Below are 72089 nucleotides of genomic sequence, written 5' to 3' on the forward strand. Positions count from 1 at the left end.
TTTTTGAATTATTGTTACTTTAGTTCAACTGACTTTATGCAAAAATATATACACGTGTGCATATTATGTGTATGTATATTTTTCAATTTATTTTAGAGGTTTAGTTTTATTTTTTGTTAATCCTTCATTGATGTAGTTAGTAGACCTAAGGAGGCATTTATACTAGAGGGGGAAATTTGACCAGGGCATCAAGGAACTTCCCCTTCTTGCCATTGTTGACAGTGTAACCCATTTTGCAGGAGTGCTTTGTATTTCAGTTCCAGGTGCAGAGGCAGCCCAGAGATGCAGGAAATCAGACAGAGAGGAGGAGATGATGGAGTGGTGACAGAAACTGAGGAGAAAGCAAATATCAAGGTATGAGACTGTGCAGTATTCTGGATAGATGTTTCAAAGAACTCTATTTAATGGAGATGAGTCAGCAAATGATGGATGTATAATTACAAACCTCCAAGTCACAAGGGTTGTGGGATGATTTATTTACAGAAATGCTAATGCAGAGTGAGGTAAAAAATAAAGGAGATGTTTCCTGGGGGATCGTCATGGAGAAAATGCAAAAGAAGGATGCAGAGACAATCCTGAAAAATAATGGTGAGATGGAAAAGAAAATATATGCAGAGAAATTAAAAGAAGGCAGATGGGGAGTAGCAGGAAAAAAAGCAGAGGAAAATCATAAAGCAAGTATATGGTAAAGATTCAAAGTAAAAACGACAAAGAAAAGGATAGGTATGAAGTGTGGGAGAAGTGAATAGTTCATTTTGGTCTAAAAGCACATAATGTAAGAGCATTTATTCCTACTTACAAATAGGCATTTTGTTACATTATATTTGAGGCTTTCTTTCCCCAAAGGAAAATTGGGAGAATATGAAAAAAGAAAGACTGTAACCTATGAAATCTTTATGTGATAATAGCATGCAACAGGGGAAACAAAAAGAAAATTACTGTACAGTTTTAAACAAAGGTAGAAAGAGAGAGACTCTGAAAAGACATTTGAAAACTTTATACAAAGAAGTGCTGGACATTGCAAAAGTTTATTTCAAAAGGGGGTTATGGACTGGTGTCCGAGATTGTAATATTGTGTTTAAAATAGAAAGAGAAAAACATTATACATATACTAAGCATGGTAAATATGGAAGGGAATATGGGTGTCATAAAATACTGGGGACAACCCACAACATGGTTTGTTTGTTTAATTATTTATTTGTGCAAAAGAAGGACATTTGATAAGCAACAGTGGCAATTTTATATTTGTGGGGAAATGAGACATGAACTGGAATATAATAAATTTAACAAAATTGGACATTTATGTTTGGGTTGTAAAAATGAAAACTTGAGTAAGGAAAAAAGGAAAGAAAAAAATGCACAAAGAAGAAATTTTAGAAGTACTAGAAATAGAAAAAACATTAGATGTGAAAAAATAATAAAAAGGACAGTGGACTGTTTTGAAATAAGTGAAAAAGAAGAAAAATTGAGAGGTAGTGAAAGAAAAAAATCTATTCGTAAAAGGTTAAAAGACAGAAAGAAAATTAAAGGGATAAGTAAAAAGAAAAAAGAAAAGAAATAGATGAAAAAGAATATATACAGCTAATGGATGGAGGTTGGTATAATGGTTAAGGTGGTTGACTCGGACACAAGAAGGAACAATGCTTGATTCTCACCTTTGGGATTGAAACTGGCAAGGCTTGGAATAGCCTATTAAGAAACTATCATAGTAACTTATGAATTATGAAAACATTAATCTAAAGAAAAGGGAAATGAAAATCTTAAGAGTGCTTTCTGTAAATGTAAATAGTGTTAATAATATACTAACAAAAATAGGGATTTTGGAGTGGTGTAATACATGTGAGATGGATGTAATTATATTAAAACACAAGATTTTAACAAAAGAAAAAAATACAAACAGAGAAACTATGTGGAGGAAAGGTAATCTGGAATTTGGGAAATGACAGGTATTCTGGAATTGCTGTATTCTGTAGAAATACAGTAAATATATTACACGTAACTTTAGCAAAATGGGAAGATTAACCACTGTAGATTTAAAATGGAAAGAAGCAGTATACAGAATTATAACATTGTATGCTTATACTACTATAATGAAATGCAAAGTTTATTTCATCAAATTTTAGACTATGTAGTGATAAATATTAAACATATAAAGAGACATTAATTGTGATAACAGAGGCAAGCCTAAAAAATAAAGGAAATGATATAGGAAAAATTAGAAGTTATAAGATGTGTTAAGTTAAAATACTCTAGGACAAAAATTCATGGACTTACATAAAGGTATGCATAGAAATTAAATAGATCATTTTATATCATCCAAAGGTTTAGTTATAGGAGAAGGGGGTGTAGCTAAAATAGAATTTTCTGATAATCTTGTAATATGGCAAGAGATAAGGGAAAACAAGAAATATATAAAAATAGGCAAAGGAATAAAACAGATAAAATATTAAGGATGGAATGAAGAATGAGATAGACTAGTAATACAGTTATGCAAAGACCATATTACTATGAGAACATTTTATAAAAACTGGTCTGAATGGTGAATGATATTTAAGGAAGATTTGGAACATAATGATAGAAAGTACTTTGACAAAGACAAAATATATGAAAGAAATGAAGAAAATTACAAGAATTACTGCATACGGAATTATATTTTTTTACAAGTAAAAAGAGAGAAAGTATCCAGTTACTTCAGAACAGTAAATGAAGAGGGTAGTATAATAAGAGGAATAAAAAATGTAAGAGGAGAAACAGAACTCAGGAAGATTATGAATAGTGTAGTAAACTATATACAATAAATGTTTAAAGAAAAAAGGTGGTAGTGAAAAACATGGAAAGTAAAACAAATTAACAGATAAAGAGAATAAAGAGCTGAAAAAGAAGAGTTCTTTAAATTGGCTAGGTAAAGTATTAAGACAAGTAGATGTAGATGCATACGCTTAGATGGAATAGGGTTTGAAATGTATACAAATTTAAGAGACAAATATATTTTTAAATATTTTGAATGAATGGTTAAATGAAAGCTTTATGCATAAAGAAGTATGTAATGGAATACTTAAATACACATGGAAGATAGAAGAAAATTAAAAAAAATAGACACCAATAGTGTGTATAGATAGATAGAATAATGAGAATAAGATCTTTATGAAAATAATACAAGACAGATTTGAAACTAAAATGGAAAACATGGAAGATAGTATATATAGTATAAAGGAGAAGGGTTGTTAAGAATTATTAATGACAGATAAATTGTGGATATTATGAATAGAAAAGAAGAAATAAAAATAATGATAGGAGGCCCTAATAAGGCATTTGATAAAACTGGATATGAAATATTATGGGTAATAATGAAAGAAAATAATAGGAGTGAAAAATTTAGTAAATTATCTATGTCACTGTATAGTAATAATAATTAAAAATACTTGCAATGGCTGGTTATGCCAAGAGGTGCATATGAAGAGTGGTGTAAGTAAGACAGGGATGTCTATTGAGTTGTATATTCTTTGCATTAGTTATGAATGTGACATTATGTGAAATAAATTACAAAATGAGGGAGGTTGTTTATACAACACCTGAAAGGTTAAGAATTCCAGGTCTGTTAGCATATGCAGATGACATTATAACAATTGTAAAAAACTAAATATGGATAAACAGAGAAGTAGGGATGACTTTAAATAGAGAGAAAGGTAAAGGTTTAAGTGATGTGGTAAAGACAGGATATATATATTTTACAATGAATTAAATTGCTGTGATAGGTATAACATTTGAGAATAATGATGCAAGTAGAACTCAATTGGAAAAAAGAACAGAAGTAAAACAAATCAGTTTTTTTCTGGAGAACATATAAATTGCCATTCAGAAAAAAAGAAGTATTTAATAAATGCAGTACTGACTGGAAAAATACTAGCACAATTAGCAAGTGTATTTATGTTGCCAACAGTATTTGAAAATTAATTATTGCAGACATGTTTTTTTCATTTATATGGAGTTCTAGATTAGATTCAGTAAAAAGAGGAGTTTGTATGTAAGTAAAGGGGAAGGAGGTTTAGGGTTAATTAGTTCAGTGGTATACGCTTTATTAAATTTAAACAACATGTTAAGTAGATAAATGAAAAATATTAGAGGTCAGTAGTAAAACTGTATTAAATATAAGTATGATAAATTTTGGAGAATGGTAAAAAAAAATGAGTAAAAGAGAAAAAGATTGTATAAATGAAGAAATAAAAAATGACCAAGAAAAAATATTGTGGGGTAAAATAAAAAGACTGACTATATACAAAAAAAGATAAAAACCTATGGTATAAGACTGTAACGATAAAACATTAATATGTAAACAATGAGAAAAATCTACAGAAGAAAAAAAATTAAAGCTATAAAATTAGATGGAAATGGTGTAGTCAGAAAAGAGAATGTCAAAATTTTTTGTGGAAACTTGTAACAGATAAACTGCCAGTAAAAAGAAATATGCCATATAAAAAGTAGTAGAAAGTGTTTGCATTGTCAAGAAAAACAGAGCATATGTTTTTGAAATGTAAAAAAGTAAAATGTTATGGGGAAACTACGTAAAGAATTTTTTTTCAAAAATATAAAAGAAGCTGATAAAATAAACATGGATATAATTAAATATGGATATTATAAAAAACATAAGTAAATAATATGTTAAAACAATGCTTAAAAAGTTATTTTATGTTATATGGGTTATAAGGAATGAAAGAATAAATGAAATTATGTTTAATGGTAAACAGATTTTACAAACAATTTTATGTAAAATCAGATGGTGGTTATGGAAAAAGGCATGGGGGGTTAATAGGGATGAAAACTTAGTATTACTGTAAAGGAAGTTATGAATGTGTGTAAATATATTTGTATAGCTATATAGATTTGAACATTTGTAAATAAGAGTAATTTTTAAATATCAATAAATAACCCCTATTCTTTTTGATAGGTGTCATGAGATCTTTTACTTTTATCGGAGATACCATCAACTCAAGCAGCTGGGAACTAGCTTTAACATCTCATCAAAAGGGCAACACACTCAGGAGTATAGTACCCAAAAAGGCTGCACTGGTCTATCAGCATCTAATTACTTGGTGTGGCAATAGAACCCACAGCATTCTGGTCTTTCAGCAGTAAGGGCAGATATGCTACCTGCTGCACTATTGACACTGCATAATGTATAAAAAATATATATTGTATACGTGTGTGTGTGTGTGTGTGTGTGTGTGTGCATATATATGTATAGGGTGTAGTTCTATACACATTTTTTTAATGAAATGTATAATGTCATAAAATATGCACTTTGACATGAGCATAAAGTTTGTCAGATGACATAATCAAATATATATATTCACTTTGCCAGGAAACATTTCTTAGATCAACTGATCTAGTCCAAGTAATACTGGCAAAACCTTTTTTTTTTTTTTTTTGGTTTGCTTTTACCACTCAAAGTTTTTGAGCATTTGATATTGATCAGCTGGTGCTGGTTTGGTTTGCCCTGGACTATTTAATCACCATGATACAACAAATAAAGTTAGGGTTTTGCTGATCTATACCAGCATAGGATATCATTGGTATTTCGCAGGGCAATGTCTTGGGAACACAAAGATGGGTTCACAATGCTATTCTTTTTGTCATGATGTTCCTCAAAAATTGTACCATACTAAAGTCTATAACATCAAACTCTGCGATGTTTAGCAATGTAAGTGAATCTTTTATATTCATTTATACTGCCGACAATGTATGGCATCATGTATTTTCTGTAAAGATTGCACAGATTAGGATAGTAGATTTAGGGAACTTGTATTCTTCATGACTGTTGTATGATTGCAGAATTGGTATATCTTTTGAGCTCTTTCCCTCTACTGCATCATACCAAGGTCATCCATCACTGTGCCCCATCCAACACAAATGCCAGCTACTCCTTCAACTCTCATGTCCTACCCAGTTCAAAATGTACTCCGTCACAGTGCCCAGGGGCATCCAGGGAGGTCCTGCCATCACTTTCTGCAAGGGGGGGGTAAATTAGTTTTATATTATGACTTCCATGTTATTCCCTCCTTCTGGAGGCTGCATGGTATGCCCAAGGGATGGGCATGCAGTGGGACATGTGGTGTTTCACCCCATCTCCACAGCAGCTCAGCCATGTCCATACCCTTTCCCCCTCATTGGGCTATGCCCACTAATTCAGCATCTCCAGTTTCTAACAGAAATGACTTGATGGGAAAACCCAATTAGTCATCTTCCCACCAGGGATGGCAATACCATCTCTCCCTGTTCTGCCAGTTGTCTGGGAAGGCAATCAAACTCAGGTCAGCTTGGTCATAGTATGACTTTATACCTATATACAATCTAAATAGAAGACTTAGTATATTTAAAGTGGTGGGAGTGTGGGGCCTGCTTGCCTGCAAATAAGGTATTTTGTTTGTTTATTTTATTTATTTTTCAATATGAGGCAATCTCAGTTTAATATGTTGCACTATATTCAATGGTTAAATTTTGTGAAAATCAACTCTTCATTATAGACCATATATGAATACATATCATGGAACTATGGAAGAAAAGTTTCTTGAATACTAGTATGTCATGAACTTGACAACCAGAGCTATGAATCTGTAAACCTAAGAGTACTTCCTTTCAAATGTCTTTTTTTGCTCAGAATGTTTTACCTGCGACTGCTTTCTGTACAGTAGCCACTGTTTAGTGAGACAATATTCTGTTATTCCTCAATACAGGAGAATAAGATAGTTTTACTGCTGACTACATGTTCTTCTCCCTTTTCCTCCAGCTGTTTGAGATTAACAGGGAAAGAAAACAAAGTGATGCTCTTTGTCTTACTTATACTAAGGCTACTGTATTTTCATTTAATTGTATGCTTAACACAATAAACAATCTGAGTCAGCTTACATATTCAGTCCCTTAAGGCTTCATCAGTAGTTGCATTAAAATACTGCTATTAGATAGAGTCTGTGTCTACCAATCAACAGCTATAATGGACACAGAGAAAGATATGCATACACTTCAGCATGCTGCTCCCTTTGCTATTTGAGCAATCCAATGTCCACAGCTGGCACCTGGGAGCAAACATCCAGCCTAGAAATCAAAGCAGTTCCGTTTTAGGTCTTGCTAGTTGTCATAGTTATGATTAACTCTGTGCATTAAGAGCTGCAAGTAAATCCTTCGGTAAACCACAATGGCTCAATTGTTAAGAGCAAAAACTTTAAACCGAAGAAATCTATGCTATGAAAGTGGATGATCTAAACATGGTTGTGAATTTGTCCCATGCAACCTTAACACCTGAACAGATATCTTTGCTTGGTAAAGGGCTGAGTTTTATACCCACCCTACCCTCCGACCTAAATGAATTTGTAACAGATATAAGGTTGTTTGGGAGAAATGTGACACTTAAATCTATCTTTGGAACACAGAGTGACCAACCATCAAGATGTTACAAGAAACCAAGTGGTATTATACCTGCCAATCATCCCACAGTAGAACTATTCATGTGTCTATGTGAAGCCGAGATGGAAAGTTTAAGGGAATCTAGAAATGGTAAAGGAAGCTTCTACAATATGACACAGAGGGAACGAGAAGCCCTCCGTCAGCTTAAAGCCAATAAAGATCTGGTTAGTAAACCAGCTGACAAAGGAGGGGGCATTGTAGTAATGGATTTGGAATGGTATAGGAATAAGATGCACTCCATGCTGGAAGATGATCACACCTATAAGAAAGTGAGTAGATGTGACATAGAAAGATTAATTAATAACTTCAAAAGCAATCTATATGAGATGCTAATGGAAAGGTTTACATCAAGATCTATTTGATTTCTTTGATACAATGCATCCTACCATACAATGTATAAGTGGATTTCCCAAAATCCATAAGGATCAACTGGATTTGTCCATACGTCTCATCGTGGCAGGAAGGGGGTGGCTTACAGAACCCCTTTCAATGAATATTGAGAATGAACTGAAAAAAGTTCTACCTCAAGTACAAGCAGTGCTCAAAGACACTGGCAGCTTCCTAATTGACCTATGGATGAGAACCAATAACCTGGATGAGATGAATAATAATCTCTTGGTAACCATGGATATTAACAGTCTATTCAAGGGGACTCCTAACCAGTTTGGTATAGAGGCTATTCACTGCTTTTGGCAGCAGACAGGCCTATGCACAGACCTCATCTATTCTCTACTGGAACTGTTGTTAGAAAATGTCTTTATGTATGGTCAAAACTTCTATCTGCAGATATGGGGGAGTGCCATGGGCACTCCCTGTGCTAACAGTTATTCCAATTTGGTTCTATCCCACTGGGAAAGAGAGAGAATACTAAGGGATACTAATTCCTTGGTATCAACATCTCCTCTACTATGGTCATTTTGTAGATGATATTTTTACTCTATGGAAAGGTGAGGGTCAATTGGCTCTGTTCACCGAATATCTCAACAGCAGTACCGACTTCTTGGAATTTAAAGTTAATTATTCCAAACAAATGATTGACTTCCTAGACATGAAAGTATTCTACAACCAGGGGTTGGTTTAAGGACCTATTTACACAGGAAGAATACATAGAGGAACCACTATCTGCATCGTCAAAGTATGCATCCTAGTCATATTTTTAATAACATCATGGAAAATCAAACGGTGAGAATCTCTAGGCTTTGCACCAATGACTATTTTTACACAGAATATGAAATGTTACATCAAAATCTGAAAGAATGAGTGTATAAAGATTCAGATCTTAAAGTGAGAACTAATTTTGGTGATATGAGAAGGCAAAGAAAACGTCCCAATTTAGTGAACAAGGAGTTGTGCAATGCCCCAGGAATGAAGCTGCCAAGATAGAAAGGAAGCAAATTAATTCTCATCTGATGTACAGTACAGACCGTAAACAAGCCCTTAACACTATTAGAAAATTCTGGCCCATTCTGATACCAGATGAGAAGATCAAGAGCACTGTAGGAGCAACCCCTAGATTCTCTTTTAAAAATAAAAGAACATCAAAAGACTATTATGCAATAAAGATGGTTTTGATCGCCAGTTAGTCTCAGTTAGTAAAGGTACCTTTTAGCTGTAATAGGTGCAAAGGCTGCGCCTCCATTGACAGTAGCAATATGTTCATCCACCCCATTACCAACAGGAAATATATTTTTCAATGCGTTTGCCAACTGCCACAGCAAACATCTGGTCTATTTAGCCTCCTGCTACCTATGCAAAGCTTTTTACATGGGTAAAACTGATCAACAGTTTAAAGACTGGATTTTGCGCCAACTAAGATATATCAGAAACACTGACATGAATAGTGCTCTTTCCATGCACATTAATTGTGACCCTACACACAGTTCCAAGTTTAAAGCTGTTGAATGCATTCAACAATCTTTAAGAGATGGGGATGTGAAGAATAGAATGGAGATCCAGGAGATAAATTGGAAAGTTAACATGAGAGCGCACGGCTCTCCAGGACTGAATAATGTGGTTCCATCAAAACCTATACTTAAGGCCAGAAGGCTGACAATTTGTTCTAACAAAAAGGCTTGAGATCTAAAATTACTGTGATCGGATATCATCTCATTGGTTAAAACAAGGGATGTGGCCATCTTATGAGACTTTGATTGGTTACTGAGTTTTAAGTAAGATTGGAAGCAGGAAATGTAACATGATCTGATTAAGGCTAATACAGCCAAAAGCACTTATCAGACCTGAATATTGTTCCTGCTGGTTTTTACCCCTTTTTTAAGGTGTTTTATATATTGATTAAAGTTTTTGAGCTGTGGTGGTTTACCAAAGGATTTACTTGTAGTTTTCATTTTTGCCATCGGAACCTTCAGCAGTGCTAAGAGTTCTTGCTTGGCTGTGCATTAAGAGGGTCTAAGAAAGGCAGGAACATCACAGCAAGAGGCTATGGGACCAGTAGAGAATGGAACAATGACTTACTGTGTCTGATGCTCTCAGCTCCCTGCAGGACTAACAGGATTATAGCCTTTCTCTACTCACTTGCCCATTTATCTTTTTTATTACTAGATTTTTAGGTTTTACCCATTATTGGCTCCATATCAAAATGTTGGCACTCGATATGCTGAGTGCCTACAAGATGGGGAAAAAAAAAGAAAGGTCAAGAAACAATCAAATCGAAGATCATGCTTCTCCTTTAAATGTCTTAGTTGCAAGGGGCAAGCTACCCCTGCATCCTCTGATGTGGAGAACAAGTCTCCCACCCTCCAAATTTATATATACCAACTCTAAGATCACCATACCTCAGAGAAAAGAGAATATACTGAGAATGGCCATCTTGGACTTGGTATATGCAAGTCCATTTTTCAATCATTCAGACTTTTTTAGTGTTCTGAGGCTCACTGTGGTGGGTCCCAGTACTTCAAATGGTTACCCCATTTTGTCAATGTCAGCTTTCTTTATTTGGAATATTTGGAAGATATTTTAAATGTTAAAGCTATTGGTCATTTACCATCCTTCTAGGGAAAGGGATACCTTGCCAGATGTCTCAAAGCAATGTTTCTTCTGTATGCTGGGTGAGCAATGAGTAGTGACCAAGGATAGTTCTGCCCTGTGCCCAGAAGCAGCTATGCCTTCCAGGGCCATCCTGCAAGCCTAACCTGGTGATCATGCTGAAGTCCAGTCTCCACAAGGACTTGAGGCATGATCTGCCCACATTAGCATGGTCCCTCCCCCAGGATAGGCAATGCTTATCCTCTGACAGTTCTGTTAGATGCCTTGAGCTGGCAAATAAACTTGGGTTACTTGGTCTACAGTCGAGGATTTATTCCTCCATTCCACTGGGCTGACAAAACCTTAATCAACTCTACAAGTGGATATGAATGTGGAAAATGCTTTTGATAAATAGGACATATCAATTTGACAGTCTTCAGACCTTGCCAACACAGTTCTATCAAGTGACATGTTTTTTATAGCCTGGTTCTAGAATTTATTTTAAAAAGAAGTCTTCTATAATTTTCCACCGGAGTTTTATCATGTGATGTGGTATTTATATGTTTTTACTAGAATATATTTTAAAATGCAGCCTTCCATCCTCACGTACTGTAGAAATCTTTAAGGGTGCCATAAAGGAACAGTTGTTTTTGACACTCTTTTCATCTGGTTATTAAAGCAGTCAGAATTTATATTAAATTGCATAACTTAATAAATAGCATTGAGAGTAATGACACAGAATATAAGGCAACAATATTTACAGATGAAATGATGATTTACCTGTCCTCAACAGATACAACAGTATTTTTTTTTAATGAAATAATATTAGACGTGGTCAGTTCATGGAGTATAATTTAAACCTTTATAAGAGAACTATTGCAAGTCTTAATGAACACTTTCACATGATGGTCTTCTTTACAGCCAACTAGACGGGGGGTGGGGGGGGGTTGATGTTGGATACTGCCTTGAGAACCACATTTTGGTATGATTTTGTTGCCCACTCAGCCCTCCCATGGTTTTTGTGTGTTACCGTGGTTTAGTTGAAAGGAGCATGGGTGGAGAAGAGGGACTGTTCCCCCTCTGGTGTATACTTTTGGAGGAAGGAAGCCTACAGTAGTGGAAGTGAGTTGCTGGATGCTTCTTGCACCCGGTGGTTTTGGATGAAAATGAGGTTTGAGATGAAGGTGAGTGGTTTAATGCTCCCTGAAGTGTAAGAATAAGCAAGTGGCTGGAGGACACTGCTTATTCAACAAGGGTGAGTGGTGCTATGCTGCCCTTATGGATGGTCATATGATGTTTTGATGAGGTGCAAAGAAAGGAATTTATGATTAATAAAGTTATTATGCATTTTGTTTTACTATGTTTAAATCAATAAAGGTCAAAGTTTTTTTTGGAGTTCTGTTTCTTTATTAAGGTGGAACGTGACAAATGTTTCCTTTCCTATGGTGAACCATTTTTTTTTCCTGTACCATCGGCCATACTACTTGATATCTTCCATGTTAACGCAGCAGAATTTTCCATGAGTACAGTTTAGGATAAAGAATGAAGAAGTCAGCCAAATTTCCATAGAAAAATGCATGCTGGCAGGGTTGCTTTTACAATCCTAGAATGATGCATCTCTAAGTCGATAAAAGAAAAGATTATGCAGAAAGCAGTGTATCTTGTGTTGCATTTCATCTGCCTAGTAAGAGAAATATACGACACAAAAAGACAGAGGAACTGTGTAAGAAGCTACTTTGGAGCGTGAAACTGCTTTATGAAAATGAATTGATAAAACCTAGACTTTTGATATATGCTTGACTACCAGAAGTGTATCATTTAGTACTTTATGTATTTTAATTCTCCATGCTTATAAAGCTGTACTAAATTAATTAAAACAAACCATACTATTAGACTATATGTTCCTTTACCTTCCTGCTTTAATTTTAACTGTGTCATATATCTATGCATCAAAGTTTATTTATGCTATGATTTATGATGTTGAAAAATTTCTTACTTTTATCTTGTCAGACTGCAACAACATGTTGTGGTTTCATACAGTTCAGGTCACTTTTACTTCACTGGTGGAGATGACAGTCAAATTCTGGGAATACATGATTTTTTTCTCATGTCCTGATGCAAATGAAAAATGATAGTACAGCAGTTTCACCGAAAACTCAAATCTCAGGGTCTTAACACATCAGGGATTGCCTGTAGTGCAAGCTGTTACTTACTAAAGCTACTGAATATAGTGCATGTTGCTAGTTGTGTTTAAACAATAAATGATGACCTGAGGTTGATGACATTCATTATTGAACAGGCAGCATATATAGGCAATGATCTCAAACCTTCAGTGTACAGACAGTGATCTAAAACTTGAGTAGCTGTCCAGTCCGCCTTGTTTTGTGTAATCTTACCTTCGAAATAAAATGCAAGTTTTCAAGCTTTCATTTTAAAAATGTAATGAATACTAGCACAACTAAATAAAATAAGAAAGTTCTTTCCCAGTTCACTTCTTCCTTAATTTTAATTTGGTAATTAACCAGCTGAAATGGTCCTTCTTGATCACTTTGAGCCATGACCTGGAGCACAAGGGAAAGAGTGAATTTAATAAATACGTGACCAATTAAACGTAGGCAATCAAGCAGCAATGTTTTTACAAAAAGGAGGGGACCACAGTTTTTAGAGAAAACAAAGACGAGGGGAAAACATCAACCTCCACTTTTTACAAAGTTCAGAAAAACTGCGTGTTCCAGTAATGGATTTCAAGCTCCATTTGTGATAAATGATACACATTTTGTGCAGTTACCAGTATAACTGGGGCTACTGCTCTCTCCTTATTCATTTTCTTTTCATATCATAGCTTTTGCTGACTTAGTTATTTTATAAAAAGTTAGGTCTGTAATTTCTGTTACTCAATCAGCATGATTATGATTTTCCCAAGGTGCACCTGACAATATAATGCATTGCTTTCACCTGGCACCCTATTATATGTCCTTCACCCATTATTTAAAAGTCATTTGATTTCATATGGGGTCTAATGACTAGCAAGAAGGGATGGCACTGATCACCATCTAGTTATTATACCTCTTTCACTGTCTATGCTTTGAAACATTTATAATGTTTTCTTAAAGTCTTTATCAGTAAGTTTTTCTACCTGGTCTGCAGAAATAAATCCACATTGTTAAATCACGCAACACTTTTGTCCTGCATATTTTGCATTACATGAAGCAGGCTCACATTCTGGTAACAGTAAGCAATGTGTACATTTGAAAGCTAGCTGTACAAAGGATGCATAATAACCAGAGGTTACGTCACTCAGTGCAGCCCTATATTGAAAAGGACAAAAAAATAAAGGATAAATAAATAAACCCACGTTCTGGTTTTAATTTGCCCCACATCTTCTGATATTTAAATGAGCATAAATTATTTCCAATTTTACGGATGATACCCACCTATACTAATTTGTATTTCTGATATAGAAGCCTAAAAATTACTGTACTTGGACAGCTGTCTGTTCAAAAGTTGCAAGGAATACAGTACTACACCCCCCTATGTGAGAATGGGGAGTGGAAGCAAGACTGCACATAATGCATACGTCTCCTATTTACACCCCAGTAACACTAAAATACACACCTAATACAACATATTTATTCTTTACAAATTAATTCAAGTCAATTATAATTAAGCCAATATCACTTAACAGAGTTTACTTTAAATGCAGTAAACAAGTTTCCTACATGATAGTAAAAATCATCATTGATTACACTTCATGATACAGACAATGGAACTAGAGTTCATTTGTACTTAAATGCAATTGTCAATCAATCAAATTGATCTAAAGGGTCTTTTACATTCATGATCTTTGTCAAGAGAAGGAATGATGTACACAAATATGCACAGCAACAAAACTCAAAGATGAATAGATATAAAAGAGAGGTCACATACAAAATCCATGCTAGCATACCACTATTAGATTTACAAAATAAAATGGTAAAATATGATACATAAATTAAATATATCACATATCACAAAGCAGAAGTGCATCAATGTTATCAGATAACTGATTATTTAGCACTCTGTTTAAAAAGAGAAAGTGGTATAATACATGTCAAGAAGCATAACTGGTTCAACCAGCACCCTGGGCCAGTGCATCAACCAGAGCCACACCCCTGGCTCTTCAAGTTAAGAGAAAAAAAAAAGCACTTCACTGTAATATGCCAACACATTTAAGTCATTGGCTTATTACAGTTAAATATACAACCCTCCTCCCCAGCTCCAAAAAAGACATTCTTTCTACTGGCACACCAACCAGGTGACCCATACCTCCCTCCTGTCACAGGCTTTCTGGTTCTATTTCTGTCCTCTGCCAACAATCCTCTTTTAAAATATTTTATTAAAACACAAAAAACATTCTTCTATAAACTGTAGCAAAATGTTTGTGACAAATGTAGCAAACAGTTGCTTCTGTTTGTACCCTGCCTGCATGGAGCACTACAGCACTCAAGTTTAAAAAAAAATAATTTCTTTTTTTAAAACTGTAGTAAACTGCATACTTAAAAATGTAGCACTATGGTGCTATTCTAGTTTTAAAAAAATCTTCTCTTTAAAGTGCAGCAAACTGCTTGCTACACATGTAGCAAACAGTTTATACTGTGCCTTCATAGAGCAGTACAGAGCTCAAGTTTTAGCTAAAAAAAAAAAAAAAAAAAAAAAAAAAAAAAAAAAAAAAAAAGTTTAACCACAAATGCAATAGCAGCTTTTAAAAGCCAGTACTGCATTAGAGAGTGATCGGGGTCGGCTGATAGCACCTGACACGTTGCGGCCTGGGACGTTGTCTCTCTTACCCTGCCCCAGCTACACTATTGTTGCTATTCCTTGATATGGGAGGAAGAGGAAAATGAGGTAGACACAAGATGTTCTAATTTCAGAAGACAGCAGTAAACATCATTCATGAAAGGAAGTCATTACAAACCAAGTCTGAGAAGAGCTGCTGAGAGGAGGGGACATTTATTTCTAATGACACATGTAGTGGCTTTCCTGAAAACAGCATATTTAAATAATTAACTGTGAAAGAGTTTCAGGCTTCTGAACTTTTCATTCAGTTATTTTAGGTAAAACACTCTGAATTTGATGATTTTTGATTTAATGCTATCAATTGTAAGCTTGGTAAGGAAGCTAATCTGATACAAACAGTAAATCTATGAACTAGGCAACAAGTAGTATAACTGGGTCTGCTTCTTATAATATTCCTTAAGGCAGTGAACAAGAACAGTAGCCTAAAATTTATGGTCAGTAACACTAATAACTAATAATAATAAATGTATGGTTAGCAACACTAACAGCAGCAATTTGAAAGCTAGAATGAAATCCAGAAGCATATAAGGGATCAGGAAGTACAGAAGACTACAGTTCCCCAAGACAGTCTCTGATGGACATTCTGGATGATAAAATGGCTCATATTACAAATACTCCAAATGTACAGCACCCAGCATAAATACATTATCAAGCTGAATAAACCTTAAAACACCCAAGACCTTCCACTTGTGATTAGCTCTTTAGTCCAAAGCAGAGGAAACCAATGATGTTATGACAGATAGCTGGTATAGGATTTCAAAACAGAAGGGGTTTAGATCCATCTTAAATGTAGCTATAGTGTAAATGGTGACCAGAATTAAATATTTTATGCAGTTCTAGCCATCCACCTACAAAACACAGGGAAGCAAATATATTATTGCATATTTCAGAGTGTTAGTCTGTTACAGAACACGAGCCGCCACAATTGCTATCACAAAAATATGAGTAACCAGCTGAGGTACAACATGCCTGACAACTCAACACTAGACAACTCACATGGCAAAGGTTACTCAGAAACATTTTGTATATAAGCAAATTGGTCTTTTTATGGCAGTGCATTTGTATGCTGAATGGAATTGTGATACATGGAGCTCAGGGTAGGCACAGACAGTAGAATTCTGGCCAGTGTGCCAAAAACACACTGGCATTTAAGTTTTGTAGCGGTTGATTAAAGCATGGGAATTTGGCAGCCCTGTTATATGAAACAGTCTCTTCCATGAAGTTTCACCATAGTCTGCGATATCATATGAGCCATGTTATATGAAACAGTCTCTTCCATGAAGTTTCGCCATATTCTGCGATATCATATGAATGAAACTGTGGTAAGCAGAGAAATGAAAAAAAGTATGAATTCTCATTTAATGTATCTCTTATTTTCATACTCAGCCATTTAGTTTGTTGACTTTTTCAGCTGAACTGCAAACGACTCAAGCTCATGCTTATTAACGTGTTGTACTTCACAGTACCATAAGGATGTGTGCATTTATCAGAGCATGCAGGTTACTGATGTGTGATATTACCACATACAATTTCAAATTGCTTTAATTATGTTTTTGGTAGATAAAAATTCACTACAATAGTTATTCTAAAGTTGAATGCCTCTGTGTTCACCAGATAGCAAAGTCAACAAATGGTTACAGTTCAGCTGCACTCATGTCACAGTCTGTTATTTAATGGTATCAGAAGGAACAGCAACAAATGCTACGTCAGGCAGCTGCTGCGACTTACAGAACAGGTGTTGCTTCATTAAATTGTGATGAAAGTATTTTCCAGCTCCAGTAAAGCCTACATGCCTCCAAATTACTGGGCCTCAGCTGTAGTCTCAGAAAAGTATAATAGATTGAAACCTAACGAGAAGGGAGTGAATTTTGCTGAAATCTGGGAAACAAGACATACTTCAGTACTAGAAAATAAGCATTAGTTTTGTGTGTGCTGGTATGCAAGGGACACTGAATTGCATCCAGGATGCAGCTGTCATATGTTTAGTGACATATGCAAGTTACTAATGTTAGAACTGTGTGCATAACTTTGTGAGGTGCAGAATTTTACATATGGAACTCACAGTAGAGCAGCACTGTGTTTGTTGTCCCGGTCCCCTTCAATAACACACATCACACCAAATGCCATTTGACGACCTTTATTAAATTTCCATAACATAGCTTTGATCACCACATTTATTAATTACAACTATTCATGGTATAATTGATTCTAAATACAGCATAACATCCTTGTAATATTAATCAGGGCAACGTACCTACTCACCCGGCCCCAGTAAGCAGTGACCATACCGCTACTCACTTACTTTACATATGAAGCAGCGTCCCATCTCACTTCAGTGTTAATCAGGGCAGCATACCTACTCACCCTGCCCAACAAGTAGGGTCCATACCTCTGCTCGCTTACTATACTTATGAAACAGCGTCCCAACTCAGTTCATACTCCATCCATTGAATTACCTTCCACCAAATAAGCATCATTCTTACCTCAGCTTGCTTATCTATTCAGCAAGCTTCCTACAACTACTCATTTCCTTTCCCTAGATCCTTGAAATGAACATCCAGACATCAGAGAGGGAACAGAAGAGGGCAAGCCTACCCCTTTTCTCTGCCAACAAGCCTGACCAGGCTGTTCCCCCTCCCTTCTACCCAAAATTGTTCAATCCACTTCCCATAAAGGGAAGGGTCAAGCCAAACAACCTTTGGTGTACCCATCATTTGTACAGCACCTTAGAATCCCATCAAGCTCCTTTGCCATGCCATCACTGAAACACACCCTAATGAACTAAATAAAGTAGGATAACCGTGACCCCATTGTAACACCGGAACATCCACACCAAGAGAACACATACCCTTTTAGCCCGCTGCCTTCACGTCTGAAATCATGGCTCAACCTGAATCTATTGACAGCCTATAACCACAACAAAACCACAAACTATAACCGCTTGAACTCAATATGACACCCAGTCAAACTAGTAGCAAGTCTCACACCCAAAACCCTGTTAACCATAGCATATCGCCTTAGTCCCCCACAACTCAATTCTATACGTTCAACAACTCCATTACCATAGGGAACAGTCTAACTCCAACTTTAATGTCCTACCTTAGCTGGCAAAAAAACAGCACCCCTTGACCTAGTTCCCGAAAACCCGCCTATGCTCAGAACAAAATACTCTACATACCCAGCCATAAACACCTCCAATTCACTCATTACCAAACCATTCTTAACCCATTTGGCCCTAGCCTTTCCCCTGGAGACCTCTTTCCTTATATTACCTATACCAGTAGTAGGCAATTAAGAACGGTCCTATCGCCACCTTAGCCTGCAACCAAGCTTCCTTTAAACCCTCTGACTCCCCTGTAACAACTCACTCAGCTTTAAAACTACCCCACCAACCGCCTACCTACCATGCTTCTTAAAACTCTACTCACAAAATTGACAAGAACCATAGGGCTTTAGCCTAATAAGTCCTGTGCTCCTATGAATTTCGTGACTCTACTCATCCCCACACTCCCCACAAACCATTCCAAACTGTTTCCCCTTTGGCCCACCCTACCTACCTCTTCCTTACTTGCCCCCTATACCAATGTAAACACAGAGCTCTAATATACCTTAAGGTGATTACTCGGACCCACCTTGTGCCCCATTCTGGTGGCAAAACATCCATCCTATCAAAAACGTTACCTTTCAGATCCCCTTTCCAAGCCACTGCATGATGCCTTCTGTCCTTCAGCAATTTCAGTCAGTAACTGTTGCCACCTTGTGATCCCCATGTGTAACCTCTTCGCTTGCCACTGCTTCCATCATCTGCAAATTCCTTGTGCATCACCACCACTGGTACTCAGCACACCACCATCCAATGACCCCACCACTTATTTGACACCAAAGCATGATCATCTGCGAACTCCCTGTATCTCACCACTGGAACTTGACACATCATCTACAAAGAAAAGGACAAAATTAAACCTTCAAATAGGCACAAGAAGGCTCCAACTTATATCCACCTATTCCAAACTACAGCCACAGCATTCCAAGACCCCATCTGCAATAAAGCAAAGACGTAAAAAACATCCAAAATACATACATTCCAAGACATCTTCAAGGACAACCTATCCTGGCCAACCTGAGAAGGAATGTACCACTGACACTCCAATCTATGACAAAGCAGCCATAACTCAAGCAATGCTTCCTGTGAACCTATCAAATACCCAAATATAAATTTAGCTACCAGTGAAATATATTAAAAGTATCAGAGCCACATGCTCCAAGGATCTAAACCTGGTCATTAACATGAACAAACCATGTTGGAGGGATAGGTTCCTAAACCAGAGACTCCCCAGACACTGGAATAGACTGCCCATACATTTCAAGCCTCTTTGGCCCTCTTCAAGGGAACCTTGATGATTGGATACAAGATAGAAAACTCACCCCAGGGATCACGTCAATGTATGACATGTGAAACTCAAATGTCTGTCATTATTTGAACTTCAGTTCTCAAAAATCTGCAAGTGATTTGTGAGAAACCACCATTTTGAAAATGAGATGCAACTCTGACAATATTCTTCCCTAAACACTGAAAAAATTACATGGAGCTGCTTACTGCTTGGTGTGATGGATTTGCAGTGTTCTTATGACACTCAGTCTTGCTGGCTGGATTCTGCTAAAATTCAAAGTCTGATTATATTTGCATTCACAGTCTGTTGCATACAGAAACTTGCAGAATATACACTGATGAGAGAATATACTTTGCAGCATCAACTTTAAAGAGCAGTAACAAATAACTTTTTATAATAAATCAAACGAAACCACGTTGCAGCTTAAAAGTACTGTTCCAACTTTACTTCTCATATAGTACAGATGATGTGAGAGATATAACATTTACCTCAGAACACCAAATGTGTTCCTACCATATCCCTAAACAACTGGATTTATACAGCTCTTTATATACTCTTTTTAGTCATGCATAAACATATTTTGGAGAATTGCTTATCCTGTAGAAACAATACTAAACTTCCTTGTTTAACAATGTCTTGTAAGAGACCAGCTTTTCTGACAGTGTGAATATCCTGTAACAGTGTCCTGATGTCCATGTAGAAAAACATATTTTTGAGGAAACACATTGTCCTGTATTCTATTTGAATCTGTGTATAGAAACATGTGTTCTTATGTCAATGCTGATAAGCATATCCTGTTTTTTATGAAGAAAAACATATTTTTGAGAAAACACATTGTCAGAGATCAGCTTTTCTGACAGTGTGAACATCCTGTATTTTATTTGGATCTTTGTATAAAAACATCTGTTCTTGTGCCATCCTGTTTTTCCATGCAGAATAACATGTCATTGTTCTTAAAAAGCAGATTTTGCATTTTTGTTCTTGCATACATCCTGTTTTGAGTCAGTAAGGGGAAAATGTCCATTCTTTAAAAGCAGATTTTGTATTTTTGCTCTTGCATACATCCTGTTTTGAGTCTGTAAGGGAAAAGTGTCCATTCTTTAAAAGCAGATTTTGTATTTTTGCTCTTGCATACATCCTGTTTTGAGTCTGTAAGGGGAAAAATGTCCATTCAGCAGATTCCTTTTCCAAGCCATGGTAATTTAGTATGGATGCTGATTACATATTACTAAACTCTATTTCTACATTTAAGCAAGCTTTATCTTGTGCATTATTTATGTTGCATAATTGCAGCAAAATTACTTTCAACCTTAGTATATTGTTGAGCACACTCTAACAATTCCGTCTTTTTTATTTTAAACTAGAGAAATAAATTCAGCATTATTTGGTAATACTTTTTCATTATGACAATTAACAACAGTAACTTGACTAGCTTTTGCTAAGCAAACTTTAATACATGTAAATAATATGCAACCAAGCATTACAATAACAATAAAAGAAATTAAAAATACAGTGATTTTTCCTGTCCATCCTGTAAATAGATTACTAAACCATTCACTCCAGTCATCATTCCAGTTTTTTCTAGTATGTTGAGACACTTGTGCAATCACTTCTAAATGTGCTTTTACAGATTCTGTTTTGTCTGGAATAAAAGTACAACACTGTTCTCCTATTAAAGCACATGTACCCCCTTGTGATGCTAATATGTAATCTAATGCCATTCGATTTTGCAAAACCATAGTTCGTATTGCTGTCATTTCGACAGTAATGTCAAGGACTGCATTGAAAGTGGCATTTGCCAATACCTCAACTAGTTTAGATAGTTTTCTCAGTTCCCAGATGGCTTTTGCAGTCCCGTACCAAGGGAAAATACCTGCTCCAGAGATTACATCATCTCCTAAATCCATATCTTTTAATTTAATATAATCAAGATTTTGATGATATATATGTGATGTATCTAAGGTGTTTACTGGATTTTCTGGACTTTCAATTACAGGTAATATATCCCTTTTCTTTTTTGTATTCCTAATGTTTCCTTTTGGTAACTCTTTTACATGATGCATTGCTGGTACCACTAATCCTATATAACAGGTGCCATCCCATCCCTTTGGTAACCATTTATAAGCATATTTACCACAGATGTAATATAACCCATCTGATAGAGCAACACTGCTATTTACCAGACTGCCATTTACTTGCCCCATAGTAGGAGTTTTATCATGTACAACTGTAAAGTTTTTATCTGTTTTACTTCTCCAACATGTAATATTAGTTTTATAGTCATTTTTGTCATTTTGTGAAAAGTGAAATACTGCTGTGTCACTTAATATTAACTGACCCTTAATTGGTATTAAAACAGGAAAAACATGTGAAAATACTCCACGTACTGGTATGTGGTTGTGAAAATTTATCATTTCAATTGCTTGAATACAATTGCTATTACCCACTGGAATAGTTTTATTTTGTTGAAAACATGTGATCCCCTGTACTATAGCAGATAACTGTACTCTTGCTTTACGTAATTGTACATTTAAAACTTGATCTCCTGTTTCATTTATTAATACTCTCCAACTACTAAGAGAATTTAGTGGAATAGGTATTAGAGGCATTACCCCTGTTATTTTTGGTATTAAACTACACACCCAACAATTAGAAACATTCATGCTTTTTGCATACCAACATTGTCTTGCTAAGAAAGTGTTAAAAGATGGTGACCAGTCTTGTTTATTTTTCCACATTTCTTTACTCTCTCTCTTATGTAACTTTACAGTTTGATTAACAGGTTGTAAGTATAATTTAATACTAAGCAATACAATAATAGTTAGTATAATAGCTATTATCAATTTAAAAATACATCCTTTAAATAGAAATTCCATTGTTGAATCATTTTGCCTTTGGTCATCCGAAACTGGATTTCCAAAAGGATGCACTTTAAACCATGTCAATTTCATTAGGGTTTTCTCTGTTGGAAACCTACAAAAGAATACATTTAATCAGATTTACATTGTTCACTATTTTTTATCATTCTTAGTTGATCTTTATGTACCAACATTTTTCTGTTTTTCTTTTTTCCTTTGATTTTGTACACTAATGGTCCAATTTGTTCCACTACTTTAAAAGGGCCTTGCCAATTGCTAGCCCATGGTCCTTCCATTTGGAATGTTTTTACCAATACTTTGGTTCCACAGGGAAGGTTTTCTTCAGCTGGTATTATTGGCACCTTTTTCCATAGATGGAACGCTTGCTCCCTTGCATTATAGTCACATATACTAGTAAGTTGTTTTAGCCATTCCTGATGTTTGCTAATTTTTAGCATGGGCCTACCATTAGGTAAATCTGGATCAAATGGTAATTGTATGAGCATTTTGCGGCCTGTCATTATTTCATATGGGGAAATACCTGTTTTGCTGTTTGGTGTTGCTCAAATACCCATTAAAATACTAGGCAGATGATGTACCCATGTATTGCCCTTTTCCAAGCATGCCTTTTTTAGACGTTCTTTTAACGTCCAATTCATACGTTCTACAATGCCATTAGATTGTGGATGGTATGGTACATGAAACCTTTGCTGTATGCCTAACAAATTACACATTTGTTTAATGAGATCACTAACAAACTGTGGGCCATTGTCTGACTCCATAACCCGTGGCCATCCCCAATGACAGAAAATATTTTTCCATAAGGCTTCTGCTGTTGCCTTTGCTGTCATGGTTTTGGTAGGAATTGCTTCTACCCATTTTGAAAAGACGTCCACTACTACTAGTAGATATCTGTAACCTCCCTTTGTTGTTGGTAATGGACCTGCATAATCTATTTGAACTGCATACCATGGCCCATCCGCTGGCTGTACTCGATGTAACTGAGGCCTTTTGGTTTTAGCATTTACCTGAAGACAGATTAAACATTTTTCTATAATCAGTTTGCAGACCTTTTTTAAATTTGGGTTCCAATACTTTTCTTTTACAACTGCCCATAACTTATCAGTTCCTATATGGCCCAGTATTTGGTGATTTAACTTGACCAACTGGCGTGCCAACTGAAATAGTACATATGGCAACTGTAACCCTTTGGAGGTCGTGTATGCATAGTACTCCTTTGGTGGTATACCTGCCAATCTGCACTGATCAGTTTCTTCTTTTAAGCCCTGTTGTTTTTGTATATTTACAAGGTCTTTCTCTATTGACTCTTTATCTAGCTCTTTTAAGACACTAACTTCTACATTGGCATACTCATATTCTGGAAGTTCTTTTCCATTTTGTGCTGCTTGTTTGGCCAAGGTATCAGCTAACACATTTAATCTGTAAGTTTCACTGGTTGGCTTTTGATGTGCTTTTACTTTTAAGATGCTATACTGTCCTTGTTGTTTTGACATTGTTATAACTTTATATATGTCTTTTAATACTTCAGCATGCCGTAATGGTTTACCTACACTATCCACAAATCCTCGTCTTACCCAGGTTTCCATATGTAGTCTTAAAGAATTTACTACATAAGCACTATCTGAAAAAATGTTAATAGGATTGTAATACTTTAGCATATACAATACTGCCTCCAGTTCAGCTCTTTGAGCTGACATATGCCCTGGTAACTTGATTAGTTCAGGAGAACCCAACTGTGGATTCTCTGGAACTATTGCAAATCCTGTCCAGTATCTGCCTTGGTCCCAATATCGTACTCCATCCACAAAGATGGATGGCTTAAAGTGATCAAAATCAGATGCTAAAAATTGCACCTCAGGTGACATTATCTTTTCTAAACAGTTATGCTGTTTTCCTTCATATCCCATATGGTTTGACAAATGGTATTTATCCCCTGTCTGTATAGTAACAGTTTTCATTTCAAAAAGTGCCATCCATTTTTCAAAGACTGCCTGACTAATACCATCTGTAATTTTATTCATTTCAAAACTGTCTATCAAAGCTTTTACAGCTTGATGTGGTGTTTGTACTATAATGCTGGAAAATACGGTCAAATATTCAGTTTGTTTAATACCCCAGTAAATGGCTAATAACTGCTGTATACATGGATGGTAACCCAATTCCACTGTAGTCATCTTTCTGCTAAAGAAAGTGACTGGGCGTAATGTTTTTTCCATTCTGTTGTCACTACCATGTGGCCATTCCTGTAGTAGTACCACAGACAGTGTTTTTTTCCCTGCTGCTGCTTGTAACACAAATGGTAACCTTGGAGTGGGCGCTATTAGTTCTGTAGCTTGTGCTAGTTTTATTTTTATCTGTGAAAATGCCTCCTCTTCATGAGATCCCCACTCTAAAAAGGTGGAGTTATTTTGTCCATGTAACATTTTGTATAGGGGAGCAGCCACGGCTGCATAATCCTCTATAAATTCCCTATTGTAATTCATGATTCCCATAAATTTATGTAAGTCTGCTATAGTCAGTGGCTTTTCCATTTGTAAAATGCCTTGTACACGTACAGGGCAAGGAGATCTTCTTGTTGGTTTTATAATAGTACCTAGAAACTTAACTTTTTGTGTCATAAACTGAATTTTTTCACTTTTAACCTTAAACCCTGCTTGCTGTAGAGTATGAAAAACTCTCTTAAGAAGTCGTACATGCTCCTCTACTGTTTCTGACTGAATTAAAATATCATCAATGTAATGTATTACTGAATCATCCTTTTCCAAATGTTGTAGAATGGATCCTACTGTCTGATGAAAAATAACTGGACTGTTTTGAAACCCTTGTGGTAACCTTGTCATAACATATTGCTGGTTTTAAATGTAAAGGCAAATCTTGGCCAATCTTTTTTCCTGAGTGGCACTGCAAAAAAACCATTTGCTAAATCTATTACTGTAAACCACTTACTTTGTGGCTTAATATGTGCAGCCAACTCTGGGACTCCTGGAATCAAGTGTGCTCTAGGAGTAGTATATTGATTAACCTTTCGTAAATCAATAACAAGACGATAACTACCATCTTTTTTCTTAACTGGCCAGATTGGTGAATTTGTAGGACTGCTGCCTTTTTGTATAATCCCTTCTCTTTCCCATTCTGCAAAACATTTTTCCATATGTTCTTCTGCTTCCCTAGGAATAGGATATTGTTTTTGAAAAGGTGGTATATAGTCCTGATCACTTCCTATTCCTACTGGGCTTTCTAGTTTCCCACAATCACTGGGACCCTTGGACCATAGATTTGGGAATTGCTGTTGTAAATGCTTCCATACATCCTCACTGTCTGTATTTATATAGCCTGTAGGTTTTTCAGGTTTGTCAGGTAGAGAGATTGCATAGCAACCTGTATTTTGCTCTTCCTCTCTTTGTTGTTTGTCTCCCATCCACAGAATTTCATTAGGTAAATCAATTACTATGCCTAAAGGTCCTAGAATGTCCATACCAATAATGGTATTTGTGCAAGATGGATGCATTAAAAATGCACCCTTCCATATTTGTCCCTCTTGACTAAACTTTATGTCCACATTTTGGCTACTCACTGCATAGCATCCTGTGCCATTAAATGCTGAAATGCAAACCTTTTTATAGGATTTACTGGTAACTGTCTGTTTGTGACAGATACTGCTGCTCCTGTGTCTATTAAGACATTTTTCCACAGTGACCCCTCTACCCAAATATCAATCAGTGGTCGTCCATCTCGACCCTTTTTAAAGGTAGTCAGGAAAGATACCAGAGTAGGGGGGGGCACATCCCTATTGTAAGGAAATCCACTCATCCTCTCCTTTATTATCAAATGCAATATGACACACCTCATGTTTTTGTTTGTCATCTTCTTCTGTGTCTGAATGATCTACATATTTAGGTTTTTCAATCTCTTTTTTTAACTGTTGCCAAGCTATTCCTTCTGCCTGTTCTATCAAATGTTTCGGATTTACAGGTGAAACTGTTTGAAAATCTACCGGGCATACTTTCCCTTTTCCTGTATATTGATGGCTCTTATAACTGTTTTTACTAATATTGTAAGGTTTTTGTACATGATCCTGCTTTTCTGACTTTTCTTGTAAATTTGTTTGCTCTCTTTTTGGAAACACTCCCTGTTCTTCCTTCTTTTTGTGCCAGGCTTTTTAATGATCACAATTTTGCTTAACGAGTCCTATTTTTTTACAAAAGAAGCATGTTGGTGCCTTTTGCTCATTACCTGTGCTTGATCCTGGTACTACAAGCATAGAGGCAGGAGCTGGTGGTGCTGACACAGCTCTTTCAGCTGGTGGTTGGTCACACCATCTTTGCCTTCCCCTGTGTTTGACTTCACCAATTACTTCAAATGGCTCACTATTATCTTCACATGCAAAGATATGGTGTGAGTATAAAGTCCCATCATCGGCCATAGTCCGTGGATTTGCAGTGTTCTTATGACACTCAGTCTTGCTGGCTGGATTCTGCTAAAATTCAAAGTCTGATTATATTTGCATTCACAGTCTGTTGCATACAGAAACTTGCAGAATATACACTGATGAGAGAATATACTTTGCAGCATCAACTTTAAAGAGCAGTAACAAATAACTTTTTATAATAAATCAAACGAAACCACGTTGCAGCTTAAAAGTACTGTTCCAACTTTACTTCTCATATAGTACAGATGATGTGAGAGATGTAACATTTACCTCAGAACACCAAATGTGTTCCTACCATATCCCTAAACAACTGGATTTATACAGCTCTTTATATACTCTTTTTAGTCATGCATAAACATATTTTGGAGAATTGCTTATCCTGTAGAAACAATACTAAACTTCCTTGTTTAACAATGTCTTGTAAGAGACCAGCTTTTCTGACAGTGTGAATATCCTGTAACAGTGTCCTGATGTCCATGTAGAAAAACATATTTTTGAGGAAACACATTGTCCTGTATTCTATTTGAATCTGTGTATAGAAACATGTGTTCTTATGTCAATGCTGATAAGCATATCCTGTTTTTTATGAAGAAAAACATATTTTTGAGAAAACACATTGTCGGAGATCAGCTTTTCTGACAGTGTGAACATCCTGTATTTTATTTGGATCTTTGTATAAAAACATCTGTTCTTGTGCCATCCTGTTTTTCCATGCAGAATAACATGTCATTGTTCTTAAAAAGCAGATTTTGCATTTTTGTTCTTGCATACATCCTGTTTTGAGTCAGTAAGGGAAAAATGTCCATTCTTTAAAAGCAGATTTTGTATTTTTGCTCTTGCATACATCCTGTTTTGAGTCTGTAAGGGAAAAGTGTCCATTCTTTAAAAGCAGATTTTGTATTTTTGCTCTTGCATACATCCTGTTTTGAGTCTGTAAGGGGAAAAATGTCCATTCAGCAGATTCCTTTTCCAAGCCATGGTAATTTAGTATGGATGCTGATTACATATTACTAAACTCTATTTCTACATTTAAGCAAGCTTTATCTTATACATTATTTATGTTGCATAATTGCAGCAAAATTACTTTCAACCTTAGTATATTGTTGAGCACACTCTAACAAACACAACTACCAGAGTGAAAATTAAAGTATAATATTACTCAGAGTGCTGTGTCACCCATCTATAAAACTTAATATACTAAATTCAAGGCTTTGTCATGTATTTACTGCATTCATAGTACCAACCTTCAGAACTGCAGGCATTCAATTAAACCATATGGCACAAACTTCCAGGGTAATCATATAATTCTGAATCAACCAGTGCAAGCCTTTAATGCTTCAATGGGAGAGAATGTCATAATGTATTTATTTTATTACTGTACTGCATGTACATTTTTATAATGACCCTATCAATTACCCAATATAAAATTAACAACCAGTGAAGTATGTAAAAACTAAAACCCCACATGATGGGACCTATCAATCACAACCATCTGTCTACCTCTTAAATTTCCATCTCCAAATGAGGCACACTAACCAACATATCCGATTTTGGATTTCCTGATGCCCTGCTCCATAGTTAATGTTTTTATCTCCCTGGTGCAACTCCATGGCAAACTGAGTGCTATGCAATGAAAATCAAATTTATCCACAAACCCAAAAGGACTTTGATTTCGACCCCTTGATGGTCCATTGCAAGAGCACTCTGCTTTCCCCTTGCAATGACATCCCCCGATTCTCTGGTGGCCACATCAAGCCAGACGCAACAACCCACCCCGTGCTTTCAATAGGAAGCAAGCCCTCCCATTTCCAGCTGCGGTGTGCAGACAGTCACAAATCAAACACCAAGTGACTTACCACAGTCAGAACCCAGTTTCAAGGTTGCTTATTGCTCCTGCAGCTACTATGCGGCCATTTTGTGGGCTCTCTCTCTTCCTAATGACAGCTGGGCTTTCTAGTCACCGATGTCCCTGATGACTTCTAGTCATGACAACTGCTCGTACTTTCTTGGACTAAGTAGCACTGCACTGTATTAGGATTTAATTCTGTATGGTATTCTCCAGAACACTTCCTAATTAAATGTATAAAGATGATAAAATGTCCGGTCTTGTCATGCATTTTCTGAAGGATACAAGTCTGAATCTCCCATACCTGTCATTATTTATTGACTTCCATCCCCGGTGGTTTCACAGAAAACCACTAATTTTATGATGAACAGCCCAAAAATACGAGGCTTAAATCTGGACATGCTATGAAATTCTGGACAGTTAGTAGAAATGTATGGTATTCGTGATGACTATATGATTGTATTTGTTTATGTGCACTGAGCTTAGACAATCAAACTAAAGCCCGTAAAAAGAAACCCGTGCCCCCCCCCCTCTTTTTTGGGGGGGAGATCATCCCTGCAAAAGTAACCACTCAATCCAACCACAAACACTGATTACACATCAGGCCAAACTAAACAGTTATAATTTCACTGCTATCACCAATAGCCAAGGAAAGGGCTATCCTCAGCATGTTGAGCGCATTCCTCAACAGTCTCAGTTCTAATACCCAAGCTAATATCTAAGACGTGACACTAATGCATAACAGGAAATATCCTAATTTATGTCACCCAGCGTAATGTACAAGATACAATGCTTACAAGCTCCTGAATTCAAGAAAATCAATACCATTTTATCTGTTATACCACCTCAGTAATATCTGTAATATGAGAGCTAGAATATTAAACACTATAGGGAAATCTTTATTTTTAACCACTACAGTACACTATTAGGAATAGGTTAAAAGAAAAAATGTGATAAAGCACATGGCCTTGTACAATTATTACTTTCCAACGGATTTGCCTCATTAAGCGATAATGAGAGACAGAAAGTAACCCACCTCCCAAAATTAACCTGCCTCCCTCCATCTCTGCAGCAGTCTAAAGCCCACTAAAGGCCAGACAACTTAGGTTGAGAAAAAAAAAAACTTCTTAAATATACTCTTCCCTACTTTAACAGTGTAACCAACCTTCAGCAATGGCCTGCTAACAACATACTGAAACAGACATTCAAGTCTCCCATGGCTCAGCGACCTCCGAAACTCCTCAACGGCCATAAACCTTCCCTCCGTCACTGCCACCGAGCATGTGTGGCAACAACAATCACACTGACCTGCCCAAAGCCCGCGAAAACCATCCGGGCCCCCATCGAGGAGAAAAACCTGTGAAACAAACCCCAATGAAACTCCAATGACCCCCACATACCGGATGAATGCCAATATTGTCCGCGGTCCCCAAAATGGCTCAAGTCGGCAATCTGCAGTCCAACAAAATACCCCACCACAACAACCCACACCACAACAAGGCTCCAAAGAAAGCCCCAGTGCAGCTCATGACCAATCAAATGAATGCATCCCAAAACCTTGTGCCCCAGAGGACACCACACAATATAGGAGCTCCAGCATGCCACACACGCACCCACATATACAATATACATTTTTTTTCTTCGTGTACATCTCCCTAAATGTGAGAAACCTGCTTCCACGATGCATGTACCCCTGCTACCTCACTCATAACACCTCAGAAATCGGTATGCCTCTCCAGGCAATGCATGGGACTTCAGCAGAAAATTGAGACAACAGTATGGAGATCTCTGTATAGCCAAGCGACCCACCACTCACCCCTACCCATGCGATTTTTTTTTTTTTTAATCACAGTACATCGCGCATGTGCTATAGCAACCTCTTCCCATGCAGACATCGCAGTCTTAATACGCACTGGCAAACTTCATTGAAGTTCAAGCCACTTTTTTTTTTTTTTAAACTAACCATTTAGTGACAGTGGGATACACACCTCCTATCACGCTGGTACAGGGTGGGATTGCTCACATTCCAATAAATACTTGGAATGTGTCACAATACAGCACACATTCTTAGAGTGCATGCGCTGTGACAGTTATCTCTGTACCTCACAGAGAGCCCGCAAAACCAGCCACCACTGCGGGGAACTTAATAAGCTGAGAAACTACATCAAGCCAGCAATGGTAGCCTCTATCAATAAATAAACAAAATCATACAGAACTCACAGGGGGAAGAACCTTCACCTACGAATAGCTTACATTAAGACATCCATGGCAGCCTATGCTCCCACCAATGAATACCAAACCTCCTCCCCCAGGCAAGAGCAAAAGCTCCTCACCAAAAAGTGACCTAACCATCCCCCCATCCACGATAGTGCTAATGCCTCACAAGACCTTTCTAAACATACTGTTTCTCCTATTTTATACATATATACATATAAGAGAGAGAAAAAAAAAAAACAACCAACTCACAGACACTCTAAACCGGCAAGCCTTACCCATCTCTTAGCTAACCTATCATTCCAAGGCCTACCTGACCACACCAGCACCCAAAAAGTCGTCCTGGACGTAGAACCTGCAATAGCAAGTTCACGCCAAAATGTGACTGCTTAACCCAACTACACTAGACTAAATCTCTTAAGCCCCTCCCCATCATTATCTCATTTCCTCCCAACTATCCCTGCCTCCACTTAACCCTTTCACCTCCCCAACCCACTTAACTCCCTTTAATATTAACCTAATCCCCCTATGAAGCTGTCCTGGGACAACTTAGTTTATTGCCAAACTTCATTTGTCACATTCAGTGAGATGAATATACAAAGCATGCAGGCTACTACTGCGTGCCCTAACTAAGAGAGTTATTTTTGTCAAGGAGGTAGAGGAACTGGAGTAACCATTCATTTACAACCTAGCTGTACCAAAGTAAAAGTACAAACTAATAAGTATGTCCATAAAAATGATACAAGATTTCAAATTAGGCAGAATGCAAGTCAAAATGTAACTATTATAAAATATAAGAAATGTAGATACATATGTAAATGTAAACCAATTTGCACCAACCAAATGACAAATTTGTCATAAAAAGTGTAAAAACCAATAAGTGAGTCAGGAGAGTAGGTAGCCTGGTTACATAAAAATTAAAGACTATACAGAAATAGCAAGAAAAGGAAAATATAAATGCAGTAATGCTGTGTATTCTGCAATGGTTAAATGCATAAAACGCCTGGGGGATTGACTGTGGGTGCATCACAACACCTAGTGAGTTGTGTGTCATGATGCATTTGCAATGTTCTAATTTAGTATTTATTTGGGTTGTTTTAACTAAAAAGCTTCATAAACTTCTTTATTAAATCACAAAGCAAATAAATTTCATGCAGTCTATCCTGATGTCATCATAGACATTAACAGCACTCTCTCCATAGACCGTAACAGGTGCACCTCTGTGCATGAACAGCAGTGCATCCATTGATTTCTGTGGATGCACATCATACTTTCACAATGTCACTGAGGTTAAACTTTACTTGCAGTTCAGTGGCGTGATCATAGGAAAAGTATTGTTGCAAAAAGTTTTTATGTAAGCATAATCAAAAGCAGCTGCTAACCACATGTGGCTATTTTGCAAAAATTTTGTTCGGCACTTCATGCACTACCTCTAGTACAAAAGGTAAGAAATTATTTATGGCTAAATCAGAACAGTATGCTGTGCTAAACACCCTGTACTACAACACCTTGACAGTTTTGAGCTTTATGCCCATCTACATACTGATGCATAGGAACACTGGGAGTAGACAGAAATACTGAGTGCAGTTTGACAAGAGATTAACATATTTGTTCTAGCATCCTTACACTTTCCTGTATACTACTTGTTCATGTGAATTTCAAATCAGCGTCTTACCACCTGACTACCATCATACAGAATAAAGTCATGGCACACTGCATCATATAGTACGGAGTCATGGCGCACTACAGCATGCAGTACTGAGTCATGGCGCACTACAGCATGCAGTACGGAGTCATGGCGCACTACAGCATGCAGTACGGAGTCATGGCGCACTACAGCATGCAGTGGAGTCATGGCGCACTACAGCATGCAGTACGGAGTCATGGCACACTACAGCATGCAGTACGGAGTCATGGCGCACTACAGCATGCAGTACGGAGTCATGGCGCACTACAGCATGCAGTACGGAGTCATGGCGCACTACAGCATGCAGTACTGACTCACGGCACAGTACAGCATGCAGTACTGACTCACGGCACACTACAGCATGCAGTACTGACTCATGGCACACTACAGCATGCAGTACTGACTCACAGCACACTACAGCATGCAGTACTGACTCATGGCACACTATATCATGTATTGAGCTGCATTGATGTAAGCAATACTCAACCTTGCATAAGGCTGTCATTCTGTAGCTTTAGTGCCATAACTGTATAGTCAGAAATGCATACATGTGACATAAGCAATGTGTGTGTATACATTCACACACACACACACACACACACACACACACACACACACACACACACACACACACACACACTGATTATATGCATATATTACTTCTGACACATGAAGAATAAAGACAGGTACGTGTAGGTTCAATTGTATGGATTGAATATACAGCATTTATGGTTTCAGATATTTCATAGTCTATTGAATGGAAGATTTGCTAAAATCTTGTACTGTTTAAAACAAACTGGGCTATTATTTTGATTTTCCAGTGACTCTATGAAGAATAAGCCCATGTCATGTTTCCGGTGTCACTTTGGAGCTTTCCATACATGTATGTCTACTAGATATAATCAAATACACCCATAGTGAATGGCAAAATGTCAAAAAGTTGAAAATGCCACATTGACACACCAGTACACTACATCAAGAAGCAGTCCTGGTGCATGGGAAATTTTTATTAAAAAAAAAAAAGGTAAAGATATTTATTTATTTTGCAGGGGACAAGCCCTCTTCAGCCATCCACATGGGGGCTGAAGCTCTACATTCCCTGCTTTATGCATGCTAATTTTTTTTTAATTTCTCCAAGTCTTTTGAGTTTTTAATACCATGACCCCATTCGTAAGTCAAAGTATGATTAAAGTTCATGAAATTAGTATTGCTTCAATCTTTGATGTCAGACAGTAGTACTCTTCGCAGCATCCACAATGTGCCCAGTAATGACTCCTTCTGCAGTTCATATGTTGTTACATGTATTGGTAACATATCTAATTACAACTGTAAATTCTCTTTTATAAGATCCATTGCTCCTACTACTATTGGAACTGTCTGGGTACCTTTCTTCCACATTGCTCTTGTTTCTGCCTGCAAATCCTGAAATTTTATGACTTTGTCTCTCTCTGTACACAGGGTCCTGTAGTTACTGGATATGGCAATTTCAATGATCAATGTGACTCTTGGCTTCTTTTCTTGGACCCACTATATCTGGTTTTCTTGCATCTATCTTTTGAAGTAATGGTAATGGATGATCCCAAGCAATGTAGACTTCTTCATTTTTTATGATGTTTTGTCTCATGTTTTCAGTGTTTTTTGGCCACTAAAATACCATAATGTTTACAAAATCCCCAGTGCAACAGTCTCACCACATTTTTATGCCTCCTGCCATTTGTATGTCGTAACCAGCAATGAGGTGCACAACTGCTTCCAAATTGGTTTTACAAAACCTACATTTTTCTGTTTCCCCCACATGTTCATTGGACTTTATAAACCAACATGTATGTAGCCCACTATCTTGGGCTGCCAGTATTAATCTTTCATCTCTTGGCTTGAATTCATCTCCATTCCTATTGTCCATTCCTGATCAACATGAGGTTCTTCCATATGTTTTATATACCTGCAACTATATTTATGCTTTTTCCACATTTCTTGCCTTATCATCTGATCCTTTACCTTATATTCTTTCTTTTGTTTTTTGGCACATTCAGTTGCTGCCTGGTTTTTATCTGCTTCTGGTTTGATTTCCATTCCTGCTTGATGCTGAGAAGCTTCTGCTAGATTAAGTAGAAAAGTCATTTTAGATTAATTCTCTTCATGTTTCAAAACTTTCACTATGTTTGGGTCTTGTGAGGCCAGCAGATGTGTGTGGAGTCTCACAATTGCAGATCTGTACATATAATCAGTTTCAAGGAGGTCCAGACAGACTTCAGAACTGGGAATATATAATCTTGGTATGCACTGATTTTTATAAACCATTGGGTGAGCATGAAGCATTCTACTTGTTTTTCTGTCTAATCTATCCAACACATTTTGGTGCCAGTCAATCACTCCAAAACTGTAAGTTAGGACAGGAAGAGCAAGTTGGTTTATAGCTTGGATTTTGTTCCTAGATGTCAGTGCTGTTTTCAGAATTAATTTAAGTCTTCTGAACTATTCCTTACGAAGTTTTATTCATATTTGTTCATGTTTGATTGTTGATTTTTTTGTTAATTCCTAAATATTTATACACTCCTTCTTCCTCAAGTTCTTTTATGCTAACTATTAGACAAATCAAATGTGGGGTAAGGGCATATTCCAAACTTCAGAAAATGTGCACACTTGCGTATCTGTCAACAATTTGCCACATACATGCTCTGCTTAATTCATTACTCCCATATCTATCTATATATATGTATGGGTCCACTTCTAAATATTGAAAAGCTCATAATCTCAAAATTCAAAATACTGAGTCCATTAAATTGAAAGTTAAAAATACTGAAAACTTAAAATACTGAATTTCATAATATCAAAAAAAACAGAGTACACCAACACTTACAATATTCCTGCACAACTACATAACAAAGCATATTACTCTTCTCCAACCATAAGCAGGGAAGCAACCCCCACACCCCCTGCTACTTAAATATATCAACTCCCAGATCGCACTCCAAGGAGAAAATGGCAAACATACCATTACGTGCTTCATGACTGCCTGTTGTAACCTTAGTCATGTTCCCTTTTAATTTGCTATACAACAACATGACTCATCTTAGTGTAGTAAAGTGCGATCACGGAGTGGATATATTTAAGTAGCAGTGGGTGTACAGCAGCCCCCCCCCTGCTAATGGTTGGAGTAAATTAATATGCTTGGTCTTTTGTTTCTCTATGTACGTCTGGTAGAGTATAGTAAGTGTTAATATCGAAAAAACTACAGGATACTATGAAATTCATTATTTTGAACTTAAGATTTTGGACCCAGTATTTTGAATTTCAAGATTATGAGCTTTCAAGATTTAGAAGTGGACCCATATGTATGCATGTACACACACACACACACACACACACACACACACACACACACACACACACACAAAACCTGAGAAAATATGAAACATTTATTTACTGTTTCTAATCCTAAAGTTTGTCTATTATTAGATTTTTTTTCAAAAAGGGTTTTATTCTGCATTACTATATAAATGGTCTTTAAAGGCTGTAATTTCTTCTTGACTTGTTCAACAGTGATATGCTTCCGTCTCTGTTAACTTTGTATGTGTACGAATCCAACATAGCATGACATTACCTGTTTTTGTACGTTTGCTATGTGTACTGACTTTTAAAACTGGATTATGCTGAGGTTGCCAGTCTTTCCATTTATCCAATATGTTCTTTTGTCTCTAAGATGGCATAAGTGTACTGTGGCTGTATTAAGATTTTGACCATCACCACTATAGTGTGATGCTAACTTTAGTGAAATAACAAATATAAGGGAAAATAAAGATGTAGGCACTGCCATGGTTGCCTTTGTTTTGTGGGAGGAGGAGGGAGGTCATAATTTCCCACTAACAGACCAGAACAGATCATCCTTATAGACCAAAGAAGTGCAACAAAATCATTCCACCTCCATCTACTGCTCATTGTGTTACAACTTTCCAAACTTATGCTCTCACCTTGCTGTTTTCCACTGGAAATAGGAGCAGAGGAGGTTACTAGGCTAACAGCCTGTGCATACTTAGAAACCAAGCAGTCCTTTCTCTTGGAAAATATATCCATTTTTTTGTATTTGTGTGAATTTAGCCATCAAGACTAAGATCCCTTGAATTTTTCACTCCCTTTTATTTACATATCTATTTGTAACCTTTCAGCAAGCTCTTTACAGGGGCGTTTGTGGAGGTACTTTCTGACATTCGTGGAGGCATAAGGAGGTTGCCTGCCTCCCTCCCTGCAAAAAATGCCTGCATTTATTTGTTTTTTATTGTGCTAATTTCTGGAGTAGTTTTGCTTGGCCAGCTGCTTCCTGTGCAATTCAAAACTTAGTGACTCATACTTGAAGGCAGAGAAATATCCATTTGCATGTGCAGAAGACAAATGCATGACAGTTGGTATGAAGTCAAACACAGACACAAGCCTACAGAAACATCTCTCACATCTGTACTTTCAGTTCATGTGGGAGAAAATCAAACTGCATGACTCTTACTGTAAGTAAAGTCGATAAGAAAAAGCAAGGAACAGATGACATTCATTTACTATATTTGTTAACCAGGAAAATGATACAGAGTAACATGTAACATAATAAATGCTTTCTATGAAAACAATGAATGTAATTCACAAGACAAAAGTGACATAAGACCAAATTTAGCCTTGGTGCCAACCGTTAATACTAAACTTTTAAACTCACAAGCATGTCCATTTTCAATTAAGGTTAAATGACATTTTGAGAACAAACGCTGATTTAGTTAGCAAATACTGTTACACAAATAGATTCTGTGTGGCAGTCATACCTCTCAACTGTCTAGAGGTTTGCAGAATGTCCATATTTGTGTCTCATATTTTTGGTCTGTTCCTCATAAAAGTGCTTTTTTTGTTGACAAATCACTGAGTATTGAAGTAACTAAAATACATACACTTCAGTTTTAGACTTCATATCCTTCAGAAAATGCATGCAAAACTTGTTATTCAAGCAACTATCTAAGGCTATAAGAGCAGCATTTAAAAACTGTCCCTATTTTGGGGCCTGTGACCAGATTTCATGCTCTAAGAGGTTGAGATATATGGGGCAGTCTATATTCCCCGTATATCTCTGACTATATGTCACAATGTCTCAGCAGCACATTGTACTGGAAGTGCAACAATTATAAATTTAGAAATGAGGCAGTCTAGAGGTAATAGCTGGTTGTATAATATAACCTGTTAAAGCAGGCAGGTATTTCCTTATGAGTCACTATGGCATAAATAAATTGCTCTAAACTGCTCATTCGCACATGGCCGAAATTCAGTTCTCTCACATTTATACATGGTAAGATTTTCTTTGGCTCCATGCATTTTCTTTTTCTCTTCTCTCATTTGTTCTAAGTTGGTTGTTTTCATTGCAAGGTGACATTACTTTGGAGAAAGAACAAGACATTTAGTTAATGTATGTATCAAGTCTTGCTTTTTTCTCCATAGGGGAGCTATCCTGAGGAAAGAGTAACTAAATGAACAGACCAAAGGGACTGTCTCACAAAAATGTGTCTTTAATTTGTTAATTTTATGCCTTTTCCATAGTGTGTGTTTCTTGTAGTTATTTTACAACTTTTACCTCATAGTGTCAGTTTGGAATTTTGTAGACTGGCAGTTGCAGTCTTGGATTTCAGATTTTTGCTGTTAGAACTTACTGCGGGTGGCCGCGGTAGTGCAGCGGTTAGCATTGCTGCATCACAGCAAGAGGTTCTCCGGTTTGATCCTCGGCTGGGGTGCCTTCTGTGTGGAGTTTGCATGTCCTCCCTGTGGTCACGTGGGTTTCCTCCCACATCCTAAAGACATGCTGTAGGTGGATTGGACACTCTAAATTGGCCCTAAGCGTGAGTGCGTGCATGTGTGTGCCTTCTGTGGAAGGTTGGGCACTGGGCTGGGAAGTTGACACCGTAAAACTCCTCTGCCAATCATGAGAGGACAGGTGATCTGCTGTGGTGGCCCATAACCCGGGAAAAGCTGAAAGAAGAAGAAGAAAAAGTTGTTATAACTTACTGCCTCAAAGAACCTAATTAAGCTACAGTTTGTGCACTGCACTTTGATTTAAACAGCCTTTGCTTGCATAACATTAACATCTGAGCAGGTCTATTAATTAGATATCAAAGATGCTAGGTATGGCAGCACAGGTACCTTTATATACTGGATCTTGTCCAGGAAACAAAAATCAAGTAAACAAAGATATGGGCCCTTGAATCTTCTGTTTTATTTTATTTATTTGCGACCTTGGTTCAGTTTTGGTATGCTCTTTATAGCTGAAATATACAGCACTTTCAGTGCTTTGCCATCAGTATCTTTATGTATATATTTTAAAAATATGTATTTTCTTATCCAGTGTACTAGCATTTGTTAATTGGCATAACCTTTGCTTTTTTCCTTATGATTACAATGTCTCCTCCGGGTTTAACACCTCCATGTTTATTCCATATTTATTTTAACCTATGAGACACTTCGTAATTGTAAGCCAGCAGAGGATGTATAAATGGAAACATTTTGTCCACCAAAATACAAAAAAAAAAAACACACACAAAACTAAACAGCACAGCAAAACTGTAGATTTATAAGCAGTCCAAGCACCTGATTAATGCAGGCCACAGCAACCTTTACATCACATCATTTAGAATAACATCAGGAGTATTTGTCGCTAACAAAATGCATGTGCTGTGTTTGGTTAACTAAAGCTTCCAGGCAGTGATAAGGTCAACTGAAGGGGATTACAGTAATAAGCAGATGGCTGCCTGCCACCTGTTGTAATAATACTGTATTTCATTTCTGATAGTATCACAGAATGAAACCAAGGATGCATACACACTGTGTACTTTTCATCTATAAAATGCTTTGTTTAAATTAAAGGTAAAGCCACCATGGGTGATTGATAGAGCAGGGAGAAGAAATTCAAAAGCAAAGAAGCAATAAATAAAAAGATAGCATCTTTGCAGTGTCAACAGGAACATGTAGCTGTTTGGGACTCAGAGAAGGCTGGGTTCAAATCTAGTTTAGCTGGAATACGAATAATACTTGGTAGAAGACAGGCTTGGTTGCAAGGGTAAGCTATAACATGTCATTAAAAGATAGTCATTACAATAAGCATTAGTTCATTGTTATCAGATATAAACTTGACTAGATCCTAGTGAATTAAAAAATGGTGAATGACTGTCCCATATAGTATAGCAACAGAAATACCAGATGGGAATCTGGGTCTGAATGGTGCATCCCAAACATTATTAACTTGCTAATGTGTCCTAGTTTCTTTTAAAAGGATTCATCAGATGAGCCCACTGCAACTGCCAAGTCACTATAATCTAGTTCATTCTGTTCTTAAAAGATAAAATATTTAATGTGATGTTCATTCACACTTCTTCAAAATGCATCCTGCTTGAATTCATGCATCCCTGGATAGGCCATGCACCAAAGCCCTGCTTTACAAGGGCATGATCATAAAATAAAACTTATTGCGCCTTCCACTGATTATAAACTAATACTTCGGACAACTATTGCTGTGATTTTTACCAGCACTGTCGAGATGCATCTACGTTAGACAGGATTACTGGTAGTAGAATTCTTTACTATTCAAGCATGTTTCACATTAATTGCATGATGAAGCCAAGACAACACATTTATTTACTTATTAATTTCACACTGATGCTACAAAAACTGGCCTATTTATTCATTTTTTAATTAAAAACAAGAAACAAGTGCAACCCCTAAAAGGAAACCAGTAAAATACAAAAGCACTTGTATTGCAAAATAAACAGTTTATTAAAACGCCAGCAAAAAACATAACGCTTTAACTGAATCACTGTGTTTTCATTTCAAGACTACTTCAGATAAAATTCTACAAAAAATTGTTGCCTTTATATATCAAAAAGCTTCACCTAACAATTATACACCATCTAATAATAGTCAAACACTATTTAGAATAAGTTACAGATTTAAAAAAATAATCACAGTACTACTAATGTGTTAATTTTTTTGCTGCCCTTTTAATAAATTGTTTATTTCGCTATTTTGCGCTGGACACTGCTTCAAAGTGCTTTTTGTACTTTATTCCTTTTTGAATTACTAAATGGGTGAAGGAATTGTTCCCAAGGACCTTTTCAACCATGATCTGGGCCATCAGGCACAATTGACAAAGCATTTCATCGCATTACATTACTAGAAAAAGCACATCTGTAAGATTCATTCATAGATGATTCAAGGCTATTTTAGTTTAAGGACCATGTACATACTCTTAACATTACTTCCCTTCTTAGGAGGGGTGGAGAGTAGTTAGTCCTAGGAAAATCTGAGAACACCCCCTATAGTCATTCAGGTTAAATTTGAAGGAAGATATAGAATCACATTGTTTTACTTGTAGACAGGGTTTATTTCAGAAAAGGAGATGGTGGTGGGTGAGGACTCTGTCTCCCTCTCTCATGATAATGTTCTACTTATCTTCTGATGGAGGTTAAAAGTCTTTGTTTATATGGTTAGATGAGCTATTTGCCTTACTGAGATACAAGAGGTAAAGGATCACTGAATTTCTAACTGTACTGTAAGCGAGGCACAGACTGCCCCTCATTAGTTTGTAAGACAGAGCAAGGATCACCTCATTAGTCTATAAGAGAGCAAGGATCAGACCTTTCAGTCTGTCTTGATAACTAAGGTTATTATGAACAGAAGTCTTGTATTATGAACCTCTGGGAGTTTGTTGAGATCTCAGTTGAGTTACATATTGAATGTAGGGTTGAATGTATAATGGGGGTCTGATCATTGATGAATATAGAGGGACAATCGCATCTTTGACAGTAAATGAAATACATTTGGTTACCAAATGTGCTACATCGAAACATTTGAAGTCAACAGTTTCAATGTGATTATCAAAGGAGTCAGAACTGTCAACTCAAGTGCAGAGGTCCTTTACATTTTTTGTAAGGGTGCATTATCTATACCGTACATTATGCCTATACTCTGTTTCCAAAGTAAACATAAATGCACTTGTCTGTTCAGTTTAAGCCCATTTTCTATACACTAACTAGTAACTAAGGTAAGTAATGTTTTTGAAAAATGCACATATCTGAAGGATGTTCAACAATTATCTCCAGTTTGCAGTATTCTACATATTTGGTTAACCAGTTATTGGTACTGATAAAACACAGACACATGCCACTCACTCAATAAGCTGCAACTATGATAGGACACTGCAGGAGGGTGAGGTCTGGCATAAAGGCTAATGTATTTACCTCACAGACAAGAAAATTCAAGATTTGATTCTCACCAAGTAAAACTGGCTAGACTTAAAATGGTCACTAGGGGCAGCCAGTCTAGAACTTAACTAGGAGCCTTATAAAAAAAACACCTAACAAATCAAAAGAAGTACATCACCAACTGAAGTAAAAACATTTATTTTTGATGTGTTGACTGCCTTGGTTTGAAAAAGCAAGGTTGTTAAACTTGTTCCCATGAAGAGTTCAATCAAAAATAATTATATTTTCACATATGGGGGTTTGCACTTCAGTGTGCCATATACTGCGTTGGATTTGTAGATATCAAACAAAAGAGGACACAGAAAATACCCCTGGAGGATTGCACTAAATTATCCTTGCAGTATTTGAAGTACCAGCAGCATGAACTATGTAGGTTTTGTCTTTCGGCCATTTGGCAACCCATCTTCCCACATAAGGATCTAGGTTTAAGCATGATAGTTTTCATAAAATTCTGACATGAGGTGTGGTATTGAATACTTCGGCCAGATCAAGGGGGGCTATATGAGCACCATGACAAACATCAACAGCTTGAGTAACTGTCTCACAAAAATTGACAAGGTATAAAATGCATGATCTTTCATTAATGAAGCCAAATTATTGGGCTCAGACTTAATAGGATTTTTAATAAAGCAATTAAGGAAAATCATTATGACATGCTTCACAAGCTTTCACTACAATTTTTGAACTGTGTTTGCCTCTTATTGGGGCTGCTAGATCTATACATTTCTGTAAGTGGGCATAAAACCCCTCAATGAAGTGCCTGCTATGTCAGTGATGTCACGGGAAAAGTTAGAGATTTTTATCATGCAACTGTAGAAGAGTTGCACTTCTGAAATCCAAAAAATGGAGATGGTTATAGAAGAGAGACTAGAGGCAATATTAGTAAGAACCAAATTCAAAATATGTTGGCATCTAGTTCACTAACTATTTGGTCTAGGGAATTCTCTAGGCATACTACCCCTTACAGTTACATGTCCAGTCTACGGCTGGATAGCTGATGTCAACTAGGATTAACAAGTAATTGCTTACAGGAAGTTCTTCTACAAGTTTCAGGAATCTAATATGATCATATGGAGACATGAAGGGGGGGGGTTATAACATACTTCAAGCTGGTAGCTTCTCTTGCCCATGGTAAACTAAAGTTTTAGGAGCTTGTGGATATCAATTTTGATGTGTTGTGGCCCTTAAATATGAAAGCATCACAGAAGTTTCCACCAGGTCTGAAGAAATGAAAAATGGAATACCCAGGTATGGAGAAAGTGTTTCCTTTACATTTAACCAAAGCCACTGTAACTACACATACATGGACAAGTTCCAAATGCAGGGACACCACAAACAGAGACAATTTCTATGGTGGCTCATGGCATTTAGAAGAGTCACAGCAATGTGATCCAGTTTAAGGTTTGAAGAACTTGCCAAGTTGGGATGTCCATTAGATGTACTGTGCTTTAAAAAGCCACTATGGAGGCAGCAAGGGCATTTGCCAGTACGAGGTAATCCTTAAACAAGAGATGCATGCTATCACTTTCAAAACAAGTAGCACTATCTATCATTAGATACTAGGCTGATACACACTGGATCCCCCAGGAATGACACCAACTATTAAGCAAACTGTTAAAGCCAAGTATTTTCTCTTTATACCTAGACATCATTCTTAAAAAAGTCAGAAACAAGTCCACCACTATACCAACTAATGTGTCCTGGAAATAAAGACAAGCAAAAAATGAAAAAACAGACACATCCAAGGCTGAAATAACTAGTATAAGAAACATTTACTGTGCACAATCACAAGCGCTTTCACTTGTAGCTTCATCAGGCGTAAAAACAGCACAATAAAACCACACCCTTTAAATACAAACATAAAATCACCTGATCAGCTTCTTGATAATTACTAACACACATATAAAGGTGTATATTAAAAACATAATAATTTACTAAATTAAATAAAACACATATACATAATCTTAAAAATCTTTATTAATGCTTCACAAATCTGGATTTTAATTTTGGTTTGAGGGGAACATTCATTAAGCCCACTACCTACATCCCCTCTCATTCTAATTATCCATTTTGTTTCCAATTCTTCAGTTTTTAAGCATATATCCCCTAATCTCATGTCTTCTACTACTGTACCAATAGCTAAAAACTTAAAGCCATGTGTTAAGTCAGTGTTAGCCACATGCTTAGCAAGGGCATTTACTTTATTCAATTTAGAAATATTACAGATGTGCTCTCTGATGCATTCTTTAAACAACCTATCAGTTTTGCCAATATAAAAACTTTTACACTCCGTGCAATATGCGAGATATACTATATGGTCAGTGATGCAAGCAGCCGCTACATTAAAAGTATACTCTTTCTTCTGATCAGGATGGAAAAACTTGCAACTAGTATCTAAATACTGACAATAGTTACATTTGCCACAAGGTCTTTTACCAATTATTCCCTTAACAGTATCACCAGATCTTGTATAACATATCTTCCTTCTCAATGACTTATTATTTCTAAACATAAATTTAGGTTTATTATCTAAATAGGGCAATAATTCAGAATCTGTGATCAGAATATTCCAATGTTTAATGATATTTATATAATCTTGAACATCAGCTGTATAGCACATAGGGACCCTCAACTTAGAATTCTTACGGTATTTAACAATCTCTTCAATGGGTTGACTTCCCCAGTTTCTGCTATCTTATCAATTTCATATGGTACTACACCTTGTGGCAAATGTAACTATTGTCAGTATTTAGATACTAGTTGCAAGTTTTTCCATCCTGATCAGAACTATACTTTTGTTGTATCGGCTACTTGCATCACTGACCATATAGTATATCTCGCATATTGCACTTGAGTGTAAAAGTTTTTATATTGGCAAAACTGATAGGTTGTTTAAAGAATGCATCAGAGAGCACATTTATAATATTTCTAAATTGAATAAAGTAAATGCCCTTGCTAAGCATGTGGCTAAAACTGACAACACATGGCTTTAACATTTTAGCTATTGGTAGAGTAGTAGAGGACATGAGATTAGGAGATATACATATGCTTATGAACTGAAGAACTGGAAACAAAATGGATAGTTAGAATGAGAGGGGACATAGGTAGTGGGCTTAATGAATGAATGTTTTCCCCTCAAACCAAAATTAAAATCCAGATTTGTGAAGCGTTAAAAAACAATTATAATCTTAAAAAATCTTTATGTATGTCTTTTATGTGTGTTTTATTTAATTTAGTAAATTATTATATTTTTAATTTACACCTTTAAATGTATGTTAGTAATTAACAAAAAGTTGATCAGGTGATTTTATGTTTGTATTTAAAGGGTGTGGTTTTATCATGTTGTTTCTACACCTGATGAAGCTACAAGTGAAAGCCCTTGTGATTGTGCACAGTAAAGGTTTCTTATACTAGTTATTTCAGCCTTGGATGTGTCTGCTTTTTCATTTTTTTGCTTGTCTTTATTTCAAGGACACATTAGTTGGAACAGTGGTGGAATTGTTTCTGACTTTGCTATTCCTTATTTTCACCAACATTTATTCCAACAATATGGCTGAGAGAAGGATATGGATGAAATCGTTTAACTGGACTGTGGAACGAATGTTTCTAGCACTGGTGGTAAGAAACTCAGCAATTTTCTACAAAAACTTCCACAAACGGTTAATCCTTTGATCAACTGTGATGTCGTGAAAGATGACAATGAAGTAGGGAGTGTGGACATAATTAATTTGAAAACGCAGCTTTTTCTGTTGGAAAAAGAACTTTACAAACTTAAAATAAGTCAGTATCAATAATTTCATCTTGGAGTATGTATATCTGAGGGCATTGTTCCACGCGGACTGTGCGTTTTAAAAATGCCTGCTTTTACTAATGGAGATGATACGCTGTTATCAGTAGGGCAGAAAGTAAATTTGAAGACTAGCATGAACTATATGAAGCTTTTAGTAGCTGCTGCTGAATGAGAGGTACAGACCTCAATTCAATTAATGAGAAGTACTGTGCTTTGACTAAGGCATACTCTGTATCTTTACTTGATCCCTACATTAATGAGCTACTTGATTCGATATGTAGTTATGAAAACAAATTACAGAAGATTATGATTTCTAAAGTATGTAGAAATCGCAAAGGTTTTGCACGTGGTAATATATTTATTTGGCCGAGAAGTGAATTATCTAAAGCGGACACCGAGACAATTACATCTTTATCTCGTAAAGCGTTGACTGTTACCATGACAACTACACATCTCCCAGAAGCAACAGATGAACATCATGGTAAGGAATCTTCAAATGATGATGTAAACATTTCCGTCAACGCTGATCCACATGAATCTTCCACCATTGTTAACGAACCTGTGGCACGCAAAAAAGTTTTAGTAACAACAGCGATGGTACACCATGACTCTAATGCCTTTAATACATCATGAAGCAATGGGTTACTTAATTCTGGCACTAAGATCCCTTTAGGCCAGCTCCCTCTACAGTTTCCATTGCCAATAAAAGAACAAAATATGAAGCCATTGAAAAAGAGAGGAAGAAGTCGTAGCAGAGGGAGCTACAAACGCAAATGGGAAGGTACTGTACAACAAATGAATACCATGAAGGCTTTTTTGAAAATAAAACAGGTTTAGTTTATAACCTCTCAAAAACAATATTAACTGAAACTGAAATTAATGTTTTACAGAGAGGCCTTTCATTCGTACCAACGGAATACAATGATTTTACTGAAGCTATTTTTGACATAAAAATGTTTGCCAGAAATGTAATGCTTAAATTAATGTATAGAAAGGATGAAGGTGAAACTGTATGTGTTCATGAAGTTAGTAATAATTTTAGAAGACCTAGTACATTTATTCCAAAGGTGAACAACTTGACTGCAGCATTTGAGAAATTGTGCATACAAGATATATATGATTTAAAATTTAAACCAAAAGCTTAACATAGTCGAAGATATTTTAACATGAGTAAGGAAGAAAAAGATGCTTTGCCAGGCCTTGAAATGAATGTTGATATTATTAGGGTCATGGCAAGGGTAGGTTCTTGAATTGAGAAAATAAGCTTTTAGCTCATTTTTAAAGTGTGTGGTGTGGGAGATTCTCAATTCCAGAACCTACCCTTGCCATGACCCTACCTAGTCTTCCTTCCCTTTATGTACCCTCAAAAGGACCATACTAAGTACCTCATTACACCTCTCACTCCAATGTGTCTACTATGCATTTGCACAATTTTATACAAACAAAAAACATTCATTGTTGACCTATTGAACTATATCAATATAAAATTGTTACTTAGCTTCTTTTTAATGCAACTTTAACTTTATGCATGTATCCCAACATATGTGAATTGTTTTGCTATAACTGCTATTATATCAATATTGTTTAAAATTGTACTTGTTTTGAAATGTATTACTGAAGCTTTTCTCCTCGGGTCTCCACTGAAAATGGGCCACAAGCCCAGTTGGACAAACCCGGTTAACAAATGTCAAATAAATAAGTTCAAATAGGAGAACTGTGCGTGTATGACAATAGATACGTTTGAAACAAATTAAATATGAAGTATATTGCTACTGTAAAATAGGTCAAATAAAGTGTACAGATTAGCAATCAACTATCACATTAGTACCTATGTTATCAACAGTGAAGACATTAGAGAGCATCACAAACAGCCTCAAACCCAGCAACACCACTAACTGCCAGAATATTAGTTACTCTTCCCTTAAGGTAAAGGCCTGCAACTTGAATTTATGAAACACTAATGTGTACTAAAGTATTTTGATGACAAATGAACCAAACTATGTTTTCTGGTTACATGTCCTCTGCAAAATTGCAGAGCCAAATGCACATTTTAGTAATAAAACTGACCCATATCCCAACCGCAGCTGCATTTTATTTGGTTAAATGTACTTTTAGATAGCTCCCCCCCCCCCCCAGAATAAAGCTTGTTTACCAATATTCTTCAGTTCGTCTGACATGGAATTCCAACAAAGTGAGGCAATTTCACTTAACACCTTTCCAGTGTGTGTGTGTGTGTGTGTGTGTGTGTGTGTGTGTGTGTGTGTATATGTGTGTGTGTGTTTTGAAATCTGAAAAGCTTAGTTGCATACTGACTGCTTGTATCATGAATTTATATGATATATTAGTGTGTTTTGAAAGTAGCCTTCAATAATTGTTTTTAAGGTTAATGTGTTCAGAAGACAAGGTGCCCTGGTTGCGGCTGGTAAGCATTTTGTTCACTGTGTGGTTAGACAGGGATGGTCCTTGGACTCAGCAAATAGATAAATAACAGGATTTTATTTCTTCTGCAGTTTGCAGAATAGATGCATCTGTTGCTGAGAGGAGAACAGCGAGAGGTAGTGAGAATTCTTGGCAACAGTACATGGTTAGTGATGACCTTTTCTTCTCAGTGAGTAGGTGTGCTTCTTTGTAGGAGAAGCTTAACTGATTCAAAGCTTTAGAAGACTACAGTTGTGTGTTGGTGAAAATAAAGTTTTTTCCTATAGTAGAACACCTGAATAATGTAAGTCAGGGAATTTCCACCCCAGTTTTACATATGTGATTATAGGTTCACAGGCTATTAGGATAATGGCTTTAGATCCTTTAAAAGCCTAGCCATTATAACCTGGATTTTACCAGATTTTTTACTCCCAAGGGCTAGCGGATGGCTTAGGTTTGTACCTGTTCTCTTGAATATTTTACAGACTGCCCCTGTCCATAAGGGACATGGCCATGGAAGTGAATTTATGATTCCTCATCCATTGATTCAAATGGCATTTGAAGAGGGTCAGAGGAGGACTCCACTTTACATAAACTGGAACTCTGTTCCAGAGAAGAGTTAATCTCTGAGACACATATCTGTCTCGCCAGTATGTTTTGTTCATAGGTTAGTACTAGGCTAACTGCCCTTGTGAGCCATTGCAAGCCTAGACAGTTACCCCCTGAGAGACTCAAACCCTGCACCTTGTGTTTGTAAGGCAACCACCTTAACCATTAGGCCACCCTCCCAAACCCCTGTGCATGTCACAGACCAGGTTTAGATTCCTAGATCAGGTGACCTCATGCAGTTTGTCTTGCAAATATGTGCAACACAAGGCATAGATCACTCCACAATAGTTGGTAGAAGACAGAGTGAAGGGGTAGGACTTTTAGTCTGTCCACATATTACATGTTGTTTACACCCTGCAACTTTTAAGGAACCTCTGAGGCTTCTCCAGCTGTTGCAACTGCCTGGTCAAGTGCATGTTGAAAGGTGTATTGTACTTGTTTACTGGTCTGATGATGGCAGAGTGCAGTGTAGCTATAACCTCCTTGGATCTGGTTGCCATGCCTTTACTTATAAATTGTGCCACATAAAAGGGCTTTCTCACCACTGTGAATACGTGGCAGTCCAAGTTCAGTCTATCTATTGGTGTTCCTAGATCTCTCACCTCTGAGTCCACTCTTAGGGATGTGCTATTAGTGTTGTAATTTACAGGGGTATCTGAATTCCCTAAGTATATGAATATGCATGTTTTGCATTTATTTTAGGTCATGGCTCTGGCACCAATCGATTGTCTGCATCAGACCTTCCTGAAAGATATCACTGGGGGATTCAATGATTGCCTCCAACTTGCAGTCATCAGCAAACTTAGTCCAGTTGACTTCTTTGAGAAAGTCAACTGGATTGAGAAGGCATGACCTGCCCTTGACAAACCTGATCTGTGTGTAGTCCAGTGTTTGGAGGTTTCCTATGTCATTACTTATCAAGTCCATGATTATTATTTCAATGGCTTTGCATACAAGACTAGTCAAACTTATGGGTCTGTAATTTTCCTGGGTCTGTTCATGGTCCTTCTTTACACAGGAGATGACTTTTACTACCTCCACTCCACAGGGATAAAGCCAGTCTAGAGACTGTGGTTAAAGAGAGATCCTAGTGCATCTGATAGGTGCTGTTTCAAGCTATTTAAGAGGCATCCTGGGATACTGCCAGGACCCATCAAAGCCATGTTTTAGCTTTACAGAGCACAGTGTGGTATTTTCTTTGGTGATAATTGAGAGAGGAATGGTTCAGGGTATTATTTTTTTTGGGGGGGGTTAACTGGAGGTGAAATTTGAGTTGAATTTATCAGAAAGCAGATTTTCTATATATTGTGGCAGAGTACAGGTGATGCAGTCTACAACAAATTCTGCACATTGTTGGGTGTTGCCCTTACGGTTGCAGATATAACTGAAAAATGCCTTATGGTTATCCTTAGCTTGGGATGCAATTTCTGCCTAAAAATTTGTTTCTGAAGACTTGACTAGTCCCCTGACTTGCTTGTTTAGACTAATGAGGAAGTTTTGCTTCTGTTGTGGACATTCACTCTTACTTCTAAACAGGATTGTCTTCTATTTTGTTTTACAATCTATTCATACCAGGGATCTACCAGGGTTGTTTTCTGTTTGTTTGTCCTAGGCTTATTTTATTATGGTACTGCCATTTCTATGCAATTGCTTTTATGGTCAAACAGGGCTTTTGTGTACACCTCCATAGAGCCTTCTGTGTTTTCTGGGTTTGTAGGAGCTTGGAAACTAGATATGCCATCACTTAATAGGAGATAGTTTGCCTTAGAAAAGTTATTTAAAGGTTTGGGATTAGGTAGGTTTATAGTTTTATATTTATTTCATGGGAGACTTCTTTGTGATCTGATCTAACTATCGAGGACATCACACATGGGGGGGTACAACACTCTCATATACTTGTACACCTAGTAGAAGTGCAGACTAGCTTCTTCAGGGCTTTTGCATTGACTAGTCTAGAAATCTTTGAGCCTGTATGTTAGTGGTTGTTTATGCTTCTCATTTAATGGAGGGCTAGTTGAAAATCACCCACGAGTATGGTAGTGGGCTGAACATTAAATGATTCTAGTAATTTCAGGTATGAAGTATGGGTTTCCTGGTTCATGATGGGGGACCTGTATAGGATGGTGGTAATGAAGTTTTCCTATGGTTAGTTGGTCAGAGTAGCTGAGTATGTCATATTGTTTGACCAGTCTTGAGGTGTGCTTATCCTTTACATAGATAAATACACCTCCATCTTTTCCCCTTTCATGTGTAGTGGGTGATTGCAACATGTGAACAGCATAATAGCCATGAACTGCTGGGATAACTTCCATTGCTTTGAACCATGTTTTAGAACTGCATAAATATCAGCATTCTCCAGGGTGAGGATTGCTTCCGGGGAGTGTATTTTCTTGTTGCGACTCCAAGCATTGACCAGTAATATATTTAGCTTATCCCGAGTAGATTTTGCTATGATGGGAGGTTTATCTGCTTGACAATGCATAAAAAAGCACTATAGGGCTAGATAATGTTTTGGCCAATATCAGAAAGCCTAGTGATAACAGATGAAAACCATCCCTGGCAAAGCAGCATGGCCTGTCAATCATGTTCTCCCAGGCTGACAAATATTGGACCCCTTTGAAAGGATACCATTAGCTTATTAAAGTCAATCATTTTCTATCGGTGTTGTGGCATCATACTTGGAAATGGTAGAATGCTGCTTAATGCTAGGATCATACCTGCCTGTGACACACATTCTAAGAGCTCAATCATGTTTCTCTTCATATAGTCCAGGGAGATACAGCTCAGATCATTTACACCCGTATGGATTATAACAGAGTCACAGTGGTGCTTTGGGTGTAGTGACCAGAGTGCTTGCATGATCTGGTGAATCCAGGTACCTGACCTTCGGAACTGTGACGTGCTCCTAATCCAAAAGCAAAGACAGGATTGGAGCAACTCTAAATAGTTGAACAGTCTATTGAAGCTCTTTTGGATGAAATGAAACTAAGACTTCTGGAGACAGATCTTGTTAGCAGGGTGTGTCCTAGAACTTTTTTCAGCCTGTGGAGATTACAAAGATAGCAAAGAGGTGTCATTCAAAATAGCAGGCATCAGTTCTATGCTAGTTATCTTATCAGATATGATTGTTATAATTACATCAATGACAAATATTTACTTCTGTTCTATTTGGTGGGTACAGTTTCTATTTTTGTAACCATCTGGTGCAGGAAATTGATTAACAAGCATGTGTCTAGCTGAGTGTTTGCAAGACCTTTCCAATAAAGATACAAGTCTCCCAATAGATGCTTAGTTTATTCAGCTCTTCATAAATTATGATTATGCTTAAAGATAGTTGTACAATTGTCCAGATGAAAGCAATATCAGAGAGGTATTACCTTTTGACAAAGACAGTAGAGGAAGGCCGAGCATGTTTTTTTTTATTTAATTTAAGTGGCCTCCTGTTTTCCAGGTCTACTTTTTGAAAATGAACCAGAAGCAGAATATTGGGAAATAAAAAATAAATAAATAAAAGAGTTGTGTCCTTTATCCAAGATTCTGCTATAGTGAAAATGTCTTTTCAATGTTATGAGATTCAATGTTTAGAGTTTTCAGTGGTTTGAATTTTCAAGATTTTGGTCTCAGTGTTTTGAATTTCAATGTTGTGGGCTTTCAATGTTCTAAAGTGAATATATATATATATATATATATACATATATATATATATATATATATATACATATATATATATATATATATATATATATATATATATATATATATATATATATATATATATATATATATATATATATATATATATATATATATATATATATATATATATATATATATACACACGTTTAAATATGGGTCTATATTTGATGAACGAACTATCAAAATGTCAAGCACAACATGCTTGACACACTTTGATCGAACGTCTATGTAATCGTAAGCTGAAAATGTGAAAAACAGGAGTTCAGAAAAAATGTATTTGGCCATATTAGTGAATGTAGCTTATGACATAAACACGCTTAACTGTCTGGAATGGCTAGGTAAGCAAATTCTTTCCTTGTGAAAGAATTTGCTGTGGGATTACCGTGAAACTGCGCTTTCCCCAATGTAGAGCAATCTCGGAGTTGGTATATTTAGTTGGGGGGCTGGGGGGGGTGAAGCCCCCTCACCTTCTTTTAAAAGCAGAAGAGTGTGTTGAAGTTTAAAAGCTATGAAATGATGTGAGTGAGTAGGGGTGTACACATATTGGTTGTGTGTGTTGTATGTTAGTTTAGGGAAGGTGGTGGCCAAACTTATTGAACTCGATATTTTGATCACTAATTTAATACAGACTATATATATATATATATATATATATATATATATATATATATATATGGTTCTACCTCACATAAACGAAACACCAAAACACCGACAACGCAATCACCGAAACCACATAACCGACAGTACAAAAACACGAAATTCCACATGCCCGACAACGAAATAACCGACGGTACACAAACACGAAACCTCATACACTTCACACACCACAATCAACAAACAAAACACATTCCCCATCCAAAAACCACATACGCAACACAAGCACACCAAAATCCCTACAAACCCACACTAAACCTCACATACACAACTACCTACAACCCTAACCCAAACCCTAACCTTAAGGTCCGTCACTACCGCACACTTACCTGACCCGCTCCCTAACCCTAACTCACTTATCCCACCCCTAACCCAAACACAATCACTACCGCACACTTACCTGACCCGTTCCCTAACCCTAACTCACTTATCCCGCCCCTAACCCAAACACAATCACTACCGCACACTTACCTGACCCGCTCCCTAACCCTAACTCACTTAACCCACCCCTATCCCCACAGACCGTCAATATCCACACTTACCTTACTCGCACCCTAACGTCCGTCACTACTGCATACTTACACAGCCTTTTCCCATGTCGGCATCCTCGGCGTCGGTGCTTTCATCCGTCGGGACGGTCTTCTCCACTGTCGATCTTCTGGGTCCCGTCGCGTCGGTCTTCTCAGCTTTCGATCTTCTGGGGCTCTCGGTTTTCGTGTCGATGTTCCGGCGTGTTGTTGAAGTGAGGTAGAACCATATATATATATATATATATATATATATATATATATAAATAGAGGTCAGGGTAAGCTCAGAATGTGGCACCTCAGATCAGAGATGCTTTTAGACATACTCTAGGACCATAACCTGGCCCAACGATCCACTGTCTTCCTGTGTCACCATAGCTCATGGATGGGAATGTGCCTGGACTACCAGAAAATTTGTCTCCAAACTTGGGCATGTGTAGAACAGTGGGATTGCTTGCTGTTTACATGAGTTCTAATGGAGAGCAATATCCCCAGAAATATAGCTCTGGGCACAATGTCTACAAGCATCTGCTGTGCATGCCTAACATCTAAACATTTTTCTGGCCCTTGTTTGTTCATCCCTCATAGTCACCTCACTATCCTGACCTAGTCAGAGTAGTTAATAGGCTCTGTCCTCTTAAGAATCATGAGATCCACCTGGCAAAATATTTCTGGGATAACCAGAAAGGAGCAGTACGGATTCACGGGACAGTAGAGGATGGGGCCATACCTGTCAACGGTGTAGATTTTCGCAAAATGCCCAGATTTCTGCCTCATATTTATGGTCTATTCCTCATAAAATTTGTTATTTTCTGTTTTTTTGAGGCAAATCAGTGAGGAATAAATTTACTAAATAATGATAGTCATTTGAGTTTCAAACTTCATGTCCTTCGGAAAATGTATGGTAACAAGACCTCTTATTCTAACAACTTTCTAAGTTTATGAGCAATATTTAAAATTTGTCCCTATCTTTGTGGCGTTGTTCCTCCATTATCTTTGGCTTTGTTCAGATTTGTTGTGCTAAGAGGTTGAGAGCTAAGGATGGGGGGGGGGCGGTCAAGAAAAAAAATCATTTGGAAGCAGAACTAGGGGAACATTAAAAACAACAGTAGGAGCACTCTGTTTATGACACAGTTGTTGACACAGCTCTTAAAGATTACACTTTTTAGAAGACAGATTTTGTAGTTGCATATTAAAGATAAAAAAACATAATGAACAGTGTTACCAGCTTCTAGTCTGAATTGACAGATTCTTTAAGCACGAGCCAATAATATGGAAATGAGTTATATTAATTAAAATCATTCAAGCTTTCAAACAATTCATGTACTTTTTCAAAGACTTGAAACTCTTAATACTTTCCCTTTTTTTTATAAATTTAAAGCATCAAATGATTAACTACGACTGGACAACATGTAATCTCGCAGAGGTTTCATGTTCATTACTTCTCTCAAGCCATACGATTACAAGCATTAAACCAATATTGCCACTTTGCTTCTTGTAACAAAAACAATTTCTGCAATCACCATATTTTTCAAATATACCTTAGAACTGCACACAGTACTGAGTTCCTGTCAGTGTCTACTCAGTATATCATTAACATTTTACTTCCTTATCTCATATTATGTTCTTTGATTCTCACATCAAATTTCTGTTTTTCCAGCATAAAATGTTAAACATTTACGAGTGGCTATATAAACTAACCTTTTTGGTTCTATAATTTTAATATGCATTTAAATAATATTTATATCCAGTTTTTGGATGCACTTGAGCATCATAAAATGTACGTGAATGGATACAATGTGTGAAGCACAATTTTTTGGGATTTCTGGAGTCCTTTATACTTCTTACCAAATATATTAAATCTGTTCCTTATCCTTCTGTCCCATTCATATCACCACTGGCTAGCAGTAGCTGCATTACAGGCTGAGGCCACAGTTGGTCCGAAGTAAGGAGTCATCCCTTGGCAATCTTGACTTTATTTTGCCCTACCCACATTTCATTTAAATCAGTAACCATGTAAAGACACCTCATGCTTTAGCCAGAGAATCACCTTCATTTCTTTATTAATGGTTGCCCCAGTTATGGCAGTACCACATACACAATTGTCAAAATATATGCAGTGATAGAAGTGGTTTTGTATCATGGGACCATATAGAAGGTTACTAGGCTAATGGCCCTAATACCCTTACAAGCCTGGCCAAGTACATCCAGAATATCAAGGCATTAAGCGATATGGCTATTAGGGAAATTTAACAGATGCAGAGAGCAAAATGCAACTGTTATTTCTATCTCTATCCAGATATGCTACTTAGGGAAATCTAAAATTACTGTTTACTAATTTATTCTCATTTATGATACAGAATGGGATACTGAGAATGCTGATTTAAAATGTAAAAATCGAGACTGTGCTTCGTTGAAACGATGTATGAAATACTGAAGTTGACACTATACTGAAACGTATTGTGTGGAGCCTCAGAAGGCTATGAGTAAAGGTATGAGGGGTATCGTTTTTGAGGCTATGGGCCACTGAGGCTCCTACAGCCCTTGCTGACATTAAGTTTATACAGACTATAGCTCCTTTGGATGACCTAGCTCTGCTGTGCAAATCTGAGATGTAAGAGTAACTACAGATTATTTTGGGCAATATAATGATTTGGATGTACTTTTATATTATTTAAATTGCTTCCCATTACATGGCAGACTGATTGGTAGTTGTATTGTCCATGTGAGCAAGCTTCTCCTTAATGACTATTTTATTTTGCTGAGAGTGTAACACCTTTAATTTTCAAGTGATCTCATGTCAAATACTAAAAAGTGTATGCAAGTAATCTGGTACATAGAAGGAAGAGATCACAAATGCGTGGACTCAGAGCTCATACTATTTATTGATCAGTCACAATTCTATAATGCAACAGAAACAAAGAGTTCCTTAATAGCTGTATATGTCACTTTTAAAGTAGTGGTAAGAATTTTTATGGGATCCTTTCAGACCTGCCCATTTCTAACATATTTTCAGTATTACTTAAAGGGGTATGCTTATGCATTTAGGGGGTCTCTGCAGACATCTTAGGCTCTAATGCAAGAACGCATTCTCTGTCACTGTGGATTTAATCACATTCCCATCATTTCACATTCCCATAATTTCCACTTCATGAAAAAGAGAGACTCTTGTACTGGAAATCCATTGTGGAAGTGTTTGAGACTTATGACCCTCATTTCAGGTAGCACTGAATGATATTAATACCAGTCTCAAATGGGACAGTTATCTTGTAACATAATATGAAACACAGTCACACTCTCTGCAGTTATGCAAGTCTGCCAGTTGTGAAATATCTAGACCATCAGCTGCTGTAGAATTTGTTACAAGTTAACCAATTATGCTACACCTATATCAATATTTTCACAGGCGAGAAGAATGCACCCAAGTACGATACTCTGATATTAACTAAAACGAATGAACAGCACATTATATCATTTTAACTCACTTTTGAAAAAAAAAACATTAATGCTGCATTCTAAAACATCTTGGAAATAAATTTGTATGCCACTTCAGACTTGTAATCCTATAGTATCTCATGAAAACCAATTTTGTGCATGTATGCTTCCCAAGAGATAAACGTGTAAAACAAGCTGTCTTACAAGTACATGAATGCCCCATTTTCTATAGGCCATTTGGGCATAAGTAAACTGCTGTAGGTAATGTATTTTATGCCGAGTAACTGGAATCGACAGCTTAGTAGTGCAAATCATAAAACGCAACTTTAAACAATCAGTTGCTGGAAAGGTAGATGAAACATGATTATGTCATTTAAAAATTTGTTGTAAAGCAGTGATCTTATTTCTTTTGGATATTTGCAAAAATGTAAAGAGAAAGAGCTGCATGTTTTCTATAAATTAATTTGTCCCAAAGTAAAATGTTTTCTAATACAAGTAAAAACAAACCTCTGAAACAGACAGTCTGCCATGTGGAACCATTGTGCTTCATTTTGTTTTGTTTTCTAATACAGTTTGAAAAAGGCTACTATTGTAGGCCCAGAAGTTGAAACAGAAATGAGGTCTTCCTCACTAACAGAATGTGGTCCTCTGTTATGCATGCTGCTTTAAAAACGGTAAGAGGCAAATGCAGCCTAAAACATATACTAACAAGCATTTTGTGTGTGTGTGTGTGTGTGTGTGTGTGTGTGTGTGTGTGTGTGTGAGAGAGAGAGAAAGAAAGAGAGAGAGAGAGAGACAGAGAGAGAGACAGAGAGAGAGAGAGAGAGAGAGATCTGTGTCTATCTATATCATTATAGTATATTAATATTTCCCATTTAACAAAATATTCTTAAATCGTTTCCCTACTGACCATTTAAATCAGTATACACAACTTGATTCAGTGGGCCAGCTTTTCAAAAAATGTTACTTCAACAAAAAAGATAATTACATTGTTCAAGATGTCCTAGAAATATTGCACATCTGGTTCAGTTGTAAGGCCCTCACCTTTACTTTCAGCAAATATAGCATCATGAGATTTGGAAAAAACAACAAAGATTGAAATAAAATATACTGTCAAATAATAAAGTAAAACACTTTCATTACAAATGTATTGAAAACTGTGGACAATAATTTAAACTGTGACCAGTTTGCTTTAGCAAAGTAAGAAAAAATATATAATTTGTAAGACATCCAAGTCTGATGTGCAAGCCTACTCACACAAGGGAGATCACTGTAGTACTTTGCACTTTCAAAGATATAATTTATTACTGAATACTAACTCATTAGTGAATACACTGGTTCACTTTGATCATAGGTAGCTATATTCCTAGAATTACAGATATGATTGTTTTGTTGTATGTCTCACGACGGCCCCCAGATGAGCTTGCGTATGGAGAAAGAAAAGAAAAAACCTGATTGGCTGAAGTACTAGGTTTCAAGCAGATTAGGTCGAAGTCTGTATGATGGAAGCCTCATTATAATTACCTTGAGGTTTATTCACAAACATGCACATAAAAGTGCATTTTTGAATATTTTTGTGTGTGCATTCCATCAGGAACCAGGACAGTACCGGATGATCTTTAAATAAATCTGAAAATATCTCTGTGCTATCTTCTAAAACAATGCCAATGTAGTAAATACTAGATTTAGTAAAACAGTTTCCTTCCACACCCGAAAGATGTGCTATGTGTGAACTGGTAATCTACGTTGTCCATTAGGGTGAATGTTTGAGTGTGGGTGAGAGTGTGGGTGAGAGTGTGGGTGAGAACATGTCTCTTGTGATATGCTACACCTGGACAAGCTCTGACTCCCTTTGCAACTCTGCACTGGATTAAATGGGTAAGGAAAGAATGAATTCATTTTCAAAAGCATACCAAGCTCATTTAATTGTACTTATTTCAGCTTATGAAAGGGAATGGTGCCATCTGTTATACAATTGCTTTATTGCTATGTCTTCTTCCACTAATGTAGATGCCCAGAACTAAGTTGATCAAAAAAGCAATTTATAAAGCATACCAGACAGCAAAAAAAAAAAAAAAAAGACATCCACAGAAATAAACCCTCCCCCCCCCCCCCCCATAAAATTATGAAAGTATACATTAGGGGAATATAAGATTTGCAGGCTTAGTAGAATTTGACCCAGCATCAGATTTATAAGACTATGCAAGATGATTGAAAAAAGCAAAAACATTGGAATACAACCAGTTAAAACAATAAAATTAAATACAAGAGAATGAAAGACTACTTATATATGAGGAGTGAATTTAATGCAGCAAAAAGGTTTTATATATATAACGCAAGATAAAAGACTTTCACATGCAAATATATACCTAGCCAAAGCAAACACTGTAAAGCTAATAAAAGAAAAAAAACACACAGTTGATATTGGATGAAATTTATGGAGTAAATTCAGCTATCCTTACATGGCAAAGGCCTTTGAAACTATTCCCAATGCAGACGTTATTAAGAAACCAGTAAATCTGAATATAAATCCTTATGTTGTGGTGTGGATAGCTAAATAGTTGTTTGAAAAAAAAAAAAACTCATGTCGATAACCTAGATGTCACTTCTGTGAGCAAAAGATTAACAGGGCTTTACCAAAGAAGTCAGTATTTGGCCCTCTCCTATTTAATATCTATTTCTTAGACCTTCCAGTCAGCAGTCCTGGCCTGTGGCTATCTAAGATTGTTGGCAACTGTAAATTATAAAGTTTTATTCAATCTTCCAATGACTCGTAATTGCCCAAAACATGGGTAAGACCATGTTACAATTGGTGTAAACAGGTGGTCTCAAATTAAATGTGAAAATGAAATAGGATTAATTTTTGGTAAATAAAACATTTTCTCATACCATATACGTGACACATTTATGCATTCAGATGGTGTTGGAAGCGATATAAGCACTCTTCTTTTGACCATCATGTCTCTGCAATAGTTGTAGTACGGCCTTCTTTTTGGCTCATCTAATATCCAAAGGTATCTCTTCAGGATCCATGGAAGCCTTAAATTTCCTTTTACTCTATATTGCCCACTTTTGTATATATTTCTCTACAATATAATTGCTCAATTTGAGAAAAGTCAGGGGCTCCTAACTAAAGATCACTGACTTACCTATCAAGAGATAGATTATAGGATTTAAAAATGGAGTATAGGGAGACATCTGCTAAAGTCTCTTTCATGGGGATCTGTGTGTTGCCTTTTGAGTCACAAAAAAAAATTCAATCCTCTTTGACCTTCTATTCCTTCATAGAACAAGTAATTCCTGAAATACTGGGTTACCAGAACCAAACTTTTATCAAGTGATAAATAAGACATATTGAAATGCGATACTCTATCCCAAAATACCCATCACCACTGGAACTAACTTCTACTACGTGTCAAGCAGGAATACACCCTTGCCATCTTCAAGGTAAACCTAGATAACTAACTGGGCAGCCTCAAATTCTCCACGGTTTATCTTGCATTGCACTGAATAAAGCTGGAGGAAACTTGAATAGAGGTTATTAGTTAGGCATTAAAAGGTCAGCAGATGGATTGTGCAGTATTTACTAATGAACCTACATATACAGTGGATATAGAAAGTGTACACAACCCTCTTAAAGTGCCAGGTTTTTATGATATAAAAAATTAAAACACAATAAATCATTTCAAAACTTTTCCCACCTTTAATGTGACCTATAACCTGTACAATTCAATTGAAAAACAAATCTGTTAGGGGGGAAAATATAAAAAATAAAAAATAAGCTGGTTGCATAAGTGTACACACCCTTAAACTAATACTTTGTTGAAGCATTTTTTGATTTAATTACAGCATTCAGTCTTCTTGGGTAGGAATCTATCAGCATGGCACATCTAGACTTGGCAATATTTGCCTAGTCTTCCTGCAAAAGCACTATAAATCTGTTAGATTGTGTGGGCATATCTTGTGCACAACCCTCTTCGGGTCACCCCACAGATTTTCTATTGGATTTAGGTCTGTGCTCTGGCTGGGCCATTCCAAAATTTTAATTTTCTTCCGGTGAAGCCATCCTTTTTTTTATTTGGATATATGCTTGGGGTCATTGTTGTGGTAAAAGGTGAATTTCCTCTTATCTTCAGCTTTCTAGCGGAGGCCTGAAGGTTTTGGGCCAAAATGGCTGGTATTTGGAACTGTTCATAAATTCCCTCCACCTTGACTAAAGCCCCACTTCCAGCTGAAGAAAAGCAACCCCAAAGCATGATACTGCCATCACAATGCTTCACTGTGGGGATGGTGTTCTTTTGGTGATTCAAAGTGTTGTTTTTGTTCCAAACATACCTATTGGAATTGTGGTCAAAATGTTCAACCTTGGTCTCATCAGACCATAGCACATTTTCCCACATGCTTTTGTGAGGCTTGTAGTGTTTTGCAAATTTTAGCTGGGCCTGGATGTTTTTCTGTGTAAGAAAAGGCTTCTGTCTTGCAATCCTACCCCATAGTCCAGACATATGGTGACTATAGGAGGTTGTTGTCACATGTAGTACACAACCAGTACTTGCCAGAAATGCCTGCAGCTCCTTCAGTGTTGCTGCAGGTTTCTTGGCAGCCTCCCTGACCAGTATTTGACTTGTCTTTTCAATTTTGGAGGGACATCCAGTTCTTTGCAATGTTACTGTTGTCCCATATTTCTCCACTTTTTAATGACGGTCTTCACTGTGTTCCATGGTATATCCAATGCTGTGGAAAGGTTTTTGTACCCTTCTCCTGACTGATACCTTTCAACAATGAGATCCCTTTGATGCTTTGTAAGCTCTTTGTGAACCATGGCTTTTTCCAGATCAGGCAATTAAGTAAATGTCAGGAAAATCCTACTAGGACAGTTGAATTTTATTTGGGGTTAATCAGAGTCTCTTTAATTGATGGCAGGTGTGTACCCAAGAAGATTGAATGCTGTAATTAAATCAAAAGGTGCTTCAACAAAGTATTAATTTAAGAGTGTGCACACTTATGCAAACAGCTTGTACGTTTTTTATTTTTTTTATATTTTTTCCCCTAACAGATTTGTTTGTTTTTCACTTCAATTATACAGGTTATAGGACACATTAATGGTGAGAAAATTTTGAAATGACTTATTGTGGTCTCATTTTTTTTTATACATCACAAAAACCTGGCATTTTAACAGGGGTGTGTACACCTTTTATATCCACTGTACATAGTGAGAGCTGAAATAAATTCATAAGAGTAAATATTGCAAATAAAATATTCACTGGCATAGTACTTTAAAGTTGTCTACAACCAGTTGAATAAAAGAACAAAGGGGGATAACAGAAAAGATGTTAAGCGCTGCATCACTGGTATTGCCCGATGTCATATCAACAAAACCAAAACAATCTGAGGAGGTTCACATCTGTATAGATGAGACAAGCTATTACAGGCATTCAGACAGAAATGTGTTGTCATAACAATAACAGAAGATGTAACAATGATACAACATGGAGCAGAAATATTTTATAAATTATAACTAAATTTAGGCTAACATACAAGAGCAGAACCAAGACAGTCATAGCATAAAATTCTCTATACCTGCAAGTTTAAAATAAGACCGAACTACAAGTGTTACAAGGAATATCTAGTAGAAAAAAGCAGTGACAATATAAGTATTTGTAATAAACTAGAAAAAAATAATGCTGAGGCCTTAGAAAGCTCTAGAAACACTTGGAAAGAATGGACAGACATTAAATAAACAACTAGAAAGTGTTTTGGGAACAATTATATCTCAAACTTTTGCAAAATATTGGGCACCTTACTGAAATGCCAGCATTCAAAATACTGAGGGTCAAACTAGCCGAAAAAAAAAAGACCAGAACTAAAGGAAAAAATCAAATCACAGACATTGCACATTTCCTTTAAACTTCTTTTTTGCAGGTGGACAAGCCTCCCATATCCCCAAATGTATATATACCAACTCTAAGAATATTCAGCCATTCAGTATGTGCTTTGGGACTTGCTCTAGCAGGTCCTGATATTTCACCTGGTTACCTAATAGCATCTTCAATTGAAAAATTAATGAACATTGTATTTGTGTCATTTGAAAACACTTAACTGTAAAAATTATATACTATATTAATGTATGATTTACTGCAGTCAAAGCTACAGAACAGACAGGACATTCAGGTTCATTAAATATAGTTAATTTAATTGGTCCTTGTATTTAGTAGTGATGAAATTTATTTTTTAAAAAAGTGTCTGAAGTTCATACCTTCTAGCAGCAACAATATTGTCAATGCACTTACAGACCTCAGAGTGTTCTGCAGAAATTTAAATTTTTAAGGACTCTCTATCCACTGGTAGTCAAACTCATTGTGAACCATGTAAAAAATCCAGTACTTTCATTCCAAATAGTTGTCTTCTTATTATGGCTTTTATGAATGTTTGTAATTCTGAGCTATGTGCTTTGTATGAACAGAAAGAAAAGGAAAAGTTTTATAATTTAACTCCAAATGAGTTTAGAGCTTCAAGTTTACAGAATAATAAAGAAATAGTTATCAAGCAAGCAGACAAGGGAGGATTGTTACAATGAGTAGGAGAGACTATGTATAGTATATGCATGATTTTTAGCTGACATTTATGTTAAGAAAATTAACACCATTTTTATTTATTTTACATTTGACTGGAAGTGTCCGGCTGAGCTATTGTCCTTTTTCAGTGGAGATCCGGGGAGAAAAGCTTCAAAGATGTACAATAAAAATAGAAATACAGATACATTTCAATAAAAATACGAATAGAGAATTTTGATAGTTAAAATACGTAAGCTACATACATGTATATTGTTGACAGATAAAACAGTACTATAAACAAAAAGGAGAATGTTAAAAGTAGAATAAGTTGTATGTTTTGGTTTAAAAAAAGTTGAGTAAATATAAGGTTTTGTATGCAGAGTAGCAGAAACTTAAAGGGTTACAGAAGAATTTCATGGAGCAGAGTATAGAAGAAGCTTTGGAGGTTGCATAGGATGAAGTAGTTAATGGTAAGTAGATAGTTAAGTTTATTTAAAATGTTAATATGGTTATTTATGAGATGCAATTGAATAATGATTTTACAATAGATTTATTTATTGTTTATAATGTGCCCTGTTCTACTACACTAGTCTTACATGATCTACCTAAAATATATAAAAGTCTTACCCGACCCCCAAGAAGACCTACTGTATCAGGTCAGCATTGGGTAACTGAACCTGTATCATTCTATTTACAATCTTTATTGGCTAAATATTTGTATAAAGTACGTAGCTATATACAAAACACTGGTAATTTTCTAAACAAGTTATATGAATGGTATAGGTTTTAACAATGATATTGAGTAAATATTTTGCATGTTATATCTCATTATTTAGTTATTTTGAATAATTATGGAATAGATGCTACGTATGATTTTCTGTGTAGTAAATAATCCTTGCATGGGAGAGTGAAAATGTATGTCAACTATTAGAAATTGTCTTTACTAAATAATGTATTTATTTTTGAAATGCATCACTTCCTCAAGATATCAGGAGTAGCTATGGGGATAGCTGTAGCTAACTCTTATGCAAACATTGCATTAAACCAATGGGAGAATATGTTTATTTAGAAGAATGGAAATATGTCTAGGAAATTATTATTTTATAAGCAATTCACTGATGATGTGTTCCTTCTATTGGGAGGTGATGAAACAGTACTGCTCCAGTTTGTGGAATATCTTGACAGCACTACTAAGTTTTAAAATTTAAAGTTGTTTGGTCCAAAGAAGAGATTACATTTCTTGATATAAAACTGGTTAAAAGACTGGATGAAATTAGTACAAGTATTTGTATAAAAAACGTGCAAGCCAATCAGTATACACAAAAAAGGTGTATGCATGTCCCATATGTATTTAGAGACATAGTGAAAGGACAACTTATAAGAGTTAGCAGATTAAATATGGATGAGAATAGATGTATAGAACAAATGAATGAAAATATGCAAGATGTTAGAGAAAGAGGTTACGAAAACCTAAAACTAAATAATAAGATGGCTGAGGTCATGACAAATAGGAATGGGGCAACAAAACCATTTTTATTAACTAGAGATGGTAGTGATAATAAACAGAATAATATGAACAAACAAGGTTCAAATTATGTAAGATATGTTACTACCTATAATAGAAGTACCAGTTTAGTAAAAACTGGAGTATCCAAGAAACAATGCATGAGCTGAAACATTTTTTTAGATGACAGACCCAGTTTTTCTTATAGACATTGCCCAAGTTTCTAGAATAGGCTCTGCTTTAAGCACCTGCAAATGGATGCACCTGTGATAATGGCCAAGGCAAAGAAAGGAACTTATCCCTGTTATAATTGTGCATGTTGCAAGTATATTTGTAGTGATAATATATTTTAAACATCCAAAAACAAACACATAATTTATTTTCAATTATTCAGCCACTTGTAATACCACTAGTGTAGTATACTTGGCTACCTGTGAGAAATGCTCAGCTTTCTATATGGGTAAATGCAGTCAAAAGCTTAAAAATCATATAATGGAACATCATTCAGATAAACATAGAAACATTCAAACTAATGTCCTAGTTAGACATATTGCCGAGCATAACACAGATCATATTTTCAAATTCAGGGTAATAGAAGTAATTTGTAGAAGTGTCAGAGGAGGTGATTTGAACAGCACATTATATATAAGAGAATATAACTGGATTATTTGTTTGCAAGCAGATGTTTTACCCATTATTAATACATTAGTTACTATTAAGCCTATTTTGATTAAGAAACAGATGCAATATAAATGAGATTATTCTGTTTTATATAAAGGATTGAATGTATTTATTCATATCTTGCGACTGTAAATTGTACATGTCTTTAAATGCATTGGAAAGTCTTTTAATTGTTTAATTTCATCTGATTTTGGATTGGGGGCTATGTCACATGTTGTAGCTCCTATTTTTCTATTTAAATGTTTGAGTTTGTTCACTTTTTGAATAGACACTGAAAAAGGGTCTTACCCAAAAGCTATGCATTGTAATAAATTGTATTTGGTATTTTGAAGTCAGGTTTTTTTTGTCTATATTTTACACACACACACACACACACACACACACACACACACACACACACACACACACACAGACACACAGACACACACACACACACACACACACACACACACAAATAAATATGTAGCACACGGACAGCCATGATTGTGCTCTAAAATAAGAAGAGACAAACATCTAACGTACTACTGTAGCATGAGACCTGACATTAACAGCACTTTCAGACATGTGCAGCAATTGTCAATCACCTCCTAATCACTGTTACAGTTAGGTCTCACAAAAGGGATGTTCCTCCTTTTTCAACTGTTCCCAAGTATCTTTCCTCATATTTCATCCTTGGAAGTTTACAGACAGTCTGTAAGTAAGTTATTTAATAAAAAAAAACTGCCAATGACTTTCTTCCACTTATAATTATTTGATGTCTATGTGACAGTACTTGCCACGTGTTTTACTGCCTTTCAAAGCCAGTAAAACACTTAGCATTGTTTTTTTTTTTCCTTTTGTAACTGATGGTACATGTTGTAGATAAAACTCTATGCACTATAAAGTGTTATGATAGAGTCTCACTGATCCTAACTAGTTATGTGCTCCAGCATGAATGCCAAGATCCAATTCTTGAGCTTTGCTCTGAAGGAGAATTTCCTGGCATCCATGTCTCGAACACATAACAGCATGGTTATAATCAGAGACTTGATCATAACCCTCTATATTACATATGCATCAGTGTGTTTACTATAAAAGGTCCGTTAACATTTGGAGAGGTTAATACAGACACTGGACATTGTACTCTTTAGCTGATTAAAAATATGTTTTGCATTTAGAATCCTCTTCACCTTATGGAACATCTTACTACGCAGATCAGTAAGAAGGCAAAATATTCATGGGAAGTGGAGTAAAAATTTTCAGCAGTAAGCAAGAAGACAAATTGCTTCTTGGTGCCCAGATTAGGCTGGTTTGTCATGGTTTCATTTTTTTTCTGGGGCATATCAAGTCCCCTACCAATGCCTTAACCTTTGACCTCTTTCGTACCCAATTTGCCCTTGAAGGCATTGACAGACAAACAGGCTTGACTTACAGAGATGAAGCTCATGATCCTCAATGAATTATTACATTGGGTAAATGGCAGCATATTTCACATGGGGTTTTAGGACTCTGCCCACAAGTTTCTGAAAGGTTACAGAAGCATCATATAACCCAGAAAAGAAAGGATAGTAAACTGGAATAAACCGTCATTGAAAAAAGCTGTCTTTTCTCTAGCTTCAGCTGCTAGATGAATTTGTCAGTATGCCCTTTGTTAGGTCTAATGTGGTCAAGAATCCTACCTTTCTCAACTTCTTTGTTCATAAACCCAATCCACTGGGTACCTGTCAAATTTCAAAATACTGTTCAGCCTCCTAAGATCATTATGAGTATTACTGCTCCTTCAGGCTTTGGACCAAAACTATGAAGTTGTTCCATTCACTTTTTTACTCCTCTATCACTCCATCCTAGGTATAATTGTATTTTCTTTTGTACAGCCCTTCTCTGTGACTCTGGTATTTTATAACATTTCAGCTTTTACCTACAGCTTATAAAATTCTCCCTTTGTGATGCCAACTGTTTTAGTTTGATATAAAGTTTAGAGTTTTGCATAGGTTGTGCATTTTCCATACTTACCAACTTCATTTATTTGGAATACCTCCTTTCTGTGAGTTTTTCCTTCTCTTCATTTCTCATAATTCTGCTTCCTGTTTTGCAACACTTCAGGTGGCAAGTGTACTATGCAACTATTTTCCTTTTGCACCCTTTTATCCTGCATCTCTGCCACAAGTATGTCCAGACATACAGCATTAAATGCTACAGGTTCTTCTCTCTTTGGAACCATCACCACATTTTAGTGCCTTTAAGCAGTAGTGTTACAAATCCACAATCTTTTTTAGACTTTTGAACTCTTATGAATACGTTTATTTGCTACTCCCCTCGTTTCTGAGTTAGGTGGAGGTGTATGCATAAGCCTGTTAACTTGCTGGTTTCCTTGTCTACATGGATATATTATTTGTAAAAAGCAATGTCTTATTGTCAATGCCTCCACAAAAGGTACAATTGTGTACACTTACCATAAATGCAGATGCTTGGAGTGTATTCACTGTTGCAGTCATCACACTTGGGTTATCCTGCCAGGGGTAGCCCTCAGTCAGCCTGAATACCAAAGGCTTAGTATTTCTGCATCAGTTGCTGTTGCTCCAGGACTGACGTCAGGTCATCAGTGGTATAAAAATCAGTCATCCGATGCCATTACATCAGTTTTTCTTGCCCCAACTGTCAGGAGCCCCCAAATAGGGAGCTAGGTTATGGTGGAAGAACACCACCAGTAGAAAGTAAATACCAAAAATTCCCTGTAAGGAGAGAGAGACAAGGGGGAATGGAGGGTGGGAAACCAGGACTGCAACAATGAATACACTAACATCTACATTTATGGTAAGTGTACACAACTGTACTATGTTCATCATGTTTCACTGCTACAGTCATCACACTTGGGTTGATTCCCAAACCTGAAGAAAAGGGTGGAGGCAGTCAAGAAGACTGGGGGCTGACTAGGATGCACTGCAAGACTGTGGTGGCAAATCCTGCCCTGGATTTAGACAAGATAGGCAGGTGGTAATGCTTGGTGAAGGTATGAACAGAAATCCATGTTGCAGCCTCCAGGATGTCCCTGATGGGGTCCCCTCTGAGAAAAGCTGCAGAGGTGGAGGTTGCCCTGGTGGAATGTATCCTGACCCCCTTTGAGGGTGGTTCCCCATTCCGTTTGTAGCAAAAATGGATGCAGTGTGCTATCCATCTGGAGATGGTTTGTTTGGATATGGCCTTGCCCTCTGCCCCTGCTGCGAAGCCGACTAGCAATTGGTCAGTTTTTCTAAAAGATTTAGTCCTTTCCATACAGGATCTGAGCTGTCTGTGCACATCTAGATAGAGTGTATAATCCTTTCCCCTTGTTTTGTGGGTTAAGGAAAAAGGTGGGCAAAATGAATGGATTGGTTGAAAGCCACACTGGACACCACTTTAGGCATGAAGGATGGGTAGGATGGGTTAGTCCTAAGTGAGACTCTGTCAGCATGGAAAATGATGAAGGGCTCTAGAGCCATGTGGTCTTGTAGCTCTGAAATTCTTCTAGCTGAAGTGATGGCCGGAAGCAAGGCTGTTTTCCAAGAAAGGAATTTTAACTCTGCTGAAGTTGCAGGCTCAAAGGGGGGGGGGGGGGTGAGCTTTTCCAACACAAAGTTAAGGTCCCAAGCTGGGGTAGGAGCTCTTCTGGGTGGCCTTAAGTTGGTAGCCCCTCTTTAGAGCCATTTGATGACAGGGTGTGAGAAAAGAGGTGTCTCTGTGCTGTAATGAGCAGAGATGGCAGAGGCATGAGTTTTAATAGAAGAGAAGGACAGGCCCCTGTGTAGTAGGTCTGCTAGGTAATCCAGGAAGAGAGGTAGGGAGGGCTGTGCTGTTTCAGCTCCCTGAGGCTGGATCCAGGTGCAAAACCTTTTTCACTTGTCAGCATAGAACTTTCTAGTGCTGGGGCATCTGGCCTCACATGTAACATCCAGGACTTGAGTAGGCTGGCAGCTAGAGGAGAGGTCAGGTATTAAGCCAGGCTGCCAGGTTCAGGGTCTGCAATTGTGGATGCATGAATTCTCCATTATTCTGGGTCAGGAGTGTTGGGATCTGAGGTAGGTTCCATGGTGGCAGGCGTGACAGGCTGCGCAGCAGTGGGTACCAGTGCTGGTGTGGCCAGTCTGGGGCAATCATGCTGGTGTGGCCAGTCTGGGGCAATCAAGATTGCCCTTGGTTTTTCCTCCCTTATTTTGAACAGTAGCCTTGAAATGAGTGGTAGAGGGGGAAATGCATAGATCGAGAGGTTTACCCATTGGAAGGATAGAGCATCCACTTTCCAGACCTTGCTGTGAGGTTCCCTGGTGCAGAATTTGCTGAGATGATGATTGGAGTGGGAGGCAAAGAGATCCACCTTCGGGGTGCCCCATTTCTGGGTTACAAGGTTGAAGGTTCTGTTGTCTAGCTGCCACTCGTGTGGGTCTAGCAGGTTTCTGCTTAAGTTGTCTGCCAGAGAGTTTAGGGAGCCTGGCAGGAATTGTGCTAGCAGGTGTATTTGCATGGCTGCGGCAGTGTGCCAAAGGGTCATGGTGAGCCTGCAGAGAAGATAAGAGCGAGTCCCTCCCTGCTTGTTGATATACCACATCACTGTGGTGTTGTCTGTTTTGATCACTAGAGGCCCCAGGGAAAGTAGGGGTCTGAAAGCTGTCAGGGCATGCTAAACAGTGCTGCTCACCAAAGAAAATCTTTCCTTACACAGGGTATCATAGATATGATCGTTTCCAGGTCTTGAGAGTGTTGACACCAAAGGCTTTTTAGGTACCACTGTAGTTTCCTCATATGCTCATATATAGAATGAGTAGAATGCAGGAGGCCATGAACCCTAGAGCTTGCAGGATTTTCCTTGCAGATAACTGGGTTCTGGTGGCTAGTTGAGAAGTAGCCTGTCAAGTAGGCTTGTTTTTCTGGAGTAAGGAATGCCATATGGGATGCTGTGTCCAGGCTTGCTCCCAGGAATACATTTTTTTGCGTGGGGACTAGTTTTGATATCTTTTCATTTATAGTATACCCAAGGGAGGTCAGTAGGTCCTTTACAAAAGGTCAGGTGCTGTGACTGCCTGATTCATGCAGACAGTCAGGAAAAGCCATCATCCAAGTAGGGGTAAATTTGAATATTTGTCTGCAAAAAGCAATGACTAGAGCCAGGCATTTTGTGAAAACTCTGGTAGCAGTGGATAAGCCAAAGGGAAGCACAGAGAACTGAAAGTGCATAGATCCTGCCCTGAAACAGATATTTCCTGCAAGATTCCCTGATTGGGATGTGTAGGTAGGCTTTTTTTAGGTCTAGAGTGACTAATCAAGCATCCTTGGAAAGCATAGGAAGAAAACTGCTGGAGAGTGAGCATTTTGAATTTTGATATCACCAGAAAGACATTTAGAATTGATAGATTGAGGAATGGGTGCCAGGTGCCCTCTTTTCTGGGTACCAGGAAAAGTCTAGAATAAAAACTTTGGCCTATCTGGTCTGCAGAACATGCTGTATTGCCCTCGTGGAGAGCAGGGAATGGACTTTCTTTTTGGCCTCTGCCCACTGGTTTGGAGGAAGATATGGGAACCCTTAGTGTGTGGAAATAAAATTTGTATCCGTGGGACACTATGTTGAGGACCAATTGGTCGTTGGTAATAGAGGTCCAGTTGTTTGCATGGAAGGAGAGTTTTCCTCCTAGGGGCACAAGCAGGTGGGCAGAGGTAAGGGGTGGAGGTGTAAAGTCACAGAGAGTTCTTTCCATAAGGGGGTGGCTTAGCACTCCCTGTTTTTGAAGGGGACGAACTTCATTGCTTAGATCTCTGCATTCCCTGGGACTGCTGTCTGGGGGGGGGGGGTCTGCTTCCCATGGGTCTTGGCTGAGCAGGCCTGGAGGGGGCCGGAAAGGACCAGTGCTTGGAAGGGCAATGCCTGCTGAACCTTGGAGGCTGGACCTGTAAAAAGTCTTTAACTGTCTGCATAGATGAAGCTTTTTCTTCCATCTTTTTTAAGCCCTCTTCTGCCTTGGTGCCAAAGAAATTGTCATTGTTCAATGGTGCATGCAATAATTTTGATTCAACATGGCAAGATTTGTTTCTTAAGCCAAGCATGCCTTCTAAGGACAGAACCAGTGACTACTGCCCTGCAAGATGCTTCTAAGGTGTCAATGCCACATTGCAAGATGTGCTTAGTAACTTGGCTTGCAGAATGCATAAGCTCTTGTAATTCTTTATTTTCTGCACAAGCAGGAAAGGAAGATATTTTTTGTTTGAGGAGTTCCATG

Source organism: Protopterus annectens, chromosome 15.part0 (assembly GCF_019279795.1).
Source record: "Protopterus annectens isolate FY-2018-M chromosome 15.part0, PAN1.0, whole genome shotgun sequence".
NCBI lineage: Eukaryota > Metazoa > Chordata > Ceratodontiformes > Protopteridae > Protopterus > Protopterus annectens.